The sequence below is a fragment of the Grammomys surdaster genome, unplaced genomic scaffold, assembly GCF_004785775.1.
Source record: "Grammomys surdaster isolate TR1022 unplaced genomic scaffold, NIH_TR_1.0 136, whole genome shotgun sequence".
In the NCBI taxonomy this organism is placed as follows: domain Eukaryota; kingdom Metazoa; phylum Chordata; class Mammalia; order Rodentia; family Muridae; genus Grammomys; species Grammomys surdaster.
Window position 1 is genome coordinate 14721629 of NW_021604594.1, and position 72089 is coordinate 14793717.

General features: G+C 38.8%; 3 protein-coding genes across 5 annotated transcripts in view; 2 read left to right on the forward strand and 1 right to left on the reverse strand.

Moving 5' to 3' along the window:
* Positions 1 to 17133, forward strand: part of Ccdc173 (coiled-coil domain containing 173) — a 30965-nt gene extending 13832 nt beyond the window's left edge. The window contains exons 6-9 of the mRNA XM_028763027.1: positions 1320 to 1459; positions 4594 to 4786; positions 13661 to 13825; positions 16725 to 17133. Of these exons, the coding sequence (XP_028618860.1) occupies positions 1320 to 1459; positions 4594 to 4786; positions 13661 to 13825; positions 16725 to 17069 (843 nt within the window). The 3' untranslated portion in view covers positions 17070 to 17133. The remainder of the gene's footprint in view (positions 1 to 1319; positions 1460 to 4593; positions 4787 to 13660; positions 13826 to 16724) is intronic.
* Positions 17134 to 25428: 8295 nt separating this feature from the next.
* Positions 25429 to 49076, reverse strand: Ppig (peptidylprolyl isomerase G). Of its 2 annotated transcripts, none has more exons than XM_028763012.1 (14): positions 48958 to 49076; positions 41086 to 41152; positions 40627 to 40704; positions 40465 to 40539; positions 39975 to 40082; positions 39655 to 39699; positions 38531 to 38618; positions 37248 to 37277; positions 37014 to 37153; positions 33618 to 33825; positions 31695 to 31862; positions 29531 to 29618; positions 26961 to 27097; positions 25429 to 26786 (listed from the first exon to the last, which is right to left on the reverse strand). In XM_028763012.1, exons 3-14 carry the CDS (start codon positions 40685 to 40687, stop codon positions 25673 to 25675), a joined length of 2262 nt encoding a protein of 753 aa, XP_028618845.1. In that variant the 5' UTR covers positions 40688 to 40704; positions 41086 to 41152; positions 48958 to 49076; the 3' UTR covers positions 25429 to 25672. The 2 variants fall into 2 exon arrangements, with proteins under 2 accessions (XP_028618845.1, XP_028618846.1); XM_028763013.1 differs by lacking the exon at positions 48958 to 49076 and adding an exon at positions 48552 to 48640.
* A 9481-nt stretch (positions 49077 to 58557) lies between these two features.
* The window catches only part of Fastkd1 (FAST kinase domains 1), a 25802-nt gene continuing 12270 nt past the window's right edge, over positions 58558 to 72089 (forward strand). Inside the window, exons 1-8 of one of the 2 annotated variants that reach the window (XM_028762952.1) lie at positions 58558 to 59889; positions 60289 to 60357; positions 63269 to 63394; positions 63823 to 64221; positions 65835 to 65945; positions 67004 to 67135; positions 68501 to 68987; positions 70819 to 70933. In XM_028762952.1, coding sequence (XP_028618785.1) covers positions 59411 to 59889; positions 60289 to 60357; positions 63269 to 63394; positions 63823 to 64221; positions 65835 to 65945; positions 67004 to 67135; positions 68501 to 68987; positions 70819 to 70933 — 1918 coding nt within the window. In that variant the 5' untranslated portion in view covers positions 58558 to 59410. The remainder of the gene's footprint in view (positions 59890 to 60288; positions 60358 to 63268; positions 63395 to 63822; positions 64222 to 65834; positions 65946 to 67003; positions 67136 to 68500; positions 68988 to 70818; positions 70934 to 72089) is intronic. The other variant, XM_028762951.1, reaches the window with a different exon arrangement.

Sequence of the window (72089 nt, forward strand, 5' to 3'; positions counted from 1 at the left end):
ATGTGTATGGATGTTTTGCCTGCATGTATATATGTGCACCACATGTGTGCTGTGCTTGCAGAGGTCAGAAAGAGGGTGCTGGGTCCATTGGAACTGGAGTTACAGAAGGTTGTGAACCTCCATGTGGGTGCTGGGAACTGAACCTGGATCCTCTGGAAGAGCAGTCAGTGCTTTTAACTGCTGAGTCATCTCTCCAGCCCCAACATTTTTTAAAAGTAATATTTGTGCTGCAAAGTTAAAACATCAGGCACTGAGAGCTTGGAAAAGGAGAGGTGCTTCATTGCTCAGCCCCTTTGTTTCCCAGAGTCTCCTTCTACCACAAGAGGCCTGAGGCCTGAGGACCGGAAGGGTCAGCTACCCTGCCTCCTTGATCCATCTTGCCAGTCCCTGCATGCAGTTTTTATAATTAGACTCTGAATGCTATCAGTATGACTGTTGATTGGTTTCATCCATTATCTGCCCCTTTGTCCAGGCATTGGAGACATGGCCATCTCCCTTTGTAGTACACTTCTCAGCCCCTTACTCTTGCCACACATTACACTGATGATGGCACCAGGACTGTGGAACTATTCGCCTCTGCAGATGCAAGCTCTGTACCACTGACCTTTCATTATGTGAATGTTCATTTTCGTTTTGTTTTAAGACAGGGTCTCCCTATACAACCCTGACTGACCTCAAGTTTGTGATTCTCCTGCTGTAGTCCTTCCCCGCCCCAGCCACACAGATCACAGCTATGCAGCACTATGCCCACTATTACAAATGGTTACTTTCTATCTTGATTTTCATTTGTTTAGTGACTTTATTTTGACCTTTTAAAATTTTTATTTTGCCGGGCGGTGGTGGCGCACGCCTTTAATCCCAGCACTTGGGAGGCAGAGGCAGGAGGATTTCTGAGTTCGAGGCCAGCCTGGTCTACAGAGTGAGTTCCAGGACAGCCCGGGCTACACAGAGAAACCCTGTCTCGAAAAAAAAACCAAAAAAAAAAAAAAAAATTTTTATTTTGATCACTTGTTTTTTCCATATATTCAATAAATTCTGACAGATGTATATTGATGCTAATTTTCAATATTTGACTGAATAATACACAATTACCTATGTTGTTTTTCTTAGAACTTATCTATGAAGCCCGCTCCATGCCCTGTCCTTTGGGACTGCTTGTAAATAAATCTTAACATGAACATTTATTAAAACTTCTGATTATTACTTTGGGATAAATTTTTAGAAGAGAAATAAGTGGGTGAGAAGCCATGACCACTTGACAGACTCTTGGTAGACTATTGAAAGGCATTTCAGTGACAATACATAATTATTTCCTTAAGGACAATATGCATGATAAAAACATCATCCGAGCTGTAGAACAGCAGCAGCAAGAGGAGGAAGATGAAAAGATTAGAAAGTTTATCAAAGCCAAAAAACGTCTTATACAAATGAGGAAAGACAAAGAAGCTGAAACAAACAGGTAGGATTTAAAAATACTTTCAGATGTATTGACCTTATTATGAGTCTGAATGTTTTGCCTGCATGATATAAGTGTACCACATCCGTGTGTGCCTGCTCCATTCCTTGGAACTGGGGTGTGGGTTCTTGTCAGCCATCATGAGGGTGCTGGGTCCTCTGCAAGAGCAATGAGTGTTCTTAACTGCTCAGCCATCTGTCTAACCCCATAGGTAGGACTTTAACATAATATAATTACCCAAGTGCTGTCTGAAATTGCTTTCCAGTGACTCAGAAATTACACTATGATAGTTGTCTTTGGGAATTGAAGGCTCATAGATGACATTTAGTGACTTGATAGTTTCCATTTGGGTCATGAGAGTTGAGGTGTACCATGGAACATTCCAGAACTCTTTGGTAGATGGTTGAGAATACTGGTATGCTGTAGAAGAGGAAGCACTAAGCTGGAGGAGGCTCTATGAGTCATGGTCTATACATTTCCTTTTTTCATTGCTGTAGCTGACTACTTGACAAGAAGCTTAACGAAGGCAGAGTTTATCTAGGCTCACAGTTTAAGGGTGAACACAGCCCTGTATGGTGGAAAGGCATGGCGGCCAGAGCTGCTCATGCTATGGAGGCAGAAGCATGAGACTGTTCAGATCAACATGGACCAGAACGCAGAGCGAGATGAATGCTGGTGCACAGGCTCAGTTTGTTTTTTCGTTTCCCCTCCTTATTCAGTCCAAGACCCCAGCCCGTATTCAGGATGGGCCTTTCCCTCTCAAATAACCTTCTCTGGAAATGCCACAACAGATGTTCCCAATGTGTGCCTCACCACAATCTTAGGCATTTATTTTTATTTTTTGAGGCAAGGTCTTTCTCTATAACTCTGGTTATTCTGGAACTCAGTATGTAGACCAGGTTGTCTTCAAACATACAGAGATCCACCTGCCTCTGCCTACCAAGTACTGGGATTAAAGGCCTGGACACCTAGATCTTTAGTAAGTATCCCCTTCCCATGGAAGATTTTCAAGATTATCTCAATTATAAGTTGTATCTTGTAGAGTAAAATCCAAAAATGAAAACTAAAAAAATAAAGAAAAATCACGCTGTAGTAGTCAGCTTTCCAATATTGCAGGAAACACCTCATTCTTCAGCCTAAAACGAGAGAAGTCTCATTCTGGCTCACAAATTTGGGGGCTTCAGTTCATAGTCAGTTGGTATTGTTGCTTTTGGAACTACAGCAAAGCAATACAGCAGGGTGGGAGTGCATGCTGGAGAGATCACCTCATCTGTCAGGAAAGGATGGTTCTTGAGAGGCGTGAGCAGGTGGAGCCTGATTGGAAGGACTGTGTTAGTGGACTACATCCCTGGGGCCACAGTCTTCGCCGGCCCTTTCTTTTCTTTTTTTTTAATTTTTAAAATTAGATTTATTAATTTTATGTGTGAGGGTTTTGCTTCCATGTAAGTCTGTGCACCACGTGTGTACTTGGTGCCAGCAGAGGTCAGAAGAGGGGATTGGCTCCCCTAGGACTAGAGTTAGGGATGGTCTCATGGGTGCTGGGAATCCAGCCTGGATCCTCTGGAAGAGCAACAAGTGCTCTCAACTGGTGAGCCATCTCTGTCCACACACCCCTGCTCTTTCTTTATCCAGGACACCTCTGAAAACATGAGCTGAGATAAATAATACCTCCAAGTTTCTTAAATGAGACATTTTGTTAAAGCACTGGGAAGACTTACACAAGGGTGGAAGGCTTTAACACGGTTACTGTTAAACTCTCAGTACTGAAAAGAATATATTCAAATAGTTAAGTGTTCTGCCTGTAAATGAGTTTAGAACAGTGTTTTGAAATGTTAACTGACACATCACCTTTTCTACAAAGTGTTCTGTATGGCTCCCTAGCATTTTCATGGCCTGTACCACCATCTGCCACCTATACCTATACATATATATATATATATATATATATATATATATATATATATATATATACATACCATCTCTTTTCCACTTTGGAGTCTACTTTCTTTTCACCCATGAATGGTGTCTTTGTCATGATTTCTCATACAAGACTTCACAAACTCACTTAATAAATTAGTGAACCTGTTATAACTAATTAAAATATTTGTTTAGTTTCCTTCTCTCGTTGCTTCAATAAAATGTGCTTACTGTGTATGATGATCCAGACTCATGCTTGGCCCTGGACTAGAGAGAGAATTCATACAATCCTGACCTCAGAAACTTCATGATATGAGGGACAGGGACATATAAACAGATGAAATCAACACATCTATGATTTGGTTCCAGGTGGGATGTAGTGAGAGTATGAATTATTAGCATTTTGATAACTTAGTTATTTCCAAGGTTTTATTTAAAGAAAGGATTTTTATAGTCTCAGTGTTAGAGCAAGCAGAACAGCCCAGCAAAGTATTCCAAAATATACTCTGGGCTGCACAAGCAGCCTTGATTCACACATAATGCTGTGTGTGGTGGTGTAACTAACCCCAGTCTGAGCAGGGGGTAGGAATAAGTGGATCCTGAAGGGTCACTAGCAGCCACTGGTGAGATTCAAAAAAGAAAAGAAAAGCTAGCCTGGTGGTGCATGCCTTTAATCCTAGCACTTGGGAAACAGAGATGAGAGAATCTCTGTAAATTTGAGGACATCCTGGTCTACACAGCAGTTCCAGGCTAGCCAAGGCTACATAGTGAAACCCTGTCTCAAAAAATAAAAATGCTGAGAGCTATAGAGGAAGAATTGCAACATCAACTTCTGGTCTTCACTTACACCCACCATACACTCATGAGCACATGCAAGAGTACACCACATGCAGGAAAAGTATCTTCCAGTGTGATGCAGAGTTTGACACCTTTTCTTACATAAGTATACATATGATTAGGCTGTACATATTGCTCACTTGGAAATGTTTACTATACATGGTACTTTGTAGTTATGAAATTAATTTCCTTATTTATCTCAAGAATTAATTTTTTAAGTGTATGGCAAATTAATTTCTACCTGATATAACTGTATATATAAAGGGAACCACAGATCTCTTTTTAGATGGTTTTAAATTATTTCAGATTCCCTAATGAAAGTATTATAACTCTATTACAGAGCTGTTCAGGGTGATTTGGCAAATGTGGTTGTTCTGTTACAGGCTAATGGAAGAACGGAGAGAAAGAATAGATAATTTTCTAAGTGAACTAATAAAAGAGAAACTTGATACTGAAGATTTGATTATTGCTAGAGATATTGCTGAAGCTGACACTGAACTGGAGAAAAGAGAAAAAGAAAAACATGAAAAAAATCAAGCAGACTTGAAAGCAATTGCAGATTATAGAACCTCTGTGGTAAACAATTCAGTTTCAGTGCATAGATTTGAGACTTTCCTGCCATGGCTACTTCTCCTCTCTCAAAAAACTAACAGAGATTTGAAAAATAGTATGTAAATTATCTTCTTATATTTTTGAAACAAATACTTACTTTTAAACTTTTTTGTTTATAAACTTTATGATTAAAAAAATCCTTACGGAAAAAAAAAATGATAATCATCTAACACCAGCTAGATGTGGAGGTGCACACCTTTAATCCCAGCACTAGGGAGGCAGAGGCAGGCCGACCTCTGTGTTCAAGGCCAGCCTGATGTACAGAGTGAGTTCCAGGACACCCAAGACTACAGAGAAATCCTGTGTCAAAACCAAATCAATAAATCAATTAGTCAGTCAGTCAGTCAGTCAGTCAGTCAGGCCTCCACCGAAAAGAACTAGAGCCAAAGTCTATCCACCCAGACGAACGTCTATACAATTGGAAAGGTCGTTAGAAGAGAATCTGTGGAGCTTCATGCTGGGCTCTCCACTTTGACTATTGAGTGTATTGCATGCTCTGCTCCTCCACCAACACTGGGACTCCACCAGAGTTAGACCCAGACACACACTTGGCTCTCTGTCCTGTCATACTCAGGCTCATCACCTGCATGCAGTCCGTCCTCCTTCCTGATGTTTACTTTCCCTGTCCTCTCCCCTGCATGATACACTGTATCCACATGGACACTTGTTACTGTAGCCACATACACATAGATTATTGCCTAGGTTCTGCATGAGAATGGTTTTTTCCTTTCTAAGATTGTGTGACCTCACTTAAAGTTACATGTTTTAAGTCTACCCAATTTCTTGCATATATTCAGATTACAGTTTTCTTTAAAATATATATAACATTTTCATTATCCATTCTTTTGTTGAAATATGAATAACTAGGGTTGATTTAAGTTTTTTGTTATAGTGAATAAATAAAGCAGCTATACGCATGGAGATGTAAATATTTCTATGGGATTTTCTGAATATTTGCTCTGAGATGAAATAGCTGGGTCATACAGTTATTTTTTAAACTTCTTGAGAAATCTCGAAGCAAGTTCCCACAGTGACTGCATCCCTCCCCCCCCCCACCAGCCCTGAATAAGGCTTTCTTTCTCTCCACATCCTCTCCAACATTTTTTTTAAAGATTTATTTATTTATTATATATGAATACACTGTAGCTGTCTTCAGACACACCAGAAGAGGGCGTCAGATCTCATTACAGATGGTTGTGAGCCACCATGTGGTTGCTGGGATTTGAACTCAGGACCTCTGGAAGTGCAGTCACTGCTCTTAACCACTGAGCCATCTCTCCAGCCCCCCTCTCCAACATTTATTGTCAGCTTTAAGATGGTGGCCGTTCTGACTGGGGTGAGGTGGTATCTCAAAGTCATTTTAATTTGCATTTCTCTGATAGCTAGGGATATTATACACTTTTTAAAACAGTAATGTCCACTTATATTTCTTTTTTGAAAAGTATTCAGTTCATTTGCTTTTGTTGATTGGCAATTTGGTTTCCTTGTTTAATCTGCGATTTGTAAATTCTGTATATTAGCCCTTTGTCTGAAGTGTGCTAATGAACATTTTCTCCCATTTTGAGGTCTGTCTGTTAATTCTGATGATTGTTTCCTTTGCTCTACAACACCTTTTCATTTTCAGGAAGTCCTGCCTATTGATTCTGGGGTTAGTTCTTGTGCTATTGGTATTCTATTAAAAAAATCTCTTGCCTACCCCAGTATATTGAGGAGTATTCCCTACATTTCCTTCAGTGGCTTGGGCTTTCAATTAAGGTCTTTGATTAAGGTAATTGATTTTGTACAAGATGAAATGTATGAATGTAATTTCCTTTTCCGTAGGTAGAGACATTCATTTGCTGGCACCATCTGTTGAAAAGACTGTGTTTTTCCAACTGTATGTTTTTGCCTCCTTTGTCAAAAACTAGATGGACACAGCTTTGTCATTTATTTCTAGGTCCTCTGTTCCGTTGATCTACCTGTCCAGTTTTATGCCTGCACCAGGCTCTGCCAGTATAACTCTGAGTGTAATTAGAGGCTCAATATTGTACTGTCTCCAGTGTTCTTGTTCCTTAGGATTGCTCTATCAATTCTTGGTCATTTATGGTCCATACGAAAAAAAATACTTGTTTTTTTTTTAAAGATTTATTTATTCGTTTATGCATATGAGTACACTATTTCTTCAGACACACCAAAAGAGGGCATCAGATCCCATTACAGATGATTGTGAGCCACCATGTGGTTGCTGGGAATTGAACTCAGGACCTCTGGAAGAGGAATCAGTGCTCTTAACTGCTGAGCCAACTCTCAGCCCTGTTTTTTTTTTTTTTTTTAAACCTATGAAATATGACATTGGAATTTTGATAGATATTAGATGAAATCTGTTAGTTTGTTTTTGCAGTATAGCCATTTTCACAATATTAATTCTACCAATCCAAGAGCACAGAATGTCTTTCCATTGTCTAGTATCTTTTGTGATTTCCTTTTTCAATGTCACAAAGCTTTTGTTGTAGATGTCTATCACTTCTTTAGTTAGATATATTCCTAAATACTTGTTTTTGGAGTTATTTTGAATGAGATATTTTTCCCAGTTTCTTTCTCTGAGAGCTGTATAGAATAAGTGAAAGCTATTGTTTTCTTTGTGTTGATTTTCTGCAACTTTTACTTTGTTTACTAGGTCCAAATATTTTCTAGTAGACTCAACAGGATCTTTTAAAAAATCATGTCTGCTGGGCAGTGGTGGTGCACGCCTTTGATCCCAGCACTTGGGAAGCAGAGGCAGGTGGATTTCTGAGTTCGAGGCCAGCCTGGTCTACAGAGTGAGTTCCAGGGCAGCCAGGGCTATACAGAGAAACCCTGTCTCAAAAAACCAAATAAATAACTAAGTAAATAACTAAATAATCATGTCATCTACTAATAGGGGTAGTTTGATTTCTTCTTTTCCTACTTTTATTCCTTTTGTACCTTTGTCTTGTCTAATCACTGCAGCTAAGATCCCAAGCACTCTATCAGATAAGAGGGAGAGAATGGGCTTCCTTGTCTTATTCCTAACGTTAAGAGGAAGTGCTCTTGCTTTGTCTCCGCTTAATACGTTGGCTATAGGTTTGTTTTCTATACCCTTCAGTATATTGAAGTATGTTCCTTCTATTCCTAAAGTCTCCACACTTTTATCATGAAGGCATGATGGAATTTGTTAAATGCCCTTTCAGCATCAATTGAAATTACTATGTAGTTTCTATCCTTAAATTTATTTTCATGGTATCTTACATTTATTGATTTATATATGTTAAACCAACCTTGTTTTTCTGGGGTGAAGCCAATTTGGTCATAATGTATAATTTTCTTAATGTGTTGCTGGTTTGGTTTGTAAGTATTTTACTGAGCATTTATGTATCTCTGCTTATCAAAGAAATTAATCTTTAGTTTTCTTCCTTCCTTCCTTCCTTCCTTCCTTCCTTCCTTCCTTCCTTCCTTCCCCTCCCTCCCTCCCTCCCTCCCTCCCTCCCTCCCTCCCCCCCTCCCCCCTCTCTCTCTCCCTTTCTTCCTTTTATAGTGTCTTTACTTTGTTCTGGTATCAGGATAATATTGGCTTCACAGAATGGATTTGATAGTGTTCTTTCACTTTGTATTTTATGAAATAATTAAGATGAATTGGTGTGCGGTCATCATTGAAAGGTTGATAGAATTCAGCAGTGAATCCAGCTATTGCAAACTTTTGTTTGAGGGAAGGCTTTTAATAACAGCTTTAATCTCATTGCTTGTAATCAGTCTATTTAAGGCATATCTTCAGGGTTTTAGTTTGGTATATGATATGCCTTAGAATTTCCTCTGGCTTATCCAGCTTTCCATAATATAAGTTTTTATACTAATTTCTATTGATGTTCTGTGGTTCATTGAAATCAGGTGTAATGACAGCTTTATCTCTAGTTTTATTGAAATCAGGTGTAATGACACTTTTATCTCTTTTTTTTAAATCAGGTGTAGACACTCTAGTTTTATTAATTTGATTGCTCCCTTCTGTCAGCTTGCTCGACATTTTCAAATAACCAACTCTTTGATTAACCTTGTGTATTAATTAGTCTTTAAATCTTTATTTCATTAATTTATTTGCTAATCTTTATTCTTGCTATCTCCTGTGTTTGGGACTGGACACTTGTTTTTTTTTTTTAAGATTTATTTATTTATATATGAGTACCCTGTAGCTGTCTTCAGACACATCAGAAGAGGGCATCAGATCCCATTACAGATGGTTGTGAGCCACCATGTGGTTGCTGGGAATTGAACTCAGAACCTCTGGAAGGGCAGCCGGTGCTCTTAACCTCTGAGCCATCTCTCCAGCCTCTTCTAATTAGTTTTGGTGTAAAGCTTACCCAGTCTGATAGAATGAAGGCTATGCCTGTTTGTTAACATTTTGCTTGTTTGGTAATTTGTTTTCCATCCTTTAATATTAAGTTTTGAGGTATTTTTTCTAGCTAAGTATGTTTCTTGGAGACCATATATAGTTCTGGCTTTTGATTTTTGGGTATTTTGTTTTGTTTTTTTGAGAGAGGCTTTTGTTTTGTTTTTGATTTTGATTTTTGATTCTTGATTTTTTTTTCTTTTTTTGAGTTGCCTTGGCTGTCCTAGAACTGACCCTGTAGACCAGACTGACTTCAAACTCACAGAAATCCAACTGCCTCTCCCTCCTGAGTGGATTAAAGGAATGTACCACCACCACCACCACCACCTAGTGATTCTTGTTTGTTTGTTTGTTTGTTTGTTTGTTTTTAATCCAGTTCACTAGTCTGAATATTTTTAGTGATGAATTGAGGCCATTTACACTTAAGTATTTATCATAGAAAGGGGTTTGTTATTTTGCATAAATTTGTTAAGTGATGTTCTGCTTTGCTGAATTATTGGTATTTTCCTTTCTCCCATACTAATTATGAGGGTTTGCTGAGCTGCTGTGCTGGGCATGGGTGTTTCTTCCCCATGCCTAGTTTATCTGTAATCAGGCTGTCTTTCATCTTTCTCCTGTGAAGTATTCCATTGAGAACTTTCTGCAGTGCTGTTTTGTCGTCATGAATTGCCTCAATTTGTCTTTATCTTAAAACCTTTGTCTGGCTCTTGTCATTGCAGATAAAAAGAGTCTAGAGTAAACAACGTATTTGTGCCTTTTTGTGAGTTGATGTCTCCTCATGCTGGTTTTAGGTATATTTCTTTACTCTAAATTTTTGACATCCTGACTGTAGTATGTCATGGAGAGTTTCTTCTCTGTTCATGTCTTTGTGGAGTTACATGTGCCTTCTGTTTGGATGCCTACATCTTTCTCTAAGTTTGGAAAGTTTTCTGCTATGATTTTACAAAACTGTCTATTTCGTTTTTAGCTCTGTTCCTTCTTTTACACCATGAATTCTCAAATGTGGCCTCTTGAACATATACCAGACATCTGGGAAATATTGTTTGTGCTCATTAATTCTTTTCCTGAATTTTTTTTTTTGAGACAGGGTTTCTCTGTGTAGCCCTGGCTGTCCTGGAACTCACTCTGTAGACCAGGCTGGCCTCGAACTCAGAAATCCGCCTGCCTCTGCCTCCCAAGTGTGGGGATTAAAGGCGTGCGCTGCCACAGCGCAGTACCTGAATATATTTTTGTTAGATTATATTTTGTTTTCTTTATCCTCCAACCCTGAACTTAGTTTCTCTGCAAATGTATGTACTTGTCTGTTAGTAATGGTGCCTGTTGTGGTTTTTATTTAATTGACCCTCCTTCATTTTAAGTATTTCTGTTTGATTGCTTTTTTTCAATGTTTCAATCTCCTTGCCAAATTTTTCTTCTGAATTTTGAAGTTTTGTCACTAATTTACTGTTATGTTGACTTTGGGGACTGTCTTGTCAAGGTCTTAGATAGATTTCCATAATTCTTACATCTTTTTGACTCTTTTCTAGGGTCATTAATTTTTTTGAACATAAGACTGAATTATTTCTCAGACATTTCAGCTCTCATTAAGTTTTGACTCCCTTGTAGGCAGTTTGTAGGGAGTGGTTCTGCTGCTAAGGTCCTCTTCCCCAATTGGTTCTTGATTCATCAATAAAGATGCTAGTGGTCCATGAGCTGTGAGGAATAGGTGGGACTTCCCGGTCCCTGTAGGCAAGCTAGCTGATGCAGGGGAGAGGGAAGGATTTTCACTTTGCTTTGGAGGGAGAAAAGGTGACCAGCCATGTGAGATCTTGGACAGAGCAGCCACAGGTTGTTTCCCCAGGTTGGAGATTAGACACACAACTAAAGCTGCAGGCAGTTTTGGGTTGCTGAACAAGGAGAAGGTAACTGAGCAACTAAAGTTGAAGGCTGATTTAGGGGCTGAGCTAAGAGTATTAGGAAGGGCATGCTAGCCACTAGAGACTAGAAGCGCCCAGCAATTGAGCCATAAGTCAGGTTGAAAATTAAGTTAGTGTGTGTGTGTGTGTGTGTGTGTTTCATCCGAAGATCTAAGGGAACGTGGGCGGGGCTGGAAGTGCAGTCTGCCTGGGGCTTAAAGCAAGGTAGCAAAAACTACATGCTATAGGCAGTTAGTTGGTTAGTTAGTTGGCTAGTTGGTAGGCGGTGGGGCATGCATAGTACCTGTGTCAAATTTGTGTGTGTGTTGCTTTGTCATGTTTTATACATCTGTTAAAGTGGATTTTTTTTTTTTACTTCCTTCTATTCTGAGCCTATTAGGATATTCTGCTTTTTGTGACTCATATTTCAAAGTTCAGCTAGTGGAACAGGTGAAAGCTGATGTTGAATATTGAATGAGTTGCTGAAGTGAGCCTGTCTTGGCTATGTGACCACAGGAGCAAGGATAGTGCTGCACACTCAGCACCAAGGTGACCAGTTGGCATCAAATGTTGATCAGACCATGGATTGTATGCACTCGCTGAAGGCAGGATACCAAACTTCAAACCCAGTGAAGCTTGTCTACTATATTGGCATGTGGTTATAGTTACAGGACCAAATAACCTCTGGGACCATGGCAACAGAGACATCAGGTCCTGCAGTGACTGCTGGAACCTCAGAAATCAGAGTTCTGCAACCTTAATTACTTCAAAGACCATAAAACCAAGGGTCTAATCCCTCAGGGGACTCTGGACATACTGGAGCTGAAGCTTGGCCCTGTGCTGACCTCTGAGACCATTGTTTACAAGGGACTCTTTGGTCTGCAGAAGCTAGAGGCCTAGTTGCCCAGTATTCGCTGGTTGCCAAAAACCAACATTTACCTTTATACTGAAGATAGTATAACCATCAGTTAGTTACACACAAGATTTTTTTTTTTTCGAGACAGGGTTTCTCTGTGTAGCCCTGCTGTCCTGGAACTCACTCTGTAGACCAGGCTGGCCTGGAACTCAGAAATCCGCCTGCCTCTGCCTCCCAAGTGCTGGGATTAAAGGCGTGCGCCACCACCACCCTGCTCACACAAGATACTTTTTAAAGGTATTTGTTTACATTTATTTATTTTATTAGTTCAAATGTATATTTTGCCTTCATGTATATCTGCATCATGTGTGTGCCTGATGCCCATGAAATCCAGAAGAGAGTAGTATCATCCAGAACTGGAGTTACAGATGGTTATGAGCTGTTATGTGGGTGCTGGGAACCAAACCTGGAACCTTTGGAAGAGTGGCAACTGCTCTTAACGGCTGAGTCATTTTTCCAGCACACCCTTCCTCATTTGTCTTAGTTAGGGTTTTACTGCTGTGAACAGACATCATGACTCTTATAAGGACAACATTTCATTGGGGCTGGCTGACAGGTTCAGAAGTTCAGTCCATTATCATCAAGGCAGGAACATGGCAACATCCAGGCAGACATGGGGCTAGAGGAGCTGAGAGTTCCACCTCTTGTTCCAAAGGGAGCTAGGAGAAGACTGGCTTCTAGGAAACTAGGAGGAGGATCTTAAAGCCCATGCCCACAGTAACACACCTACTCTAACACGGCCACATCTCCTCATAGCTCCACTTCCTGGGCCAAACATAAACAAATCATCACATCTCCCCTCTGCCAAGCTATTTTTTTTAAAGGTTTTTATTTATTTATTTCGTGTATGTGAGTACTCTGTCTTCAGACACACCAGAATAGGGCATCAGATTACAGATGGTTGTGAGCCACCATGTGGTTGCTGGGAATTGAACTCAGAACCTCTGGAAGAGCAGTCAGTGCTCTTAACCACTGAGCCATCTCTCCAGCCCTCTGTCAAGCTATTTATGGATGTAAAGCAACAAGTTCTTCTTCAGAACCATCTTAAGCGACAGGATTGCTTTTTATGTTACTTTAAGTGTCTTAAGAAAAGCCACATAAGTTACCTGACTACCTTTCTGTATTTCTCAGTCTTAGAGAACGGATCTCCTACTCTATTCCTTTCACGTCTGTCTGAACATTCGAATTGCATGGCTCCTAAACATTCTAGCAATTAATTGTTAACATGCCAGTAGTTCTGAACCTTTGGACCTGGCTTTTCTGTTCCTGTGTTTTCTTCTTCCTGTTCCTGCGCTTCCTGTTCTCCTTCTGCAGTCTCACTGTGGAGCCCAGGCTTCGTGCGTTGAACTCATGATCTTCCGGCCTCAGTTTCCTTTTCTCCACTGCTGAGATTACAGGCACGCATTACCCTCCACAACTGTGTGTGTTGTTGGTTTTAATCAAAGACATTAGTCTTCATTACTCTTCTTACACTTTCATTAAGTATGCCTCTGCTGTTCAAGAGAATAAAACAAACTAACCCAGCCACACGTAGTTTTTCGTCCTCACACTGCTCCTGGCTCTGTGCTTGAAACATTCTGACTCCTTTTTAATGAAAACTGGTTGCTGAAACTTATTTTTGTTTTTTTTTTCTGCCATTAAACATCTAGATGAAAAATAAAGAGGAAGAAGAAAGACAAAGGAAAATAGAGGCTAAGGAACAATTGCAGGCTGTCTTGAAGGCAGATAAGCTCTTCCAGGAGCTTGAAAAGGAGAAAAAGCTCAAAGCTACCAAAGAGAAACTGGAAACTCAAGATGCTCACATTCAGCAAATAGTAAGTATTCTCACTTTCCCGGGATTTTTAAAAATAAATACGTAACAGAGACTTCACTTTGGTTTTCTCTCTCTTAAGTGGTTTCCTTCATCGGACAGGAATAAATGATTGTTACCGTGTCACAATAAAAACATAGCAAACATGTGAAATTAGCTTTAGGATCTCTGCTCTGTGATTCTGTGCTGTGATGGCTTAAGGATTGATCTAACTGGAGCATCAGGAAAGAAGAAGCATGAGACATATATACAGAATAGCAAAGATCCCGTGGGCCGTGTGCTCTGATGAAGACACACCAGCAACCACCTGGAAACTCAGGCCCTTTATTTCATCCATCTGAAGTGAAGAGGCAGGTTTATTATATACAGCTCAAACAGGAGGGGTATTACATACAGTCAAATAAGGAGTCAGGCTTAGTTCATCTCGGTAGGGAGTCTCTGTAGGGAAGCAGTCTCAGGCTGTACACATCCAGGAGGAGGAAGCTGCCATGGACATTTTCTGCACACACTGTCAACATCCACACTTGGATTTGGGAAGGCTTTGCTACTCCATGAGGCATTGGGTCTGTGCTCATGGCAACAGGATGTATTCACTCAGGACTGCACCTGCTCCCCACGGTTCTCATTCTAGGGATTTGCTTACAATTTTTTATCTTTCTTTAGAGCCTGTTATGCTGAGTAAGTACTAAGGATGATGCATTCACACGGCATGGGCTCTGATCCATAGTATCCATAGGCTCGGATGTGAATCTTTTGTGTCATTTTCTCCCTCTTTACTTTATGGCACATCCTAATGCAGTCTACCTCTAGGTAGAGTTCCAAACATTATTTTCCCCAACCTTACAACAATACCCCAACAACCATGTTGCTTGGGATTTTGTGGGATTTGATTGTGAGACAAAGGAATATCAGAGATTTAAATGATGGATAGAGAATCTGGTGTCCAGCCATCTCTGTGCAGAATCTTTTCCAAATACATGCTCCTCTTCCATTCCTGTCAGCAACATGAATGAACACAAGTCATTCTACATCCTTTCCAAGCCTTCGTATTGGCATCTTGGAATGTTAACTGTTCCGATGGAGTGGCTTAATCTGTCTTCAGTGAACTACTTTGCATATCCTTGTTAGACGTTTATTGACTTCTTTTGCAAAGTATCTATTCAAACTGTTGACAATTATTTTGTTCTTTTTTTCAACTTATTTATTTTTATTTTATGTGCATTGATGTTTTGCTTGCATACATGTCTGTGTGAGGGTGTCTGATCCCCTGAAACTCTGTGTGTGTGTGTGTGTGTGTGTGTGTTTAGGCCCAAAGTTGATGTTGGCTATCTCAATTGTTCTCCCATTTTTGGAGGCAGGTTCTCTATCTGAACCTACTGTTTACAGATTCCAGCTAGTTTAGCTAGACAATTTGCCCCAGAGAATCTTAACTCTGCTTCCTGAGTGTGGCTATTACAGGTAGCCTCCCTACCTTGCCCTACTTTTATTTTGGGTTCTGGGGATCCAGACTCTGGTCATTACACTTGCAGGACAAGTATTTTATCCATTGAAACACCACCTCCCAGCACTTGAACAAGTTTAAACATGGAAAGAGTGTATTCCTGTGATTAGTCCTATTTGATTATGATGCATTTTTTAAAATGTGTGTGTGTGTGTGTGTGTATTTGTGCTGGATTCAGTTGCTTATATGTGTGAGGGCCTACAGACACACACACACACACTGATGCCTATGGAGGCCAGAAGAGGGAGTTGAAAACCCTGTAACTGGAGTTAAAGACAGTTGTGAACTACCACGTGGGTGCTAGGAACTGAACCTTGGTCCTCTGGAAGAGCAGCCAGTGCACTTAACTGCTGAACCACATCTTTAGCCCCTACAATGTATTTATAACTCAGTGTCTATGTACTATGTGCCAAGCACTATTTTTTTAAATTATTTTTTCTTCTTCTGATATGCAAACAAGGGCATCTCATTTTACCTTCTTACCCCTTGGTGAGATTGTTTACATTCTTCTGTCTTCTCTTCTTATTGTATACTAATTTTTTTTAAGACTCTGGATATTTTATCCCCAATTCAGCAAAGAGAACATAAGCCTTACTTTTTGAACTTAGTGATAAAAAGTTTGGTATTTCAAACTGATATACTTGTGCCTTTCCCTTAGAAATTTCAATTAGTAGGAATGATCAGATCTTATGTTAAAGTTTTATATTATTAAAATATTTTCATAGATAGTAAATATATCTATATACAGGAAAAACAACTTATATTTAGAAATTCAGTACTTCTTAAAATGTTACAAATATAAAATTGAAGTCTATCAATCAAAATTTCACAAAAAAAGCCACTAAAACATCTCTTCCAAAATAAATTAATATAACATTATACGACAAAGCCTTTCTAAAGTAATGTATTTGGGAGATTGCCCATAGTACTTATTTTCTCTGTTCTGAATACATTTTCATAGGTTAATGTCACTCATTGTTCTAGTTTTACATTCCTGGGAAACAGAATGTAACTGGTTGCATATAACTTAGGTATTCCCTGTTGCCTTAGTTTTATGTTGATGGGCAGGAACAATAATTATATATATGCCTTTTAACTTACCAAAGATCATATATGAAAATGATTGAAAGAGAATTGTATTTATAGCTGCCCAATTTTTAACCTAAATTTTATTTATGCTTTTAATTTTGTTATGTTGTTTAACTATGTATCACATAAAGCTATGAATTTAAATATTTAATCTATACTTTGAGTATATTCTTAGAAGCATAAAAGAAGTGATGAGTTATAGCATATTTGTAAAATACCAAGTTTATAAAATTTCAACTACATCTTAAAATTACATAGATATTTGGAAAACATGTTTTTGACCAATACTAAAATTTATTTTTCTTCTAAATAGGCCATAAATAAATTTAATGCCAAACAACTGAAGGAAGAAGAATTAGATTATTGGAGACTTTCTGAAGCCCTTACAGTTGAGAAGGAGAAAGAATTTGAGAAGTATGCCAGAGAAGTAATTAACTCTGAATCTGAATCAACAAAGAAATACACCTACCCTATGGTAAAAGCTGTGCAGGAAGGAGTGGGAGGTGGACGTGGACCACCCTTTGTTGGCAGAGGTGGGATAAGACCAAGCTATCAGGCAAACGATGCCACTGGGGTCCAGCTCCCTTTTTATAAAAATCAAGGATCAAAGTATAATGATTTTCAGAAGTCAAAGAGAAGGCTAGGTTTTACTTGGTAAGAAAGGTCATATTTTGATTGATAAAATTTATTGTAATGAGCTACAAATATAATGGAATTTCTGATAATAAAGCCACTACTTATCTCTCTAAAATGTGTTGCCTGGTTTGATTCTTTGCAGTATTTACACTAAGTACACATAAAAGCTCAGGTACCTGTGCATGTGTGTGTAGATTCCAGAGAACAGTCTTGTTTCTTACACTGCATCCATCTTTTTTTTTTTTTTTTTTTAAAGCTGGATGTCTCAATGGCCTGGACCTCAACAAGCAGGCTGGCCAGTGAGTCCTAGGGATCTGCCTACGTCTACCTTCTCAGCACTGGGATTATAAGTCTGTACCACCACACTGGATATTTTTCTTTAATGTGGCTCTGAGGGTCAAAGTCAGCTCCTCACTTTATTGACTGGGAAAACGGGGAGGTGCTGCTCAATAGGTTCAAAGTCATCACTACACAATCCTGTGGGTGCACTTTATCCTGCTGAAAACATTTTAGATGAAATGGACATTGTGTGACTGAGTATATGAAATTACTTAAAATAATTCTATATATGTAGTCAATGTCTACTTGATATACAAGTTCATTGAGTTTTTATGAACTACATCTCCCTTAGTTTTTTTCAATTGTGGTTTAAAAAAAAACAACAAAAAAACATGCACTATAAGAGCTAGAACATACACTTCGAAGTATGACCTAATAGTGCTAAGTATATTTTTATTTGTCTTAGGGTTTTATTGCTGTCAAGAGACACAATAACCAAGGCAACTTTTATTTAAAAAAACATTTATTTGAGTCTGGCTTACAGGTTCGGAAGTTTAGTCCATTATCATCATGGCAAGGAGCATGCAGACAGTCATGGTGCTGGAGGAGCCAGGAGTTCTACATATTGATTGGAAGGCAGCCAGGAGGAGACTATCTTCCTCAGGCAGCCAGGAGGGTCTCTTCCCCACTGGGTGGAGCTTGAGCATATAGGACTTCAAAGCCCACTTTCACAGTGATGCACTTCCTCCAACAAGGCCACACCTTGTTGGCCATAGTAGCACCTCCCATGTGCCAAGTTTATTCAAAGCGCCACAATATTGCTCTGTAATTTCTGGACTTCTGTCATACTGCAAACCCAAACTCTATATTCACTCAAATATTATCCTGTTCCCTCATTCCCTCCTTCCCTCAACTTTTGTAAACAACCACTATCTGTACCATCTAATCTGGCTAAATAACTCATATAGGTAGAATCCTACAGCTCATACTAAAAAAATGATTTTCATGTGTATGTTTTGCCTGCAAGTATGTATATGCACCATGCGCATGACTTGTGTCCACAAAGGCCAGAAAAGGGTGTTGGATTCCCTGATACTGGAGTTACCAATAGTTATAAACTACCATGTGGGTACTGGGAACAAAACCTTGATCCTTTGCAAGAGCAGCAAGTCACTGAACCATCTCTACAGTCTCAGTATGTCTTTAAATTTTTCCTTCTTAGTCTTAAGACATGTCTAAGTAGCCCAGGTGGTTCTCATGCTCTTGACTTTCTACCACCCATCTGTCTCATGGCTTACAAGTATGGGCTAGCACACCTGCTGCTTTACTTTCTAAAGCTTAGCACTATTTTGCATCCCCATTAAAGATCCACACTCTTACTAACAATAAAAACAAACCAACCCGCATTCTAAATGACTGTGAGGTTGTGTCTTTCTGATTAGTTTGTGCTGGAATTTGACTCTGGTAGTTGTTACTGCATATGTGTTTTTTTTTTGTTTGTTTTTTTTTTTTTTTTTTTTTTTTTTGAGTCAAGATCTTATGTAGCTCAGGCTGGTCTCAAACCTAATCTTGTTTCTCCAACCACTCAGATTATATTCAGGCATCACCACACTGTGGACCCTTTCTGTGTGTGCCGGAGATGAACCTTAGGTGTTCCTCAAAAGACTTTTTTTTTTTTTTTTAAAGCAGGGGCTCATACTTCTGTCTTTATTCTCCCTTCCCCTGGTGCTTGAATCACAAATACATCTCACCATGGCCAGCTTTTAAATGGTTGATGGGGATCCAATACAGGTCCTCATGCTTGCACAACAAAGCACTTTACACATTGAGCTCTCTCCAGTGCCTACTGCTTATTTTTAAAATCGAAAGTGTATTGCTTTTCCTTTTCTCCCTGGCAGATTTAGCTGCACGAGTGTGCTAGTTCATTCAACAGCTGGCAAAGGCATATTTGGGTAGTTTCTTGTCTTTTACTATTACAAATCTCTGTAATAGCTTTGTGAATGTTTCATACTTTTGACAGTGTGCTGGTGACTGATTCCTACAAAGGAGAATATCAAAGGTGTAAGTCATACATCAGAGATAAAAATTTATAGCAAAAAATTTTCAATTTATGTGTATGGTAGTTTTGTCTATATATATGTCTGTGTACCATCTGTGTGCCTGATGCCCTTGGATGCCAGCAGAGAGTTGTAACCCCTGAGATTGGAAGTTACAGATGGCTACGAGCTGCCATCCAGGTGCTGGGAACTCTGCTCAAGTCCTCTGGAATAGAAGTCAGATTTTGCTCTTTAACCGTTTAGCTGTAATTCCAAACCCTACAGCAAAACTTGGTGTCACAATCCACTGAGGAAAGAAAATTACATGTCTTTCACCAGTAAAATACAAAGAGGAAAATTTGTATATATCAGGACTTCATAACACCCAGACTGCACAGTGCAGTGACTCCCACACTCAAGACTATAGTTCTGTGTGACATAATAGCCATCTATACTTTGAAAGATGTGATTCATCCCAAATCACTGTAAAGTTTAATGTATCCCAAAACTCAGCTGGTTGTGCTGGCATACATCATTAATCCCAGCACTTGGGAGGCAGAGGGAATTTCTATGAGTCTTAAGTCTATCTGGTTTACATAGTGAGTTCCAGGACAGCCAAAGCTGCATAGGAGACATCAGACTTTGTAACCAAATAAAATAAAAATTAAGGTCTTCCTTAAAGGAACAAAGCATCTGTCATTTAAAAAGAACACTGTAACAGATTCCTAAATTGTGTGCAAAGATGTCCTGAGACCATAAGGAACTCAAAGGGACAGACAGGATCTTTCAAAACTTTAAGGAAATACACAGTATCTGTCACCTGTCAGATTAATAATAGCTTAGGGCAGTTTATATTGAGTGAAGCACTCCTTCGGTGAGATTCTATCTATGTAAGGCCACATTTACAGAATAAAACTCAAAGTGCACACATGCGCACACACACACACACACACACACACACACACACACACACACGTAATACACAAAGAGTTGGGTGTTTAATCTGATTCCAAGGCTTGAGAAATTGTCCTATAACCAATACTCGCACAAAACACGTCTCAGCAATGAATTGTAGTGAATAATGAAATAAAAGGCCAGCTGTGACAGCTTATACCTGATGCTCAGCAGGTAAAAGCGCTTGTCAACCTGAGTTTGACCCTGAGATCCACATGGTGGAGGAAGTGAACCAACCAATTCCTATTTTCTGACTTCAGGTGTACCACCGCTTCCCACTCCCATCTCGAAGAGGCGAGCCTGAGCTACAGAATAAAAACCAATTATCAAAACCTCAAAACATTCTTAGGATACTTTAGATCTATGAACTACTGTATAAGCATAGCTGCTAGGTATTTCTTTTGCTAGGTATTCTTAAGGATAATTATGATACAATTATTGAAATGCAAAGGCAAGGTAATATATACTCATTAACATAATACAAACCATAGAACACTCAGGATGTTTTTACCTATACATTAGAAAATAAACATTAACTTTCAACTGTGGGCATTTTCCCTAAACATTATCTAAATTATACTAAACCCAAAATGCTATGTCTTATAAATCTCAAAAATATAGCTTTATGCTAAGTAAGCACTTGAAAGTCAGAGGCAGGTGGATTTCTTGTGGGTTCAAGGACAGCCTGGTTGATGAAGTAGGATACTGTCTCAAAAAAAAAAATGTTAAAATGGCTTTACAACTGGTATTAAAACTCACAGGTAGGTAGGGACATAGCTGTTGGGATATTTGCCCAACACGTAGGAAACCCTGGGTTCAATTGTATGCATCATGTAAGTTGGGTATGATAGCTCATCTTTAATTTGGTAGCTACCTATTGACTCTGAAGCTAGCCTGAAACAGACAAAACCCCAAAACCATCGCAGCAAACAAACAAAAAAACCCCAAAAACCTACAAAAACAAAACAATAACCCCCCCCCCAAAAAAAAACAGAAAAATTGCATTGTTCCTAGTACTAGGAAATTTAGAGTAATTAAAAAGCAGAGAATTTTAATGCAGTAACATAAACCCCAAATTTGGTCTAAAATTTTCTGAGATTAAAAAAACAAAACAAAACCTTACCAAGCTTTAAGTATTATGCTAAAACATTTGAACAACAATTTACTTCTAAGCTTAGAAATTATCACTGCTGGTTAAATTCAATTTTTGTCTACCTTTTGTCAAAGCACACGTGCTCAATGGACCACTTGCTGGATTCAGGTCTCTCTGCATCACGTGGGTCCCACCCAGGGATTAGCTGCAGTCGGCAGGCTTGGCAGCCATCACCTTTACTCACTGCAGCATTTTAGCAGCCCTGTAATTCTTAGGCTCTCTCTACTCAGTCCTGGCTGGTTTTCAATTCAGAAATCCACTTGCTTTTGCCTCCAAAGTACTGGATTTAAAGGTGTAAGTCACCACAACCAGTAAATACTTAGGTTCATTTTTGTCAACTCCCCGTTTTTCTCAAAATACAAATGAATTTTCATTTCTATTATATAACAAAATATTTTATTGGTTACCTAATTTTTAATAAGACAAATAAAAAGTACAATCCCAAGTTGTTTATTATAGTATACTTTATTTAATACAATGTTTAACTATAAAAGTTAATACAGTTTTGAAGTTTAAATTTTGTAAAATGCAATTTGCAGAAAACAGTTCAACATTTACTAGACTAATGATAAGAGAAGCAGCATTTTTAAACTAATTTTACAATTGAGAAAACAAGTTTTCTAAATTTCATTAAAAAAATATACATCACAGTGACTTTGGAGCTAGGAAAAGAAGTGCATTAACTTAATTATGCTTTCCCCTTCCACAGAGAGCAGCCACGCCTTAAGGTTCCATAGAAATACCCAATTTATGTATCAATCTTTCAAAAATACTATAAACACACAAAGAGGGTGGGGCAGAAAATACAGAGCATGTGCTTTTAGTATCATGGGATTGTCTATAAAAGAAAACTAAAACCAGAGAGAAACACAAATCAATGAATGCCCTTATATCCTCCAGCACTAGGGGTGAGTCAGGGAGAGCAAATGAGCCAAACTGTAACACTTCCTTCTTCGGCTAGGGCGGCCTGTTTGTTTGTTAAAAAAAAAAAAAAAAAAAAAAAAAGAATGTGATTTGTTGATTATTTGTCACACAGCAAGTGAATACCTTCAAGACCAAAGAGAAGCCCACTGCAAGCAGTAATGGGAATCAGCACTGCATTTCCTTGGAATATACTTTATTTTTTAAAACAATTAGTTTAAAAAAATATTCTTACAATTAAAGTTTATCAAACTACACAGAGTTTGTCAAGTGTAAATGCATAAACCCTACCAGGAATAATTACAGTCAACAGAGAGGAAAGAACGAAAAATGCTCGCTTAGTTTCTTTATACCAATCAGTTAAGTCTAAGTTCCTTCTGGGAAATTTACAGAAATTTGCTGTAAAAGGTTCCGTGATGAAAGCTATTACCACGTGGAACAAAGTATCAATTATACTAACTGCTCTAAATAGTCACTAGAAACTAAAATAGGAGCAGCAGTTAATACTACTATCCAAAATACCAGAAACCCAGCATGTACCTATCCAGAACATGAAGGTTCTTAGTTTAACACCTACCACTGGATACAAGCAAAGCCTGTGAACAGCTGGATTACACTGGGGCAAAGAAAGAGCTAGCAGATTAATTCTTGACAAATTCTAAGGGATTCAATAAAGCAATTTAATAAAACTAGTTCTATGGTAACATAACTGTAAGTCAAAGAGTGCTTTAAAACAAGCAGTGGCTTCCTTACTGCCAAAATTCACTGTGGATATCTGATCCAAGACAAAGTCTCATCTTTACGGCACTTATCCATTCTGTATCAGCTACAATGCTAACAGTAGCTTTACTTTCTCTAACAATCTCTTTGTGGTGTCAATTTCTGTGGTAGACAACTTACCCAGAAAAATAATTCATACAATAATCATTAAAGTCTTACATATTGAAAGAACTTCCTCAGCTTTGGAATCAAGCAATAAAAACAAGTGAAAATACTTTCAAAGGGTATTAAGACAAATTACAAATTAACTGTAAAGTTAGATAGTCCTATAAAGCCAATGTGATGGTAAAATTGAAATGGGAAATAGTTTTGGGAATATGACATGCACATAACTAAAAATCTACTAGTATAACTACTAAAACAAGAACTTGAGCTTTGTGCAATAGATAACTGTGAATCTTGGGGTACAATTAATGCTGTTAAATAGTTTTTTTAGATGCACTTTTTATTCTCAAAAAAAAAATCTAAATGATCTGTTATACTGAAGAAAACAATAACAACAACAACAAAAAACCTAACAAAGCAGGAGTTGGGGGAGCCTATAAATGCTCAGCACCGAGCTGTTCTCTTGGAAGATATTACTGACATTACCAATTTTCTCCCATGTTTACTTTCCTAAAGAACTGGAAAGTCCTTGTTTATAATGTATATATTAACAGGTAAAAGCTCTAGATCAGGAAAAAAAAGTAATTTTACTTAGTGTGGATTTTAAAATGTTTGTTGAAATTCCTTTCTTAAAGATCAGGTAGTTAGGGATACATTTTAAAACACAACTGAATTTTAAGACATAATCACCTTTTTAAGACATATAAAGATCATGTATATATTAACTTTTCCATTAAGAAAAACAATTTGTAAAGAATTTATTGTGGGTATTTGCTGTAGGATGTTCCAAATAGTTTTATAATCACTGCACTCTTCATTCTGTATCAGCTACAATGCCAAATATACCTTACCATAGTAAGAAATGGGAAGTATATTAAGCATCACTTTATTCAATACAAATATCATTGAAAAGCTACTGGGTTTACCAAAAAGCTACCTTGGTAAGAGTAGACACTATACTGACAAGTATTAGAGTACAAAACTTTCTAAAGGCTACTATTAATTGGATTTTTTTAAATATTTCTCAAATGAGGCAGATTTTGTGTTTTCTGGATGTTCAATGTTTTATTTAGAAGGATATTACAGAATAAAAGGCCACACATCACAAAAATAGCAAAATACAACACACAAAATTCTGAATGGACTTTGGATATGTTTAGTGTTTAACTCTGTACGGTATCATATTTTGCAACTTTCTATTCTACTCTATATGGCAATGTTATACATGCCAAGTTAAAATAATGTTAACAGCATTAATGTTAACTGGTCTAAAGCCATCTGAACAGAAAGAAACCAGAGTCACGAACATGCTACAGCCTATCATGGTACATATATAGAAAGATGCATCTTCTTGACATTTCATATTCACAGCTATGAGAATTAGAGAAGTTAGTCCAAGTTTTAAAAAAAAAAAACCCAAATCATGCAGAATTAACACTCAATGTGATATAGGCTAATAGCCAAAATAGGGAAATCTTATTTCCAATACTAACGCTTTTTAGAATCTGTCTAGCTTAAGAAGAACCTACACAAGTAGTATTTTTTAATGAGAAATGCATTTTTTAAATTGTAGAAAAAGGTAATAACATGTTCTTAAAAAGCAACAATTTCAGCTCTTCACACCAAAAGCAACAAAGGACTGAAAATTACAGGCTGGTCTTCCGAGGTCTCATCTCTGTCAAATGCTGTATGACAGCAACTCAAGCTCAATCAGCACATGAACTGAAAACATCACTCATCTCATTTTTACAGCTCACAGAGCAACACGGACAGTAGTAAGAAACAAGCTACAGCTGGAATTGTAAAGTATAAGGTATAAAGCACAAAAACAGTAAACTAAAGTACAAATAACTGTAAAATCAAGTGAAGGTTTAAGATCACATAAGGATCCTGCTTCTGCTAATTAAGGAAACTGCTGTAAGCCCATGAATTAATTATAAATGAAAAACCAAAACCTAAAAAGCTATACAAAACTTCAAGTGGTTTCTAAAGGGATTTGTATCAAAAGAAACACAAGCTTGTATAACAATGTACTGCAACCAACAGTTAAGCTTGTTTCCCAGTGGCTGATTAAGCAAAGTAGGCTGCTATTGACTGTTGCAACACAAATATGAATACATAAGTTTAACACAGCACACAGTATTACACCAAAGTGTTGTTTTTCTTTTCATTTCAAGTTTATTAAAACTTTAGCAGTACAAATTATCCAGGTAGCAGATTATCAAAAGATCAACTCAATGAAGTCCACATTTAAAAAAAAAGGGGGGGGGGGAGGGGAGGGACACAAACATAAAACAACTCCAAAACAATGAAAACAACAAAAAAAAGGAAGGTTCAACAATAAGTCTTGAAAACTTAAAATTTGAGACAGGAAGGAAATAAGTGTACACAACTCACTCATCCACTTTTGTCTTCATCTGTTCCAGGGCTTGATTCATGATCACATTTTTTATTTTTGTCATGTACGTGGTCATTTTCTTGACCCTTTGATTTTTGGTTTTCTTTTTCCACTGGGGATCTGGTCTTCTCATCCTCTTGATTTTTTAACGTGGAGGACTTCACTTCATTGTCCTGACTGCTTTGCTTTGTTTTTGACACTGGACTTTGATCTCTATCAGCTTTTTTTTCCCTGTTATTATTCGAGCTATTATGATCACGACTTTTAGAGTACATTCTTTTCTCACCCTCAGAATTTTCTTTTCTGTGTGAACTCTTACTTTCTTGGCTTCTATATTTTTCTTTGTTTCTACTTTGACTTTCTTCTCTCTCTGAGCTCCGGGAATCCCGCCTTCTTCTCCTCCTGTCTTTACTTCTCGATCGTCCTGGTGTTCTTCGATCCCGGCTTCGTGACCTTCCTCTTCTCCTATACTCCTGTTCTCTGTATCTATGGTACTCCTTGCTTCTGCTGCGATCTCTGTCATGGCTTCTGGACCGCACTCTTCTGCTCCTGTCCCTACTTCTGCTCCGCTCCCTTGTTCTACTGTTGTAACTGTGTTTACTTTTAGTCACATCCCGTTCTCTACTCCTGGACTGTGCACGTCTATCCTTTTCTTTACTTTTGCTGTGATCATGTTCATTACTTTTTGATTCTACCTGCTTGGAGTTCTCTTTGCTTCTACTCCTTTCCTGATCTTTCCCTTTAGAATCCAACTGTTTTTCTTTTTCTTTAGTAGTCTCATGATCCCTTTCTTTACTTCTTGACCTCACCCGCTGCTTGTCTTCATGTCTACTGTGCTTTGAGTCTCGCTCCTTGCTCTTAGATCTCTCCTTGCTCTTGCTCCTACTCTTGGATTTGCCCCTTTTCTTCACTTTGTTTTTGTTATATTTATCATCTTTTTCTGAATTTCTTCTGATGTCTCTCTCTTTGCTTTCAGATTTATGGTCTTTAGCTTTCTTTTCCTTTTCTATTTTTCTATTTGGACTCTCAGACATGTGCCTATGATCTGTAATTTTTTTCTCTTTTACTCTAACTGGGCTCCTTTGATTTTCTTTTACTTCATTTAACTCACTCCTAAAAAGTAAAAGAAGAAAAGATATTTGGAAATATTATTAGGAAAAAACAGCATGTAAGTTATAATGCTACTGTGTTTTCTCCAAGGAATACAGAAATAAACTGGCTCCTAATAAAATCATTGTGCTCAACAGTAAAAAATATCACTAATTTTAAATAACAATTAAATCTTACTTATCCCCTTTGATCCATCTTTCACCGCTTGACACCCTCATTCTCTGAGCTCTCTGCATCTCTTGTCTCCAATGTGGAGGAGTCTCACTTCGTCTGAATCGATCCCTCGATCTGGATCTGGAAGGAGTTCGATAACGCTTAAGAAAATAAAAAGGGGAAAAAAGACCATATAAAAATTTAAAAGCAACACCATACCTAAGATACATACTTAATACTCTGTATATTACAAATTCCCAAGTTCTTATTTGAATGTTACATATACATCACTTTCCAAGGCAAACATCATGAGAAACAGAATAAAATCACAGAAGTCTTTTGTTAGACCAAAATTTACTCAGTTTTCAGATGGATGGCTAACCACTTTACTGAAGAAATACCAGTAAGTCAAAATTTAGAACTTTACATTCTACAAAGTTAAAGGGGAAAAAAGATGAGTGAATAATATAATCAAATAATTAAACCACAATAGAATGATTACAGAAGGAGAAATGGTGGTAAAACAATCAAAGAGCAATCTCAGTATTGGGAGTGTGATCACGTAAAATAATAAAAGCTAAAAATAAAAGAATGTCTATAAGCAGGCTGGAGAGATGGCTCAGTGGTTAAGAGCACTGACTGCACTTCTAGAGGTCCTGAGTTCAAATTCCAGCAACCACATGGTGGCTCACAACCATCTGTAATGAGATCTGATGCCTTCTTCTGGTGTGTCTGAAGACAGCTACAGTGTATTCATATATAACAAATAAATAAATCTTTAAAAAAAAAAAATGTCTATAAGCTACCTAAGCAAAGATGAAGCAAAACATGGAAGATACAAGAAAGCTCTGTATTGAAAATTCTGGGACAGAAACAGCATTATTTTAGAAATGACCATACTGATGAAATAAACAGATTTTTTTTTTGTGAGGGCTCAGTCTATGCTATTTTTTAATTTATCCTACAGTCAATACTATAGGACTAACATAATCAGACTTGCCCAATACCAAAAAGTGCTAGCTAAGATATCCGATTTAAGGACGTCTGCATGCTAAGCAAATACTCCCATCAGTGGAGCTTCATCTCCAGCCCAGATTTGCATTTTTTATTGACTGTGACTACTGTTAAATACAGCATATGCCCTTTCCACCTGTCAATCATGATCACTCAGACTATAAAACATGTAACTACTTTCATAACTACTTCTACTTGTGATGAATATTTCTTAGCTCTAATTTCTAAAAGAATCAATATTGATAAATATAACTTACATGAACAAAAGTTCTTTAGGGTCTATAATCATTTAAGGTTTAAGTTTAAATTTGTACTGACAGATTAAACAACAAAAACAAAAACCTTCTACCAAATACAAGTTTGGAAGCCATTCTAACTAGAGTCAGCATTGAGTGAAGATTTATAGATGCAGATACATGTCAGAGTAGTGGGGAGAGAAAAATGACAAAAGTTGACATAAATAAGTTGTGTAGAATGGAAAAGAAAGAGAATAAAAACAATTCTTGGCTCTAGAGAAAGAAGTACACAGGTGGTCACATGAATCACTGTGAGCAGCAGCCTAAACAGCTATGAGCTCGAAGAGTAAGTGATTATGCTGCACTCTCTTGATGGTAAGTTTGAGGTGCTCATTCATTAGTCAAACAAACTTTTAGTGTCAAGAGCAGATGGAGCTGTGAATTATCAGCCATCCATGGGAGTAAAAGAGCCTGTCCAAGGAGGAGTATGTGCAACTTAAAATGAACTAGAGTCCTGACATAGAGGTCATATACAGGATGCAAAATAGTAGTCTACGTTTAAGAGAGACTGGCTTAAGAGACAGAAAAAGATAAGATGAAACAATAAAGAGAATATTTTAAGGAGAGATACTAAGTAATGACTGACAGGATTCAATGGACTTTGTAACTTAGAATCAACCAGACTGGAAATGCTGTTTTCAGCAGACTGTAGAAAGTAGAACAACTGGGCAAGAAGCCAAGATCTATGATATAAAGTATAGCTAGCTAAGTTTCAAAAAAAAGCAAGCTTTGTAAAAAGTTATTTAAATTCTGATGGGAAAACTTAGGGGAAGAAGGAGGGAGGTAGGGAAGGAGGGAAGGAAACTACATCATTAATTTTTATTTAGTTCTTGGTAAGAATAGAGCTATGATGAGTAAAAAACTACCAAAAGTCAAAAGGCTTCAATACCCTTTATATCCTGATTTTATTTTAATGCTACTTATTTTTGAGACAGGTCTCATGCTAAGCCCAAGTTGGCCTGAAACTCATTATGTAGACTAGGCTGCCTTCAAACTCACAGCAATCCTCCTCCTTAGTCTCCTAAGGTATGAACCACCACACCCATCTCAATCCCATTTTAAACCATGTACATATATAATCTAAAAGATGTATAATTTAAAACATGCATATCCCCTGAGTTTTTAGTAACTTCAATACTAAAATGACATGTAAAAATATTTTTTAAAGCATTAAATTTCTTTCTCCTTGTAGTGCTGGAAAATCCTAAACTCAGAGACAGCACTTTGAACTCTTAAGAAAGACAAATAAAGTATTATTAACATTTCTGACAAAGAATCACCTACCCTTGGTCCTCTTCCTTTAATTTTCCTGCCAGACCTAGTAACTAAGAATCGTCGCTGGTATGAAGCAGGCTGGGAGTTAGGTGGATTACTAAAAGCAAGCAAAGGGAAAGTTTAAACATATTACTTCCATAAAGAGAAATCTTGAAACTATAGATTTACTGATCTAAATTAATACATTTAAATTCCTTTACATAATTAGAAGTTTTTAGCACAAAATGCTATTATCAGATCCCAGCTAGTATTACTGCCTATGGCTGTACCACCTTGAATGTGACTGATCTTGGAAAGAAATTATTGGTAAGGTGAAGCTGATTTGATAATGCTCAGGAAACCAAAATATAATAATAGTCCAAACAAGAGAAAGAAAAATGACAAAATGCTTTATCTACCATGAACAGTTGTGCATTAGTAAGAAAATTATGGACACATTAAACAATATATATTAGGCAGAGACAAGTTGGTATGAATTAGCCAAATACTACTCATATTATATATGAATCATGATATATCTCAAACGTGAAACTTTAAATTATACATAAAATCAGATCATTAGTAACATTAATATAAGTGATATTTGAAAAGTTTAACTTTAGTAGTCAAATCGTTTCTTTTACTCTTTGCTTTACACTCAGCAAACCAAAATCATTCCAATTTTAAAGATCTTTTATTTTCATGCTTTGCATAAGCAAAGCATGGCATATTTTTGTTGTACTATGATTATAAATTTTTCCATTTTATAACTATATTTCTCATCATGACTACAAAAGATTTTAAAATTTTAAAACTTTTCCCATACCATTTTTAAAAAGATTTATTATGTATAGTGTTTTGCCTGCATGCATGCCTGCAGGCCAGAAGAGGGCACCAGATCTCATTATAGATGGTTATGAGTCACCATGTGGTTGCTGGGAATTGAACTCAGGACCTCTGAGCCATCTCTCCAGCCCGCCATCTCAGTATTAAAATGACTCATAAAAAAAAAAAATAAAGTTGGGCTGGGCGGTGGTGGTGCACGCCTTTAATCCCAGCACTTGGGAGGCAGAGGCAGGCGGATTTCTGAGTTCGAGGCCAGCCTGGTCTACAGAGTGAGTTCCAGGACAGCCAAGGCTATACAGAGAAACCCTGTCTCAAAAAACCAAAAAATAAAATAAAGTTGGTAACATTAATAAACTTATTCATTTATTCAAAGTAACTGAACATCCCAAATTTCATTAGAGTATAAAGTCAGGTTTGGAGAGCAAGACTTTTATACAAATTTATAAAACAAGCTTCATTTTTCTTTTTTGGTGTTTCTATTTGTGAATGCACGTGTATGCAAATTCAGGTGCACTTATTTGTGAGGGCAGATCTGAGGTCAACCTTGGGTGTCATTCCTTAGGAGCCATTCAACTTGTTTTTTGAAACAGGATCTCTAACTGTCCTGGAGTTTACTGGGTAGGCTAAGCTCACTGATCAGAAAAGCCCAAGGGTTCACCCATCTTTACCTCCCCAGAACTGGGATCACAAGCATGCCACTGCACCCAGCTTTTTTTTTTTTTTTTAACGGAAATTTCAGCAATGAAACTACGGTTCTCATGCTTGGACAACTTGTAGGAGCTGAGCATCTCCTTAAGCCATAGGGTCCAGGGGAAAATACACACATTTTCGTATCACTCTGTTTTTCTTGTTTGGTTACTAGCTTCAGAGGACCTTTAATCATTAGGAATCTATTTCTAGTTCAGGTGGGATCTTGCACTCATATACATACACTCATGTGAACACATGTATACACCTATGTGTGCACACATACACAGAATTAACAAAACAACAAAATGAGTCTTTTTAAAAATTGTAGGAGCAACATACCAAAATACCATCTTGTTTTATTGGTCTAACATTATCTTGTTACTAATGCCATTTGGAATGGCACGTAATACATACTATTTACACTACAGAACTTATTTCCTCAAATTCCGCTGGTAAGTGAAGTTATTTTTTAGTAATTTATGTTATGTATTTAGCAAAAAAGGAGCTTTGCTACCATCTTTTTTTTCTTCCTAATTAAAAGGGTTTCTGATAAGATCACCAGTTTAATACTATCAAAAACAAATACAGTTCAAAAAGAAAAAAAGAAAACGAGTATGGTAATACATAACAGAGCTATAAAATACACACATTCACATACCACTCTCTTTCTCTTTCTCTCTCTCTGTTTTTCCTTTCCTTGTCATCGGCTTTAGGAGGACTTTTTCTCATTAGAAATCTATTTTCTGGTATAGGAGGGATCTCTTCTGGACGGACAGTAGACTGGGGCTGTGCATCAACATTTTCTGCTTCACTTTCACTGGATGGGCTTAACAGGTAAAATCAAAGTAAGTTACATTTGGCTTTTATGTACCTATCTAAAATTTCCAATTGTTAGTATTTCTTTTCTTTTTAAGTTATATTTAAAAAGAATGTGTGCATAAGCATCCATGCCATGGTATACATGAGAGGTCAGAGAACAATCTACAGGAATCATCTTTCCTCTTTCACTATCTCAGTCCAGTGTAAATTCAGGTCAATAGGTCTGATGGCTAGTGACTTTACATGCTGACTCATCTCATCAACCCAGCATTTCTTTAGTATCAAAATAATATAAATATATATCAACCTGTCCCTTTCAAAGATGTGATCATGTGGTAAAAATCTCCCTCCATTCCCCATAACCAACCAACCAACTCAACCAAACAAAAAAGACCATTTACTACCAAACTCAAAAAAATACTTTTCTATAAGATACATCTAAAATATGAAACTCTGTAGGTAACACATTCTGACAAATTTAAAACACAGGCTAGGGCTGGAGAGATGGCACAGTAGTGAAAAGCCCTGGCTACTTTTCCAGAGGACACAGGTTCAATAGGCAGCATCCACATGGCAGCTCACAATCATCTCTAATTCTAGTTCCAGGGGATCTGATGCCCTCTTCTGACCTCTGTGGGCAGAGAATGCAAGCACCTATGCACATACAAACAAAATTGTATACAAATATAAACTAAAGAAATTAGTTGCTTTTGAGGTAATAGTAATACTTAGTAATACTTAAGTTTAAGGTAATACTTAAGTTTTAATATAAACACATTTCAAACAAAAGTAGAAATAGTGACAGAATCATTTGCTCTCAATTCATATACTTCTACCAAAGCAAAAGAGAAAAAAGGGACCTATATGTACTGCTACAAAGCAAGGGACATAACTGTTGGTTTGCTGTAATTCAAATCTATCTCACACATCTCTAAAATAAAAAAAAAATCCAAACCTAGAATGATGTTGTGCACCTGCAATCATTGCTACTTGGATGTGGTATAACAGTTTCCTCTGAGATAAAAATGCTCTATCCTGCAGGAAGCTAATTAAGCAGGAAAGTAACCAAGTCAAAACCAAGTCAGTTTCAGGAAGTCCCTGAAACTGACAAGGCTAAGTATCTAGCTGCAAATGCAGAGTCAAACTACAAAGACTCTTAGACAAGACAAACTGCAAATGACTCTCAGACCAGACCAGCTGCCTAGAAGCAGAAACTGACCAAGGTGCCTGGAAGAGGTTTAGATCAATTCTGGCACCTGGAAAGGACATGAGCCAACCTGTTGGACTCCCTGTTAGATGTGCAGTGTGCTTCAGGTTCCTGGCTTTAGAAGTTGTCACCTATGCTGGGGTGGGCTTTTGGTGATATGACTGTCTGAGTAATTTCTGCTCTTACGAGTAACCCAATAAAACTCATTGGTTCACCAAGTTGCACTTGGGTATATCTATACTTTATTCTGTCATGGATTCCTATCTGGGGCAAGTAGACATGTTTGTTGAAAAGTTCCATCACACAACAGAGGATGAGGCAGAAAAACTATGAATTTGAGGCAGCCTGAAGAAGTGGGAATGCCTCAATGAAACCAAACTAAAAGCCCTGTAACATAAAACCAAAAGCATCACTTCACTGGGAGAACATAAAATTAACTAAGAGCAACTTCTGTTTCATGATCTCATGCCACTGTTATAAACGTTCTATTTTAATGCTCTTGCATAACTGATTTAAAAGAAAAACACCTTTATAGACAACACTAGTATTAAAGACCTTTTCTTGCTTTTCTTTCGCTTCTTCTTCTCCTTCTTATGCTTTCGGGAATTTTTCCTATGTTTCTTTTTCCTTTTTCTGGATTTTTCTTCAGAAGCGCTTTCAGAATCAGAAGACTCAGAGGAGGACTGAGAATCACTTGAGCTATCTGAGTCACTGGATGATGATGACGATGATGACTTATGCCTTTTCTTTTCTTCTTTCTTAACTTTAAAAACGAAAGATTCTACTCAGTAATTTCAGGCAAACTTAGGAGGTTAAAATTTAACTTTTTCTATAAATTTTTGTTAAGTCCAGTATTAGATATTTTGTTCATTTAGTCATCTCAACTAAAGAGAGAGCAAAAGAGTTAGGACTTGGGGTTAGAACCCATATTTCCAGATTCATGAGCCAGAATTCTATTAAGCCAAATAATTTCTGAAAATAAGCAAGCTCCAAATTCTAAACCACGTTAATTTTAAGAAACATTTGAACAGAATTTTTTTTAAAGATTTATTTATTTATTTTATATGAGTACACTGTAGCTGTCTTCAGATACACCAGAACAGGGCATCAGATCCCATTACAGATGGTTGTGAGCCACTATGTGGTTGCTGGGATTTGAACTCAGGACCTCTGGAAGAGTAGCCAATGCTCTTAACCACTGAGCCATCTCTCTAGCCCTGAACAGAAAATTTTTAAGCAAAGAGTAACATCTTAGATTCCCCAGCTTCTAGTATTATAATTTTCCATTTCTTCTCCCTTATCATAGCTGAAGGTAAAAACAAACAAATAAAGAAACACGAAAAACCTAAACAAACAAAAAACAAAATACATTACTGTGTTAACACAGGAAGGAATATTTCATTGGTACTAAGCTTCAACTTCCATGACTGAGTACACATTCCTCTAGTGATTAGAAACACAGCTTAAAGCACAATCTCATAATCAGAAGTAATTTATCAATAATAACTATGTTTAAAAGTCTCTACAAAGGACTGAAGAGTTGGCTTGGTGGTTAAAAGCACTAGCTGTTCTTCCAGAGGCCATGAGTCAACTTCCAGCAAACCACACAGTGGCTCACAAACCATCCATAACAGGATCTGATGTCTTCTGGCATGCAGGCATACATGCAGATAAAGTACTCATACATAAATATATAAATCTTTTTTTAAAAAATCTCCACAAAAAAAGTCTCAAGTTGAAATTTTAATTTGAGTTAAGGAATCAATTTTTTTCTTTTGGTCTCACTCTGTAGACCAGGCTGGCCGCAAATTTGGATATCTGCCTGCCTCTGCTTCCTGAGTACTGGGATTAAAGGTGTGTGCCACTAAACCTAACATGGCAATCAATTTCTTAAATATTATTTTGTTATTACCATCATGTGCTATGATGTGTGTGCCATGGTTAGGGGACAATTTTGTAGAGTTCCACTTTTAGGTAGGTTCAGGGACTAAACTAAGGTCATCAAACTTACATGGCAAGTGTATTTACCCACTGAGCCATCTTCTCAGCTTAGGAAATAATTTTTTTTAAAGTGTTTTGAAACTTGGGATGCTTTAAGGAACATATTAACAGAAGTAAAATTATCACACATAGGGCATATGAATTTTTCAAAAGGTAGAACCTGACCCATTTAAAGCTGTTCTAACTCAAACCAGAATGGATTTGAAAATATTTATTTGGGCCAAAAATGGGTCAACATGGATATACAGAAAGAGTAATTTCAAATAAAATAAATAAGCAAACAATAAATAACACTTAAATCCATCCAATCATTATGGTATTAATAAATTAAAACATAAATAAGCCATTCCGCCTTTCCTACATATGATTTTTATCAATAAACCAAGGGACGCTGCTTCTTATCTGAAGAGTTCCAGCAATAAGTAACAAAGGCACTACTATTGGAGTGTCCTTTGGAAACTCTTAAGGAGGCACTGAATGAACACCAATTGCAGAGCAGAGAAAAACCAGACAGCCCTGTGTGACTCCTAGTCTCAAAAGGGGGTTGGGGTGGGGGGCAGACACTGGGGGAATAAAACAAACTAAGGCAGCCCATGCCTACAGAGTCACGGTCCTCTAGATCACTAACAGATCAAATATAAAGTTCTTGGGGCATAATAAAGCTCTGTATAGAAATCATGAAATCTCCAAAAGGCTACTGTTACACCAGCCATGCTATTTCCTGTCCTGTATCTTCTTTCTTAAAACTTAGTCAACTTTTGAGTGGATGAAACCTATATTGTCTCATGAATCCAATTATTAATCTGAATCTAAGACCATTACAGCTGTTAAAACATTAAAACAGAGTGGGTACGCAGACACAAAAACTGAAAAATCTACTTATATATATTTTTAATAACCAAAGGGTGGGAGATATTAAACTTTTAAAGATGTTTTTAAAAGAAAATTAATTTGCAATGAATATAAGTCAAAGAAATACCAGATATATTATGTTTTCTAAGCAAAATGAAAATAATAATATGTCTATCAAAGTAATTTGACTTTGTCAAATACCTTATTCCATAATTAAGAAACTTTGATTCACCAACTCCTACTTTTATTCTGCACTGGGATTCTTTCTCACACACACACACACACACAAAGGCATACAGCAGTTGATTTTGTTTATTCCAGAGTGTGTGTGAACACTTGACACAGTGCACATGCTAGTTAAAAGCTCATTCTTCCTACCAAGTGTATGAAATATATCTTAAATGACCTTATACATTACTTTTGAAGAAAACCAGAAAGAGACTGAGATTTTTTTTTTTTTTTTTTTTTTTTTTGGTTTTTCGAGACAGGGTTTCTCTTTGTAGCCCTGGCTGTCCTGGAACTCACTCTGTAGACCAGGCTAGCCTCGAACTCTCGAACTCAGAAATCCGCCTGCCTCTGCCTCCCAAGTGCTGGGATTAAAGGCGTGCGCCACCACCGCCCGGCTTTGTTTTTTACAGTAATGGAATTTGTTCAATTTTCAGACACTAACTATAAAAAGTATAATTTTCTTTTCTTTTTTAAAGATTTATTTATTTATTTTATGCATATGAGTACACCACCATTGCTCTCTTCAGACACACCAGAAGAGGGCACCAGACCCCATCACGGATGGTTGTGAGCCACCATGTGGTTGCTGGGAATTGAACTCAGGACCTCTAGAAGAGCAGTCAGTGCTCTTAACCGCTGAGCCATCTCTCCAGTCCTATTTTCTTATTGTATACTGTACTTATGGTATATTGTCTATGACTTCTGAAGAACCATAAATGAGGCTGTGCTGTGACATAGACACATACACGCAGGAGCACACGCAATGTAGAAAAACTGACAGCAGAGAATACATCTAAATCCACAAAACCTCATGCTTACAATCTAGCCTTATCCAAGCAAGAGTCCCCTTAACTGTGCACTGGTTCTTACCCTTAGACTTCGGAATGAGCTCTCCACAACTGAGTATCCGAACCTCAGCAAATGGTTTGCTAGCAGCATCTGTTTTCTGGTTTTCAATCTCTCTCACAACTTCCTGACCAGAGATCACTTGCCCAAAAACAACATGATGCCTAAAATGTCAAGTAAAGATTACTATATAAAAGATTCTTACTTTAATACAACAAAGTAAAGTATGTTATAAGACAGTAAAATACATCGTCTTACCCATCTAAATGAGGAGTTGGTTTCGTTGTTCTTTCGGAAGTCATCAGATCAAAGAATAAAAACAGAAAAACAAAGTTAGCTTCTATAAAAAGAAAAGAATGCATTGAAAATAAGAAATCACGTCCTACCCTTACATAGCAGAACCTCATGAGTGCAAAGGGTTTCCCACACAAGTTTTTAAAAAGCTTGTTCCGAATATAAAAGCCATACCTTTTATCCACTTGTATTTATACTTGTAACTAGGTTTTTATTAAATATTCCTGGTTATATGATGTTGTTGCATTGACACTGCCAAATTTGCCAAATCATTCTACTGACTTATGGGTTTAACAATGGTGCTTTTCACCCTAACTTTTTAAACAGTTGAAGTGGAGGGTTTTACAGAAATTGAGAGAGGTGGGAACAGTCAGTCTGATAGCTCTGAGATGTATTTGTTGAACCTGAATAGCAACAGTCCACTTAGTTTCATATATTTTAAAAATTAACTGCCAACATTTAATTATAGGTACTTCTGCATGAAAATCCAAATTCCAGACCTGTCTGGAATATCTGAAAATATGTGGAATAAGTGACCAGTATTTAGTGCTCCTGTTTTTTTCAACATAGGTTTTAATAGCTGAGATTCCATGGTCCAACAGGCTTATTTATGTTATTCAACTTCTCTAGGCTTTTGAGCTTGTTATCTGTGATATTGAATAAAATTTTATGTTGAAGAAAAGTTGAATTAAACTGGGTCAACTCCAAAGAAGACCATAATGGTACATGTCCTGGGGAAACTAAGATGGGGTTCAAGGAGCCTGGTCAGGAGACTTTTAAAACAAACTCACCTGAATCTAAAGAAAGCACTTACTGTTTAATGCATTTTTTTTTTTTTTTGCAAGCACCCCTTGCCCCTTTTATTCTCAAGGTCAACCTTAAAACTATGTAGTTAGAAGCCTAGTATTTGGCTATGTAGAGACATACTGGTACATAAAATCTCTCACAGCTAGATGAAGTATTTGGTGTACAAGCTTGAGTTTGATCCCTAGAATTCACTTAGAAAGCTGGGTACAGTAGAGGATATAGTACCCAATGTGGTGGATGGATTCTCAAGTTTGTTCTCTGAAATGGAAATGCCTTAGGCTACCTATTACTTTTTCAGCAAGCTCTATCACCTAAGACTTTTAATAATCATTCTACAGTACCCTCAGTAATTGTTTCACCTCTCCTATAACTTTATAGTCTCTCTCTTATGAAGGCAATGGGGAAGGTTAGCAGGGATATTTGAGACTTTAAATACATACATAAAGAACTGAGAGCCATTTGTATCCTTCCCTCTGTTGGCCATTGATAAGAGAAACTCTTTGTTGTGTTTAACAGCAAAACTTTCATCTATATATAAAGAGAAGAAAATATTCAGTTATATTAGAAGTATAAGCTCCAAGACACTTATTTTCCAAGGCTGGAGAGCTGGCTCAGTGGATAAGAGGCTTGCTGTACAAACATGAAGACTCATATAGAAAACCATGTTGACCATTGCACACTTGTAACCTCAGTGCTGTGGGAGGCAGTAATAGAAAAACTGCTAGGACTTGTTGGCTGATAGCTTGGCTTGGGGGTTCAGTGACAGACCCTGTCTCAAAGGAATAAGGCTCACACATGTGCATACACATCACACTCACAAAAATTCATTTTCCATTCTTGTACACAATGGATATTTTCCTGTCTTTTTTGAGACAGGGTCTTGCCATTAAACTAAGTTGGCCTCCAAATCCCTCCTGAACCTCCCCAGTGCTGGCATTACAGAGCATTGCTACCATGCCTGGCTGCATGTGTTCTTTACTGTCAAACACAGCATAAATGACAAAGTCAGTTTATGAAGGAAAGAAGAATCTATGATGAGCCAACTTTTACTGCTGTAATTTTAGATTTATCTCTAATTTTTCCTCCCTGGTGTGAGAGACTGAACTCAGGGCCCCATGCATGCTATCAAGCACTCAATCTTTGAGTCTAAAATACTTAAAAATTTTTGCCTACCATGAACAATGCCCTGGATTTGATCCCAGCACTGTACTAAAAATAAATAGCAACACTATAAAAGTCCATAAGTATTTCCTTTCATTTTATCCCTGTCATTCATGAGCATAGAGAGATAAACATCATAGTCTAGACTCATTAACTTAACCTCCATCAGGGCATTATTTACTTCAATGATAAGAACTTTTCTTCTAATCTTTAATTAGAGTGAGAAAAAGGTATGAGAAATTTGAAACAATATTCTCTTGAATACTAAAAGTAAAATATAAAAACCACTAAGTTATTTCTATATTCATATGCTTATAGTTGTATGAAAACTCAAGTTCCAGACCTACTGTAATTTATAATGAAATGAGTAAAAAATACTAAAAAACAAATGTAAAAACTTTACCTTCAAAGAATCCTCCATAAATAGATTCTCCTCCTCTTCCATTCCCTAGTTATGAAAAATACTCTTAGAATTCAAGATAGTAAACTCAGTCAAATACTTCTAATCAAGCATGTATACAAATGATTCTGCATCAATAACACTCAAAGAAACATAACAAATTATAAAAAGGTAATTGGTTTAAATTTCTTCAATAACAAGAGGACTGACTCTTGTAAACTGTCCTCTGATCTCCACTTCCCTGTTCAACACACACTACCCAAAACCTTTATGCTTAACAAAAGATATAAATATCTTGTCTTTTATGGGACTCAAAGTCTCACCTTCACTGAAGTCACCACCCTGAACCATGAAATCCTTGACAACTCTATGAAAGAGACAGCTCTTATAATGTAATGGCTTCTGAGTTGATTTTCCTGTCCCTTTTTCACCTGGAGAAAGAAACAGTCATAGATCAATGAAAAGAAAAAACTGAAGTATTAGTAAAGCCCATATTTTTCTAGAGAACACAGATATCAATTTCAGAAAAAATCTTATTACAACTAGTATTTATTTTTAATTGATTAATTAACTTGGATTTTTTTTGAACCCAAGTCTATCTATGTAACTCAAGCTGCCATTACACTCACAATCCACATCTCAGCTTTCCAAGGGTTGGGACTACAGGCAAGTCACACTTCGCATGTGGCTCAGAATGGTCTTGAATGCATGCTCTTGCCTCAGCCTAAATTTTGACATTGTATGTCTTCACCCCAACATAAGGCTCACAGCTAGTATTTCTAGGAATTAGGACAATTGAAAATGCAAACAAACCTGTACAAAGGCAACGAAAGTTCTCACACGTTTTGGGACATACATCGGAAAATAATTCAAAGACAACTCTTCCAGCTGAAAAAGAAGGTAATTGCTTTAAATTTCTTGACTATAATTTTATGTTCTAGTATAAAAATTAATTAGAAACAATAATATTCTTACCAGGTTGATTATTAATGGCAATGTCAAAAAAACATCGAGGACGCTGGACCTTTATTCCCATGGTTCCAACACTTCAATCTGTGAGTGTAATATGGTAATTTTAGGCTAGCCAACTAAAATGGCTAAGACTTTCTATTAATGTCTAAAAGCAAAATCTACTGCACATAAACTACAAATGTTATATTTATTTTACATTTGTTTCCTTGGGGTAATTCATGATTCTTGGAGATTAGACTATACTTTGAGGAAAACAGAAAAGACTTTAAAGATTAAGGCATAGTAATTACTGGGCAGGAGTTATGCTAATTTTCTTTATTATTCCAATTTTAATAAATGTGCTAAAAAGAACAGTCATTATCATATAATAAATTTCTATTTTACCAACCAAAATCAGATTGCTACCCCATACAGAATACTGTATTAAGTCTGTAAAACTAGAGAACAAAACATGTACATTACCTTTAAGTTGGGGGAAACAATAAAAACCAAAAACCCACCAAGAATGACTGAGCCAATCGTTTTGCTCCTAGGAAAGAAAAATGAGAGCTCTGATTAAAATGCAAGATATTAAAGAAAAATACTCAAGTTTCCAAACAAAACCAAAAATAAATATGAAGAAAAGGATGAGGTTTTGTTTCTGAGGCAAAATCTCACTATGTATTTCTGGCTAACTTTGTACTCACTATGCAGCCTAGGATGGCCTACAATTTGTAGCAATCCTCCTGCCTCAGACTCCTGAATGCTGGAAGGACAGGTGTATATTAAAATACTACACCTGACATGTAAGGTGAGTATTTTAATGATATTAATATAAGGTAGATAGAATTCTGGTCAAAAGCATATTCAATTTTACATGAGGTTACTTCTGGTCATGAGCAACTAGCAGCTTATGACTATGACTATGACAGGCACAAATGTGTGAAATACTATGTAGGTAGCTTTATTTACATAGCAGGTACCTTTTACTTGACATTTTTTGTAAATCACTTATTTTAAGGATTTATAATGTCTAATTATAATATTGATAGAATAATGATACAATAAGGTGAACAGCTGATAAAACAAAACTGAGGAGTATTAAATAACAGCCAAACAGACTACAAAAATAACCATCTCATTTGCTCAGAGAGACTGAAATACACATGCTTTTATTTAAACTATCACACCTAAATTACTAAGGTGCCTTAGCAAACAGCCTGTGATATGTTACACAGGTAAGAAACACCCTGAAAGGTCTATATTCTTCACTCTGAGTCTTCCTTTTTGTATCTTGTCTTTCTTTCTCTCTGTCCTTTTTTTTTTTTGGCGGGCGGTGGGGGGGGGAGGTGCTGGCCTCACACATGGTACTTGTGTTCTACCACTGAGTTATTATACCCTTGCATAGCTTAGCTGAAATTTTGAGACAATTATAGATTTACATTGTTACAGAAAATAACTGAAAGATAGACATGGTGGTGCACCTCTTTAGTCCAAACACTGGGGAACTAAAGTCAGGGTAACAGTGATATTCTGTCTTAAAACAAAACAAAACCTACTATGCCCATACCTTTAATCCCAGCACTTGAGAAACAAAAGCATGTGGATCTAGAGGCTATCCTAGTCTATCTACATAAAGAGTTGCAGGAGGCAGAGCTACATTAATAGAGACCCTGTCTCAAAACAGAACAATCAAACAAACCCTAATGAACAATGGTGACACAAAAGATGACTTATATACTACGTCTCTAAAGCTACTAAACGGGACCAGCAAGGTGGTACAGCAGTTAAGAACAATTAGCTGCTCTTCAAGAAAACCAAAGTTTGAGTCCCAGGACCCAATGATCTCTCACAGCCACCTGTAACTCCAGTTCCAGGGTATCTAACGTCCTCTTGTGACCTTTGTAGACACTGTACACACATGAACACACATACATGCAGGCAAAACACCCCCACAAAAAGATAATCATTTTTAAAATGATTATAAGCAAAATTACTAAGATGCCATTACAAATTATTACTAGAGACTTAATAATTGCTAGTTACAAATAGAACACATTTTCTCTGCATTTATGACTCTTACCTATTACTGAATAATATCTAAAATCCGAAACCATAAGACAAACATCAATATCTCATTTTTTCCAAGAAAAACAGGATTACCAAGATTACATTACTAAGATATAGAAAATTTAATTCAAAGAAAAATTAAGTCCATAAAATTTTCAAGAAAAAAGCCATACAAACCTGTATTCCCAGCATTCCAGAGAGTCATCTTCTAAAACATATAGCAAGACTCATTTCAGGAGGGAAAAAAATTAGTCACCAGTTGTCTCAGAATATAATCAAATCTTTTGGGATTAATTATCTGTGAATATTTGTTTGCCACAAATTCATTTAGCCTGAACAAGTTAATAGCTAATATCACAAAACCCAGATTTGAATTTTTTTGAGCAATAATTACATCTGGCTCAGTGCCCCATTCTGTACAGTGATCAGCATATGCTGCTCCCATTATCATGACGGAAAACACATTCTAGTTTGACCTTGTTTCCATTACTGCTTATGAACTGTAACCACTACCATCTATTTGATGTTATAAACTCAATTTACCCATTTGACTTCCTCAGAAATGAGTGATACTGAATTGCTTTCTTCATATTAGAACTACTTTTTTTGAGACAGGGTCTTTCAATGTAGCTCAGGCTAAACTTCGACTTTCCATCCTCCTGCTTCCAGCTCCTTAAGTACTATGATTACGAGAGTACATCATGTTTGGCACAAAATACTTTTAAAATAAGAAATAAAGCTAATAAGCTCACACACACACACACACACACACACACACACACACAAAACCCTAACAACTAAATCTTAACAACTATAACTTTTATTATTTTTATTTCATTCTACTTTCTATGAATGATTAGAATCTTGTTTTAAATGTTTACTAATGACTTTGCATGTTAACAATAAACAGTAATATTTATAAACATAAAATGCTAAATTTATTCAAATATTTCAGAAACATCAGTGAGAGATCAGAAATTCATTTTGCAGTTTCATATGTAAAATGATTTCCATATTCACCCTAATGGATCTTTAAGATGCCGGGGGAAAGGGTAAGTATACAGGCAGCTAATTATTAAATGGAGTATTTGTAATTAGATAGTAGTGTAGTGACTTTATCATACTAAAGAGTAGAGTCAGCAATACACCGAGTCTCAACACTTAAAGGAATAGAAAGTGGATTCCTTAAAATGATTAGGATGACAACCAACACTTTCCTTCTATGCTCCTTCTAATTCCTCTGGCTATGTGTCCCGTAAGAGTCAGTTCAGCCATAGTACTTTAGAAACTTGTCTCTCCAGGCTGAATTTATATTCTCCAGGTGAATTTATTCACCTCCCTGGGTGAAAATTATAAACTCATCTATAATTTCCACCAGCCAAAATCTTTCTGGCTTTTCTGTTTTTGTTTTCTTAAACAAAAAACCAAAAAACCAAGGTCTTCTACAGTTGTCAAAGATGGCCCTAAACACAACCTATGTTCCAGGCAGGCCATGAACTTAACATCCTCCTGTCTCAGTTTTTCAATATTTGGAATTATAGGCCTGTGTCACAAGTCCCTTCTAAAACTTTGTTTTCTAAACTAAGCACAGTGCCACCCCCAGGGACTTCATCATCAAATAGAAAGAATGCTAGTTAATGCAAATATGTCTGGAAGCAGTCAGTGTTCCGTTGTTGGCTTTTATTTTTTGTTTTCATTTTTTTTAAAGATAGTTTTATGTAACCTGGGTTCCCATCTAACTTACTATGTAGCTTGAGAATGACATTAAACTCCCAATCCTCTTGTGTCCACCTCCTAACTGCTGGGGTGACTAGTGTGTACAAAAACACCCAGATAGAACTTGTGTTTCCTATTATAACCTGGGCTGTTTCTCCCTTCTATGTATGCTTTTCACATGAGATACTGTTATTATTGACTCTCCTGAAAGATGACATGTTCTTATCAGATAGGCTTATTTTTAAAAATTCAGTATTTGTTGTTGCTGTTTTGAAACAGGGTTTTTTATGTAGTCCTGGCTATCCTGGAAACTGGGCTGGCCTAGAACAAAGAGATCCACAAGTCTCTGCTGGATTAAAGGAGTATAATAGCACATCCAGCATCTGATCTGATAGGTTTATTGACAAGTAACAGCTTTTGTATAGGACTCAAGTAAGTTAAACTAACTAAAGCTATACTGGATCTCTAAATCACCTTTTTTATATGTATTTTGCTTTTTTGAATTATGGTACTTCATAAACAAAAAATATATTCCTTTTTAAAAAAAGATTTATTTTATGTATATGAGTGCTCTATCTGTATGTACACTTACACGCCCGAAGAGGGCATCAAATCTCACTACAGATGGTTGTGAGACAACATGTGGTTGCTAGGAATTGTACTCAGGACCTCTGGAAGAGGAGTCAGTGTCTTAACCTCCAAGCCATCTCTCCAGCCCCTACTATCTCTTTTCTTTTCAGTTATTTCACTTTCAAAAGCGATATAATTGAGGAAGTGCAAATATTCCTTATTACCAATAAAGGAATTCCAACATGTTCTATAAGCCCTTAATTGCATAAAACATTACATTTAAAATGGTATACTCAAACTGCTATCTCCATTGTTTGACAATCTAAAAAGAGAAATGTTAAATATGGTATGATACATAAAAATAAAACATCATTCCTGGAAAAAATTCTGGATATCAACATATCCATGTTTCATGTTTTTAAAGTCAAATTTAAAATTTGTTTACTAAATGTTTCACTAAAAACTTGAACAAATTTTTAACTGTAGTATCTTTAGAAGGTTGTCTTATTCATCTACAGTATATATGGATTAAGGTATTTGTGAAAATATGTACACGGACTGGTGAGTTGACTCAGCCATAAGGGTCACTTGTCCCTCTTGCTGAGGTTCAATTCCCAGAACCCACACAGCGGTGCACAATCATCCATAACTCTAGTCCCAGGGAATCTGACGTACTTACTCTTCTGACCTCCCAGGACACCAGGCACACATGTGCTACACATATATACATGTAGATAAACACTCAATTCACACAAAAAATTCTAAAAAAGAAATATATGTGCATATAAACATAAAACCAATATCCTAACTGTTGATTAGTGCTACACTGGTAAGCAGTTTTCAGAAAGATTAACATCTAATAATACAAGTATCATTATTTTGTATTTTCCACATTACCCTGAAATTTTTTTACATTTATTTTTTAGTGGGGGCATGGCATATGTAATGCACATGTGTGTAGGTGAGAGGACAACTTAGAAGAATTGATTTTCTCCTTCTCCTATGTGGCTTCCAGGGAGAGAATTCAGATTCTCAGACTTAGTGGTAAGTGCTTTTACCTGCTGAGTCACTTTGCAACCTTCTGTATTACTTCTACTATTACTCCCAAGGAAGAGGAAGTTTGGAATACAATGAAAAGGGAAACTTTGTCACATTTGGATTTAAAAAAAAAAAATTAATTAAAAAAAGTTGAGAATTCCATACATGAGTATTATTATATTTAAACTGCTTCTAACACTCCCTCTCCTGCATCCCCCCAAAAGTCCTCTTAAATTCATGACCTCTGCTTTACACACACACACACACACACACACACACACACACACACAACCTACTGGGCCCATTTAATGTACATATGTGCATGTGTTTTAGGACTACCTGGGACTGGATAACCTATCAGGGTCTCATCTCTAAAGAGAACTTAAAATTCTTCCCATTCTCAGCAGTCATCAACTGACAATAACTCTTCATCTAGGGTTAGGGTCTTCTGAAATTTTCCCAATCCATACTGGCATGTCAATTGATGTTTGTCATTTTAAGCAAGTCTTGAGAGATTTGTTTTGTATTCATCTTCCCTGTCAGGTCTAGAAGACACTTTTTTGAAGTTTAGATATTAATTGTCCCACAAAGGCGTATGTTAAGGTTTGGTTGCCAGTCTTTGGCACTACTGGTAGACAGTGGATCTTTCAGGAGATGGGGACTAATGGAATCAAGTTGACTCACTGAAGGTGAGTCCTTGAAGGTAGTATTGGGACAGCCCCCCTCCCTCCATCCTCTGCTTCCTGGACTCCACAAGAAGACATTTTGCTCTATTGTATGCTCCCTACCATGTAATGCCTTGTCACAGGATCCAAAGGAACAGGCCAACCACGGACTAAGACCTCTCAAACTGGCCAAAAATGTATCCCTCCTTAAAAATTACCTGCTAGGGAAGCATTTTAACATTCAAACTCGCTTCATCAGCTTACCCTAAAGTATGCACATAGATCAGGTAAGAAAGGAAAACTAATTAGAAACATTTGCATACATTTACAAATGTATGCACTCCTGATGAATTAAGTAAAAACAAGCCAACATTTTGAGTTGTCAGGAAAAGACACCTAAGCTCTTCCAAATAGAACCTCTTTCTTTAATGCTTTTGATATATACAAACTACTGGTGGTATACACAAACTGAGCTGGTGAAACACAACACTTAACAGGTATTCTGAGAATTTAGAAATTAGTTTGTGGTCCAGTGATCTAGCCTTGCCTCACAGTTGTGAGGTCTTGAATCCACACACAAACACAAGTGGAGAACAAGGGCTAGGAATACAGCTCAGTGGTAGAGTACTTGCCCTGACAACGCCAACGACTAGAACAAAGCAGAAAAAGTTCCCTATCAGTAAAACATAAAGGGCCAATTATAGCAGTCTTCTCTGAATATTTGCAGTACTGCCTGCAAATCTCAAGGTCCAAATTTTGGCCTATAGAAATAAAAATACAATTTTTGTGAAAAATACACACACACCCCAACCTACTTAGGGAGCAAGCAGGACAATCCAATCAATTGAATGAAGCTTAAAGAAACTGTTAATCAATTAGCTTCTTTTAAACAGAGAATGTAAACTCTTACATGACTAATTACACTCCATTTTTATTAAAATTAAAGAGTGAGGGTCCCTAAGAAGGTGTTTTTGTCTCTTCACGTTGTTGTTCAGGCTGGCCTTGATTGGTGACCCTTTCTCCTCAGCCTGGGAGTTATAGATATTGTGACACTAGATCAGGAGTTTCACTTTAAGGTATGTTAAAATAAATAAATAAATAAATAAATAAATAAATAAATAAGCAGCCATTCTAAGTATCTGTGCAGTTCCTGGACTTGATGGCAATCTTTAAAAACTTATAAGAAAACGTTTACTCGAACTGCCCAGTATCAGTTACAAAATAGCAATTACTACTCATCATATTCTTTATACAACGGGAGTGACACGAACACAAATATGTACTTTGTCCTTTCTGGATTTAGCTTCTGAAAGTTAATACGGAACCTCCAAATTTTCAAAACATTCTATTATTTCTTAAACGTACCGGTGATCAAAAACAAACATACAAAAAAAGAGTCTTGTGGCGCAAGGAATGTACTCATGCTAAGAAATCAAACTGAGTGCACAAGGTGGTGCTTTCATAAGGTTTCCCAAAACAATTAGACATCGTTGCCGGCTAAGGCTGACTTTGTTCGACATCAGAGTAAATACGGAACAAATCAGTACTGTTCTCCTAAAGGTGAACGGGATTCAGAAACCATCTTCTCCTAAACAGAATCCTCCTCCTCAAAGGCCCGGCCGCTTCCAGTTGCTCAGGAACATGGGAAAACTTCTAGAGACCTAAGGTTAACATTTCGCGCTTGAGTTTTAGAAGTACCCTTATCATCAAGGGCCTGTGTCACTTAGGCATGCACGACAGCCGCTGTCCTACCAGAGGAAAAGGTCGGAGGAGAGCTCCGTGTCGATTTTATTCCCGGTGATTCTGGCTCTGCGCCCGTCCGTCCCTAACCCTAATCTGACAGGCCCTCGCGCTGCGCCTCCCCCTTCCCCAACCAAACGTCCCACCTACCACGCAGCAGCGCTCCGTCTCACGGTTTGGAAGCATCCAAAACGAACCTAGCTCCCGGGAGCCGAGGCCGCCGTCGCTGCCGCCATATTACAGCTTGTGCGGCAAAATGCGTCAGGGAGGAGGTGTGCGCCGAGCGGGGAGGGCGGGGGCTGGAGAGAAAGAGCGGCTTCCTGCGCCCTGGGGCTCGGCTGCAAGCCGCCCGACCACCACGGTGCCACAGGCCGCGCCGCCGGTCCCCGGGGCCAACTCTCCGAGCCCGAGCAGCCTAGAGACCTCGACGGAAAGACGGTTACCTCGGCCCAGCCGCTCGCCGCGGCTCCGCCCCTCGCTCTGGGCCCTTCCCGCTCTTGTACCCAAGGTCCGTAGAAAATGACGCCACGCCGACAGACGCCTTCGCGTCCCTCACCTGCACCGCCACGGGCTTCTCTTCTCCAGGCCCGGTCCTGTAAAGCGCTTCAAATCTACCGCCGTCAGGAAAGGCGCTAAAGCCTACTAACCGCCTCCCTCCCCCACAGCCCAGTCCAGGCGTGGAGGGAAACGTGTCGCGCCGGAAGTACGTCAGGATGGGTGACGGCGTCTCCCGGCGTTCCCTGGCTGACGTCAGCATCTTCTTGAGCTTGTAGCTTTCTGCCTTCTAAATACATCGCTTATTTTTCTGAGAGTTGATTGGATCGGTGTGTATCTGTCAGAATGTCACAGCGCTCTCGAAATGAAGCGCATCACTGTATAAACGTTGACATGCTCTGTCAAGGTATTTAGAGAGATGTTCTGCCTCCAAGGAACTTCCAATATTCACCTTCAGCAAACGCTCAAAAACTAGTAACAAAGATGAACTACTTTCGCGGCGTGGTAGCGCATGCCTTTAATCCAGTACTCGGGGATTTATATTTTATTGAGTCAGAGTCTTACTATATACCCCTGACTGGCTTGGAGCTCTTTACGTAGATCAGGCCGATTTCAAACTCTTAAGAGATTACCCTGCCTCTGCCTCTTATCCCAAATGCTGGGATTAAAGTTGTGCATCACCATGCCTGGTCCTATTTTTATATGGTTGTGTTTGTGCCTGTGTATATATGCACTATATGTGTATAACTGTTTGCAGAGGTCAAAATAGGATGTCAGATCCCCCAAAGCCCGAAAACTGGAATTAAAAGCAGAGACACCCAATAGGGTCTTCCTTCAGAAGCCACTAGTACTCTTAATGGCTGACCCATTTTGCCAGCCCTTGGCCATGTGATTTAATTTTCGAGGATGAAATTTGAGACAAAGTGGCATGCTGCTTTAGGCTTTAAGACATTGCCTCTTATTTTCTTCATCTGCCATCTATTACCCAGTGAAATATATTCTAATCATCCACAACAAGGAACTGGCAGACATTAGAATAACGTGAGGGATGGAATTCAGATCCCAGAATAACTAACTACATGGAATAGAGATGCCTCTTATCAGGCTCATTCGCCTAAGATCTTATTTTGTGAAAGATCTTTTAAAGTCATAATACCAGAAACAAACAAACAAAAAAAGGAATTCCGGTGTAAAAATTAAATCTAGGATGCCACACAGTAGCGGCACACACCTTTGATCCCAGCACTTGGGAGAGAGAGGCAGTCGGATCTCTAAGATTGAGGTTACAGAGAGCTATATAGAATTTAGAAGACTGAAGTAAGGGAGAATGTTGTATAGTTATTTCATCTGGACAGAAACATTTCCTCTGGGAGGGAAACCAGGATGAGACTCCCAAAACTCAGAAGCAAGTTTCAAAAACTCAGGGTCTTAGAGAGATAGCAAATCCGAGAGCTCTTGCCTTACAACGGTGAGATCCAGAGTTCGGATTCCTGCACCCACATAACAAGAGAGGCTTCTTGTGCAAGCCTGTAATCCCAGCTCTGAGAAGTGTGTAGGGATAGGAAGGTCCTGGGTCTCACTGGCTTCCAGCCTAGCTGAGAAAATCCCAGATTCAGGGAGAAAACTTGACTCAAAATGATTAGATAGAGAGCAATAGACAAGGGCACTCAGTGTCCTCTTCTGGCTGCAGTGCACGTGCATTTGAATACACATGTTCAAACTCACATGCATGGACATAGATGTACACAAATAAAGGAACAGATATATCTTTTAAAATTACAAAAATTACCAGGTATATAGTTGTGTACACCTTTAATATCAGCAGAGACAGGCAGATCTCCATGAAACTGAGGCCAGTCTGGTCCACTCAGTTGAGTTCCAGGACAGCCAGGGCTCCACAGAGAACCCCACAGGGAGTGGGGGGGGGGGAGCATGAATTGATAAGAAAGTTATGGAACTCTCAGGACCCCTCTCTGATGTTAGCTGAGCTAAACAGTTGCTGGAGAGAAGAGACTGTTTGCTGGGCTGCCTGGAAGCAGCTTTTGTACTTTGTCACCTAGGCTGAGGGAGTTGTTTGATGATGTAGCTTCTTTGCAGCCACTCATTATCCTTTAAGTAAACCCTCACCTGTGTTTATAGAAGAAACTCCAGTACATTTATGGATTCACTAAGATAAACTTGAGTGAAATTGTTCCTTTGGTCTGTCATCAGTGTCCTCACTAAACATGAATTGACTTTTGTTCATGTCTTCCCAGGAAAGGATCGCAACATTCTAGGAGCCCAAACAGGGTTTGAAAGAACCAAAGATGCATTTGAGAGGAGCAGCTGCCTGGTCCCTGCTCTGGATGATTAGACAAGCTACAAGGCTGAGACATCTGAGGGTGGTGCATCTATGCAGGGACTTCCATAATAGCTCTTATGTGGTATAGGGTGACATGCCTCCCTGATAAACAGTGTTTACCATAGACTATGTGACTTGTGCTGGTTGGGGTTGTTGTTGGTATTACTATTAATTTGACACAAATCTAGAGTTGTCAGATTTCCTGTAGGTTAGAGATTTCTTATAATTTTCGTTTTTGTTTGACACTCTCGGAAAGGTGGTCCTGGGTTATATGAGAACCATAGAATACACAGAATATCTCCATGGCCTCTGCTTCAGCTCCTGCCCCCAGGTTCCTGCCCTGCCTCACCCTCCTGACAGAGTATGGTTTGAGAGTTGTAAGATGAAATAGATCCCTTCCCTCTGCGTTGCTTTTGATTATGGAGTTTATCACATCAATAGAAACCCTGACTAGCACAGGGATGCCTCCAAACAGCTGATAGATTTAAAACTACATTGCAGTCTTGGATATTAACATATACAGAGCCTGATAATAAAGCTATAGAGGCATGGGATAGCTTCTGCTGTGGGTGATATGACAGGCAGCTGAGGGTGAGGTGGTTGCCCAGAAAGAAGTTGCACATTTAAAGGAGAAATGACCACAGGAAAAGACCTGATTTGGCAAGAAAAGGGAAAAATGAGATGGAGATGCAGCTTGCAGAACAGGGGAAAAGACATTATAACCATATCTCTTCTCAAGAGCCCTCTCTAGGACCCAACTTGGAATCCATGGAAGAATCAGGCAGAAAGGAGGTAGATGAGATAATAAATACTTGAAGTCTGACCTTCAATAGAGACGGAGGGGAAATACACGCTTCAACATGTAGTCTGAAGCCTTAATAATAGCTGAGTAGAGGAAACTATGAGTATCAGAGCACACTGCCTTTGAACTTCCTAAATTGAGAAAGACTTTCAAAGAAGAAGGGAAAGAGCCTTTTACAATCTGGCTGAGCTGAGCAGTGAGACATCAGCATGGGTCGGATCTGTCTGAGTCCTGGGAAAGAGGAGAGACTGAGAAACATAACTACTCATCCCTCCTTGAGGCAGAAGCTGTATATCCTGAAGCCACATGAGGGAAATCAGTTCTTGATAGGCTGGCTCATATGAATCAATGGAGACAGTTGTCCTTGGCAGTGGTTACCATGAATACCAGGGACTGAGAGGCAATAGAGGAAGGACAGGCATTGCTAAGGAAATTGAGCTTGAGAGAGAGAGAGAGAGAGTATGTGTGTGTTTGCTATGCAGTTCACCAGGCCAGATTGGTCTACATTCACAGATGGGTATTCTACAGTCTACATTCATGGCTGAAAAATAATTCAACAAGAACCTTGGAAATAATGAGATTTTTTTTTGCCAAGCCCATAGTGGGACATGATCTGTTGGGATAGAAGAACCTGTGTCATATCTGAATGGTTTAGACCATCGATTATTTTGGGCTCCTGAAGTGCTAAAGAATCCAGGAGAGAATGAGGAAAGAGAGGGGGTGGAAAACAGTTAATGGAGCCTGTCTGAGTCACTCAAAAGGAAATGTGGCAAGATTTGGTTTTAGCTGTAGTTCCTAGGGAAAAGCGTGACAAGAAGCCAAATTCAGTGATTAAAGTAATGGAGGGTTCAAAAAAATAAAAAATAAAAAAAAGAAAGAAATGTTTAGCCGGGCGGTGGTGGCGCACGCCTTTAATCCCAGCACTTGGGAGGCAGAGGCAGGTGGATTTCTGAGTTCGAGGCCAGCCTGGTCTACAGAGTGAGTTCCAGGACAGCCAGAACTACACAGAGAAACCCTGACTCGAAAAACCAAAAAAAAAAAAAAAAAAGTAATGGAGGGTTCAAAATGCAAACACAGTCTACCAAAAGGATGTAAGACAGAATGGGAGATAGGGGTAAGGTGATTAGAGTCAAGCTTTAAGAGGTGACTAAGAATCTCCCACCCACCAGAATATACTGTTTGCATTGATCTCCTGCATACAGGGAGTGGATATTGTTTGCCTGGATGAGAGCCTTTACAGCAACCAAATATAACCGATGGAGAGACAGCAGACACCTAGAGAGTCAACGTGGAGCCTATCAGAAGTGGCGGTATAGGGTTGGAGAGATAGCTCAGTGGTTAAGAGCACATGCTGCTTTTCTAGAGAATCTGGGTTTTATTTCTAACACCCACATGGCAGTTCACAACCAGCTCTAACTCCAGTCCCAGGAGATCTACCACACTCTTCTGGCTCCTGCAAGTACTAGGCATGCACATGGTGCACAGATATACATTCAGGCAAAACATCCATACTCATTGTAGGAGTCTGAATAAAAATGGGCCCCATAGGTTTATATATTTGCACACTTAAGTCCCTAGTTGAGGTGTAGCTGTGTTGGAGGATGTGTGTCACTGCAAATGGGCCTTGAGGTTTCAGAAGCACAAACCAGGCCCTGCCTCTGTCTGTCTGTCTGTCTGTCTGTCTGTCTGTCTCTGTCTTCCTCTCTCTGTCCCTTCTCCCCCTTCTCTCCTCTCCTCTACCTCGTTCCCTCCCTCCCTACCTCCCCACCCCAACTCCTTGGGGATTAGAATGTAAAGCTTTCAGCTACTGTTCCAGCACCATGCTTTCCTGCCAGCTGTCATACTCTCTACCATGATGATAATGGACTAACCCTCTGAATCTGTAAGTGAACTACCAATCAAATGCTTTCTTTTATAAGAATTGTCTTAGTTAAGGTGTCTCTTCAGATCAGTAGACAGTAACTAAGAGCATGGCCCCAGGTGCACACACTCCTGATGATGTCAGAAGAGTGCATCAGATCACCTGGAGCCAGAGTTATGTGTAGTTACGAGCTGGCCGACTTGGGTCCTGGGAACTGAACTTGGGTCCTCTGCAAGAGTGATGCATGCTTTTAACTGCTGAGCCATCTCTCCAGCCCCATAAGCACTTGCACTTATTCCTATAGATTGTTCTCATTTACTTTGGTTAAGGGGGCTTCTTTTTTGCAGTGGGTGGTGATTATTGAGAAGACTCATAAGTGGTCAAGTGCTGAGTATAAGTGACTGTCGCTGAGGCATAGTAACTGAATCCTCAGTCATTAATGGAAGAAAATAACTACCCTACCCAAAGCTCAGGAAATATTTCAGAAGACAGGTGGAAAGGATGTAGGTAAGGGTTGAAGGGTGATGGCTATTTCCTCTGGACTGAAATATCATCTTGAGCAGGGTAGAGTGTTCACAAAATTACAAGAAAGGCACAAGAGCTCCCAAGAATGTTGCAAAACTTACAAAGCCTCTCCCTGGAGTAGTTACATAAACAACAGATAGCTGTTGGCGGGGATTGGGGGTGGGACTCTTTGGTGGAGCTGCCTACAGGTTGTGAAGAACTCCTGTGATGTGTCGTCCACATTGGGGTAAACAGTTTGGTGATGAAGCTGCCTTTGAGTAATTCCTGCTCCTGTAAGAGCACAAACAGACCCCATTGGTTCACCAGGGTAGACGTGGATGGAGCAGGATGACCTGCTGTTGGTAGCCTGTCTGCTGTTGGTGACCTTTCTGGATAGAACACCTGTTTCTTCACATCTGGCCAGGAAATGTGATACAATAGACATTTCTATGGGTGAGAATTTAGCCCAGCAATAGAACATGCGATTAGTGTATGAGAATGGCTAAGTTCCAATATAGTTTTACAATGTTCTTATTGATTCCTTGGGAATTTTACCTCATGTGCTCCAATCCCACTCATTTCCCAGTCGTTCCATGTTCACCCTCACCCCTGTGACGTAACCTCCAAAAAATTTTTAAAAATTAAAAGAAGAAAATGTTTTTTAAAAGTCCAATTTGTGTTATTTATACACTCACTGGAGGATGATCAAACTCTCAGTAGCCTGCTCCTTAAATAGAACTGAGTTGTTCCCGTCTGACTCTCCCTGACAGAAGCCAACACACACACACACACACACACACACACACACACACACACGCACGCACGCACTGTTTTATAATATCCTTTCCTTTCTTCCCTGAAACAAACAAACAAAAAAATGGAATCATATCATATGTATTATTCTGAAACTTTCTTTTATTTTCATAAAGACACATTCATGGGTGGTGGTGGCTCATGCCTTTAATCCTAACATTCAAGAGGCAGAGGAGGCAGGCAGATCTCTGTTTCAGGCCAGACAGCTACTACACAGAGAAATCCTGTCTCGAAAAGAAATATACTATTTCATGGTTTAGATGAAGTATAATTTATTCAGCCATTTTCCTTCTGGAAATTTGTGCGTTTTCAAGTTTTGATTATTAATTCATGACACACACACACACACACACACACACACACACACACACACACCACTTTCTTTTGGAGCTTCTACATACCAAAGGCCATTCCCCTACAAATATCTCCCTACTATATATTTTTGATTCATATTTGTTTCCTGACCTCCAGAGTTTATGTAATGGTAGTATGTTAATCTGCTCTAAACTCCTCGGAGGGTGCATGTGCATCTCACCACCTGCCAAAATGTTCTGGATTCATAAATAAAAGAAACACACATGCAGACTTATATTTTAAATACCTTAAACAGCTCAATGGTTGGGCACTTCCAAACCTTCCCTTGGCTAACACACATTCCCCTCTGATATTCCTGAGTTAATACTTATTAAATCTATATTTTATCTTTGCTGCCCTGGACCTTGCTGTGCAGACCTCCTGGGGGCATTTTCCCCCTGCACCTACTTGTCAGCTGTCTCTCCCTCCTGCATCTTTCCAGTGGTCCATCTCCTACACCCTCATCATAACAGAATCCCCTCTTTCTCCTCCCTAAGTCCCTTCCCGGGAATACTAAAAGTCCCATCTCTGTTTCCCTGCTCAGAGCTATCTACAGGGAGAGGCTTTGGGGTGTGGAGTTATCCACTGGAGCTATTTACCTAACAATACCTTTAATACACAGAGTCAGTGTATTAAATATAGATACATGTCAGGGGCAGCCCTGCTGATATACTGAAGGCCTAAAATCAGCCATAGGCCTAAAAAACAGCAATAGGCCTGACATACATGCCTGCTAACAAAAAGACTTGGGTTTCTGTGGAAAAACACTGAAACAGATGACTATAAGCTATTGTAAACAAGCAGTTTTGGTGGGAAATTGCCAGTCTGGATAGTCACAGACCTTGTAGATAGGTAACCTTTGTGGATAGAACCAACTTAGATAAGGACAAGTAAATCATAGCCAGAGTCATAGTGGCCTGTCGCCTGAACCTTCACCCAGCTGACACTCTGTTCTGGAAGATATCTATACTCCCCCTGAACACCTACGCTCCTGCATCATCCCCTTCCCCACGTCCTGCCTTTTTGTGTGTATAACCCCTGTGTGAAAAAGTGAAAAGTATGGTTTGATCAGCCTATAGTCAAGGCATGATTCTTTGTGTTTGCGTGTCCCCCATCTTCTTTTTCAGGTGATCTCCTCAGACCCCTGTCTGATGCCCTGCTGGACAGGACACATACATAATTTAAAGAAACTTTCTCATCTGGACTGGTAGTGATCCCTCCAAAAGCCAAATAACATCTAACAAAATCCCCAACACTAGACATAAGAAGACCTATTTTGAGATGTAAACCAGTGTGGTAATTAGAATAAGAATAGCCCTCATAGGCAAGTATATTTGAAAACCTGCTTCCCTGTTCGTAGAACTATGTAGAAGGATTAGGAGGTGTGGCCTTGTTGGAAGAGGAATGTCACTGGGGTTGGGCTTAGAGGTTTTAAAAGCCCATGCAATTCCCACTTCTCTCTCTCTCTCTCTCTCTCTCTCTCTCTCTCTCTCTCTCTCTCTCTCTTTCTGTTTGTATATCATGATGTAAGCTTCAGGTACTGCTCCAGCAACATGCCTGTCTGTCTGCTGCCATGCTCCTCCCAATGATGGTCATGGTCTCTAACCCTCTGGAACTGTAAGATCCCAATAAACTCTTCCTTTTTTTGTTTTTTGTTTTTTCGAGACAGGGTTTCTCTTTATAGCCTGGGCTGTCTTGGAACTCACTCTGTAGACCAGGCTGGCCTCGAACCCAAATGTTAGGATTAAAGGCATGTGCCACCACTGTCCGGCCCAATAAACTCTTCTATAAGTTGCTTTGGTCATGGTGTCTCTTCACAAAGGTAGGAAAACAACTAAGATAGTAAGGGCTGTCCAAGAGATCCAAAACATTACAGGCTGTTCCAAACATTATTGCTATTTTACTTGGTTGCCCCCTGAGGTGGAAGGTAAGTCCCTATTACTAAGGATATCATGCACTTCTGACAAAGGCCTCAAAGTCCCCTGAGCTGGAACTGACCTGAAAACCTGCTCTGTGAGGACTAGTTTTCATGGTACCAGAAGGCCCCAAGCCAGCTTCCTAAGGCAAAGAAAGGAAACAACCAAGTCCTACACGACTATGATACCTATGAGTCACAACGACAACCAGCATGGCATGCCAACAGCTCTCTGGTTGCACTTAAGCCTTGCCTGGTGCCTGTACAGGCCAGAGGAGGGCATCAGACCCCCTGGAACCATATTGACAAGTGGTTGTAAGGGGCCATGTAAATGTTGGGAATTGAGTTCTGATTCTTTGGAAGAACAGCAGTGCTCTTAAATGCTGAGACACCTCTAAAGTCCTTGCAACAGACTTTTTGTTGTTGTTGTTTAAACATAGATTTACACGTTTTATGGTATGTAATTGTGTTTTATTCTTTCAAAAATATGTACACCTATTGGACAAAGAATGCTTTTTGTGAAATCATCAATATTACATGCGCTTAATCACCAGGTACCTATAATAAAATAATTATTAATTCTAAGTATTTAAAGAGGTAAAACATACACCTTGCACATAAAGAAATCTTTGATAAAAACCCTGGGTTCGGTCCTCAGCTCTGAAAAAAAAAACATTAAAAAATTTAAAATTATGTTTGTACATCTGTATATGCGTGTGCGTGTGGTCAGAGAACAATAGGAAGGAGTTGGTTACCTTCTTCCTCTTTGTGGGGTCCTGGGATAGAACTCACATTCTCAGGCTTGGCGGCAAGCGCCTTTGCCACCTCTTAGGCCTTCTAGAATCATCAAAAAGAACATTTTGTAGGTCAGTGCTTCAGGAACTGTGAAACATCTTCATAGTAGTGATGCACTTAAAGGATCTGAGTCTCTTCCAATCACTAAGAACGCTACAGCCTACGAGAAAAAACTACCAAGCCCAGAATTCCTTGCGCGCCTATGACCCGCCAAGCCTCTTGCGGTGCCTTCTGGGACCTGTAGTGCGAACTTCCGTGGTGCACGCCGCCCTAGGACCGCTTTTCTTCCGCTCTGGGACACGCTCTATTTACGGGGAGAAGTTTCTCCAGGAAAGGCTAAATACCCTTGGACGCGACTGGTGAGCGAGAGACGCCAGCTTCCCTTCCAAGACGGCCTTGGATGATACCTGCCTTCTGAGCCGTCCAGAGCAGCCTTGTAGGGCCGTAGCGGGCGTGGGAAGGACTCGCCGGTTGGTCAGTGGCTCTGCCTTCCGTACCCCGCAGGGTTCCGCCGGGAAGGCGTGGTTTTGTTTAGCAGCAGCGGTCTCCTTCCCTGTTTGGGTTCTCTGCTGCGCAGAGCGCCGTTGCCATCTGGGCAGGTGGAGGCCAGTTCTCCCGCGGACCAGGTGCTCGGGATACCTGTCGGCTGTGAACTGTGGGGCTGTGCGACACTCGAAGCCAGCTCACCACACTTCCAATTGTGTCACACTCCCAAGGCGTCTCCTTTAGTTAAATGGTTTCCCCAAGGTCACCTTTTTGCCATCGTTGTAGATTGGACACAGCATGAGACACTATCTCCACAAACAAACAAGCAAATAACCAAACAAACCAGTTTTGATTTTGTTTTCTAATGCTGCTTTGTGGTCAGAATTGAAAAGAAACATTTTAAAATTAGGTGCAGGAAGAGACACCCCCCCCTACTCCCCGCTGTTTCATTTGGATGAAATCTAGCTGGTTCAGACCAAGAACAAAGTCTGTAGTCCAAACAAAAAGAAAAATCCTCGTTACTTGAAATTTGAATTTGATCAATTTGATAACAATGAGATAAGAGTAATCAAGGTTAACCAGTTGTTTTACAGACTCTATTGGAATGGATTTAGAACCGCCAGGATGGAAATAAAACACATGAATGAAAGCCAGTTTTTGTACTGTCACATTATACCTGACTTATAGCGCAAATTGTTCTTTTTTTAAAAAAAAAAAAAAGAAAAAAGAAAAATTGTGCTACGAAAGGAAAAGAAACCTCTATTTTGGAGACCCGTCCGTTATAAATATGTTCCGTCTACGAGGCATATCTCTACTCTCTTGGAGAGCGTTTTCATTCCGCCCCTTCAGTTGTGAGTCATTAATTACTCAGATGAAGAACTGTACAGATGAAGAACAAGTGTTTGATCTTATTGAGAAAAATATGGCAACGCTCTCAGAACAGCAAGTGGGCTGTGCATTTAATGTACTTCGGCAGTTTCAGAAGCAGAAGACCATCTTGGAAAAAAATATTGAACATGTTCGAAACCATCCTCAGTTTCTTACTCTTTGCAATGTTACGACAAATCACATCTCAGCAATGAATGATGACACCCTGGTGGGTGTGTTATACAGTGTAAAGCAGTAAGTGGCTTCTCAATTTTATGGAAAGAATTATAGCTTATATTTTAATTTTCTAAGAATCCTTTAAAAACGGAAAAGCCATTTTTCCAGGAGATAGCTTTTCTGATAATGTTATATTTTAAGGATTTTTTTTTTTTGTGAAAGACATTCTTTGATACTAGTTAGTGATATGGTTTTGAAAATTAGGAATGTAGAAATGGCTAGCTTTTGGTACATGAAGCCGGTTGATTTCGGAATGTTGGAGATATGTTGGTTGGCTAAAGGCAATGAGAATATAATAGCTAAGTAGTTAGTCTTCAGATTAATGCTTGGTAGCAAGCCAAAGTTCTCTCTTTGTTGATCTATTTGCAGACTCTTGGCTTTGATGACTAAGAGGTTCTTTCCCTTGTTTTTATTGAGGTTTGCAGTTGAATCCCATCATCCACTAATGGAAGCACTGGTCACAGAAGCATGGAGAAGACTGGAAAGGCGAGTGTGCGGGGCTTGTCATAGAAGATCAGGAGATTATCAAAATGGAATATAGGAAAAGAATGAAATTTTACAAGAAAAAAATGTACTGGGCCCGGGGATGTAGCTTCGCTTGTTAGAATGTGTGCTTGCATGCATGAGGTCCAGGATTCCATCCCTGGCACTACATTAAACCAGCTGTGATAATACACTCGCAGGGAATTCTGGGCTTGGTAGTTTCTTTCTCATAGACTGGCGCGTTCCTAGTGATTGAAGGAGACTCAGGTCTCTACTATGAAGATGTTTCCTAGTTCCTGAAGCACTGATCTATTTGTAACACACAGTACAAAATGTTCTTTTTGATGATTCTAGAAGGCCTAAGAGGTGCCAAAGGTGCTTGTTTGTTTTGTTTACCCTGAGGCAGGCCTACCTGGAACTCCTTCTGTAGACCAGGCTGGCTTCAAAACCAGAGATCTGCCTGCATCTGCCGCTAGTGTTGGGTTCAAACACCACGCCTGGCCTGTTTGAGGAGGGTTTTTAATTGTGTAAAGAGTAGTGTTTACTTCATAAAGAAAGGCAAGGCTTTCAGGTGTCTCCCTCTCAATCAGCAGGCTTCAGTATACTTTTCCACATGCATATTAATAAAATGTAACCGTGGTGGTGTCACAGGCATTCATGAACTAGTTGCTCTGATCCTTGAAGAGTTCTGCTTCAGAAACAGAAGATAAAACAAACAAACAAACAAACAAACTTAAATGTCGGGTTGAAAAGGTGGCCTGGCAGGTGATTCCTAGCACCCGTATGGTAGGTCACAGATTGTTGTCTGTTACTTCAGTTCCTGAGAGGCTTACTCTGGGCTTCCACGGCCGCAGCTACCACAGTCAGTACACAGACATACTGCAGAAAAAACACCCAAACACATGGAATAAATAAGTATCATCAACAACAGAATATCCCTAGATTTCAGGGCTATGGAAGAAACAAAAAGAAAGGCAGCAGTTTGGTGGAATGGGAGAGCATGCGACAATGTTAAACATGCCTGGTTTTCTGCCACTCTGTTTCTGTGAGTGGGTAGTGACCACAGATTATAGTCTGCTTCAAAGCTTCCTAAAGAAATCTACACCAATATCTGATGTTCCTGCTAAATGGTACCCTTCTTTCTTAGCTTGTTTTATATTGCTGTCAATAAGTTTTGACTTCACTCAGAAGGGGAAAGAAAAGGAAGTAAGTGTCAGGTCCAGTGCTGTTAGAGCATTTCCACTGTATTGGTAATAAATATGGGGATTCTTTGCACTTTGGGTTATTATGTGTTGTGCTGCTAATGAACTTCCTTATGCTTAAAAGTAGATTTTTTTTGTTTTTTTTTAATTTATTTGTATATGTGTGCTGGGTGGGGGATTATGTGCACATGTGTGCAGGTGCCTGCAGACACCAGAGGAGGGTGTTGGATTCCCCTGGAGCTGGAGTTAACAGCTAGTTGTGAGGCACCTGATGTGAATGCTAGAAAGTTATTCTTCCAGGATTCCCCTGAAGAGAAGTATATACCAGTGAGCCGTCTCTGTAGCCCTAACACTGGTGCTTTTAATAAACAAAACAAATAATAGCAACACATTAAAACCTAGTCACTGAGAATGTAGCTTAATGTTAGCATGCTTGCCAGAGTGTGTATAAGCCCCGGGGTTTGCTCTCCAGAACTCCCAAAACAGAAAAGAAAGGGAAAGGAAAACATTGAAATGTATAACATCTCACTTTTGTCTTGCCATTCACTGGAAGGGATTGGATCCTTTTCCCATGCTTAAATTCTAAAAATTTTCATAGAACTTTTATTTGCTAATATGCAAATGAGTCAGCATTCTATGTCTCCTAAAAAAGATTATAAGTAAAACTAAAATAGTTTTGAGTGATTCTCTTTTAAATCTTTCTAAAAGTATCATCATTTGGTACTTTTATAATAATAAATAGCCGGGCGTTGGTGGCGCACGCCTTTAATCCCAGCACTTGGGAGGCAGAGGCAGGTGGATTTCTGAGTTCGAGGCCAGCCTGGTCTACAGAGTGAGTTCCAGGACAACCAGGGCTACACAGAGAAACCCTGTCTTGAAAAACCAGAAAAAAAAAGTAATAATAATAATAATAAATAATCAACTCCTCTTGGAAAATTTGATTTTTTAAAAATACAATGTTTATATTCTTCGAGAATTTCATACAATGTGTTTTTTATATAGTTTATTTATTTTTTTCAAATTGTAATTTATACTCATTCACACAGGGGTTATAAACACAAAAAGGCAGGACGTGGGGAAGGGGATGACATTGGAGCGTGGGTGTTCAGGGGGAATACAGATATCTTTCAGAACCAGTTATTGGCTGGGTGAGGTTTCAGGGGACAGGTCGCTATGGCTCTCCCTTTGATTCACTTGTCCTTATCTAAGTTGGTAATATCTGCCAAGGCTACCTATTTACAAGGCCTATGACTACTCAGGCTGGTAAATTGTCACAAAACTGCCTGTTTACAGTAGCTTATAGCCATCTGTTTCAGTGTTTATCCACAGAGACCCAAGACTTGGTGTTAGCATACATGTATGACAGGCCTATGGCTGATTTTAGGCCTTCAGTGTGTAAGCAGGGCTGCCCCTGACATCTCCTCCCTTCTGTAAGTATAGATGGGCTGTGGCGACATACAATGTGTTTTAAGCGTATTCAAAATATACCCATTGAAACATACCTCTCACTGTTTTTTTTTTTGTTTTGTTTTGTTATGTTGAGGCTCAAACCCAAACCCAAGGTCTTGCTTACACATGCTGGACACACGCTGTTCATCTTGTATGAACAGCATTAAGATAAATGGCATTAGCATTTTTTTTGCTTTTTATTTCACAACTGCATCATGTGTTCTTACTGATACTGATGATCTCACTTGCATTTCTTTTAATAGGTTTGATACTAATGTGCTGTCAATATTTTCCACTTGCCTGGCCGATCAGAATTTGTATCTTAGTCCATTAATGGGAGAAATAGCTGATATTGTAAATAGGAGACTGGAAACCATACAGGACTTAAGGTACCTCTATCTGGGAGCGTTGTGTGGGTGTGTGGGTGCAGACTTTGGGTGCAGATAGAGATCTGTCAGTCATTATAACTTCATCTCTTGTGATCCCCTCATCTTCATCTATAAAACAGTGATGGCAAAAGCTACGTGGTATTGTTGAGCTCTCTGAAGCATCTAAGATTTTTAACTCACCAAGTTTGCCTGCCATGTCCCCAGCCATCTGTCACATCTTCGCATGTAGCAGCAGAAAACATGATATTCCCGGGTCAGAGCCAGATGACTGTTTCTAATGGTGCTAGAAAAAAAAATGAATAAATGAATGAGACAATTTATGGCATAAAACAATATGCTTGCCAGTTTCTTGCTACATCTAGTCATTTAATTTAGAACTGCTCATTTTTGTTTGTGATATCAAAATGTGTATCTTTTTTCTCCTTCAGGGCCTTGTCTGTCTTGATGGTCAGCATTTCTTCTTTAATATCGCCGTGTTTTCAGGAGCGACTGGTGACCAGAGCAGAACTTCTTTTTGACACTGTAGATTCTTCCAAAGTCAACATTTCAAGAAGGATACTACTGTTTCTTCGAAATGTCAAATACAGTTATTACCCACTGTTAGAGAAGTGTAATCAAGTGTTCATAACAAGTATGAGCCATCTTGACTTGGAGTCTGTCAGTAGAGTCCTTAGTCTGTATCAGTCGCTGCAGTTCCACAGCTTTGAATTTGTTGAAGCGGCTCAAAGGAGGCTGGCTGAGATGGCCCTCCCTTCTGACCACCTGGAAAGCTTCATTAGATTGTTTGTGGCGCTGGGGCCGGTGGCCAGACCTGAGATCAAGAAACAGTAAGCTCACTTTAAAATGCTTTACTTCTCATGCTGGATTCTTCAGATCACCCGGTTCTGCTATGGAAGGGGAAATAACCTGTGACTCTTATGACTTTCATTTGCATTTCCAACTTTTAGACTACTGGTGTGTTCTAAACTGTGGGCCAAGATAAAAGATGGGGGCTCCACCTCAGTATTTTGATTAGCCCTTCTGGGGTTTGCACAGAAGTGTAAGACTCGTAACCCAGCAGAAGAGACTGGGCTGCTTAGACCATACGTAGTAGTCTAAACAGTGCATCTTGTTACCTCGTTACTTGATCATGTGCGCCATCAAAGTCCCCAAGTTTCTTTTGATCATGGTGTTTTATCACCAAAATAGAAACCCTAACTAAGGCAATGTTAATGTAACATGTTACAAATATTTATTCTAATTCTAGAACAAATAGTTCTGTTATTAGAAATGATTTTACAAATATATATATATTTATATATATCACCTAGGTATATTGAAACAAAACTATTAGCAGTAATTAAAAAGAAAAATAAGGAAGCATATCTTCTTTGGATAAAGTGGTGCCTGGCTGTGATCCCAGTCTCTGGGAGGAGGCCACCCTGGGTTACAGAGGGAGATCCAGGCCAGCCAAGGGCTGCAAAACAGGATCCCATTTCTCTCTCTCTCTCTCTCTCTCTCTCTCTCTCTCTCTCTCTCACACACACACACACACACACACACACACCGGCAAACAAAACAAAAGCACTTAGGTGCATAGTAACAGGTGCCCTACAACACCAGGCTTGAGAATTTCTGTTTTCATAGGACATTGGTATAGATACAAATATTTGGAATATTTAGTTGAATTTTTTTGTTGTTCCATGAGTTGAACCTAAGGTCTTCCACATACTAGACCAGCACTCTTACCTATTTACTTTTTATTTGGAGACAGTTTCACTAAGTTGACCAGGCAAGTCTTGAACACTTGCGGTTCTGTTTCAGCCTCCCAAATATCTGGAGTATAGATCTATGCATGACATTTGGTTGGATATGATATACCTAGGAATATTTATGGTACTTTGGTCAGATCTTATTCCATTTAAAACATTGAAATAATTGGTAGAAGATGAGTAGATGTTAAATTAAAACGCAAATATCATTAGATTCTCCCTTCCTAGGCTACGAGGCCAGAGTTATGCAGTGCATAAGATTCCCCTACACAGCATAAGTGTATGGAATGTTTAGAATTATAGGAGTCTTTAAAAGTATTTTTAGTTATGTATACGCGTGTGTCTTTGGGTATCACCATGTGTGAATGCAGAAGCCCTCTGTCCTGTATTGTAACTCCCTGGAGCTGGGGTTACCGGTGATTGTGAACCACCTGAAATCGATGCTGGGAACCAAACGTGAGTCTTCTGCAAGAGTAGCTCACACTCTTACCTGCTGAGCCGTTTCCCCAGCCCAGGAATGGTAGCAATCTGTAGAAAAGTGTCATGAGCTCTTTCCCTTAAGCAGGGCTTCCAAGACTTCCACAGAAGAGGGATTTGTAGTTTTCTATTTGGTACCCTAAAGCTATTCATTAACGCAAACTGAAAGCTAGCTTTCTAACATTAAAAAAAATATTTATTTTTGCTTCTAGGCTTAAGTCAACTCTGCTGCTGCTGTTGGAGGAGCTGAGCAGCCAGCAAGTGCTGACCGTGTTGGGAGCAATGGAGAATATGGAAAGCAGAAGTTCACACTTGATTAAAAGGTAGTCTTTCCTGAAGTTCATAGTGCTAAGTGTAGTTGTCACTCATAAGTATCTTTTGTTTCCTGACAGAAATACTTGTGTTTGATTGTTTTGAAGTAATAAGGAGTGACCGCTTAAGGCATTGCTTATGTTCCCGTTTGGGATTTCAGAACAGAGACAGAGTTGTTGACAGCGGTTTTTATTTCCTTTACTGACTGGAGCAGAGTGTCCCAGTGCATAGAGCAAGGGCTCTGTGTCTCCCGCTCCCGAAGCTTCCATGTGGACTTGTCTCACTGTTGCCTGTAATGTCGTACAGTCGCTTATTGGTAATGTGAGATTTAAGAAGGAAAAAAAAAACATTCAAATTGCATATGCTTAATTTTTCTTTATCGTATGTCTCTTTGGTGACAGCTCCTCTGTGTCATTTCTCATCACTTTCCCCTCTTCCTCCTCCTCCTCCTCCCCTTCCTCCTCCTCTTCTTCCTCCCCTTCCTCCTCTCTCAATCAAGGTTAGCATGTCCACATGAGGGCCAGAAGATTATGGGAGAAAATGAGATTAGTGTTGCTAAATGTTAGCAACTTATGATAAAACTGTTCTTGGCAGCGGGGGATGGAATTTGATGCCTGCTCTGTGAGACTTTCTCTCCCCCCTCCCCCCTTTTAAAGCTATGCTCTCCTTTAAAAACTACTATGTACAAAAATTGTGTGTTTGGCTTGCACATATGTATTTATGTTATATGCATGCCTGGTGCTGGAGGAGACCAGAAACTGGAGTTACAGATCATTGTGAGGCACCATGTGGGTGCTGGGAGCTAAACCCCGGGCCTTATTGAACAGCCAGTGCTCTTAGCTGCTAAGTGATCTTTCTACTCCTACAGTTGTGCTTTTCAAATTTACATTTCATGATTGTTCTTTATTTTAGTTATTTATGTTTCTCTCAATGTCTTGAGAGAGTTCTGGACAAACAGAAAATGAGATAATTTTACTGATCCGCAACATAGAGTGTGTAGCATGAAGTCTGTCTAGCAATTGTTTAATAAATAAGTGAATGGCTTGTTTATAATATGTGTTCTTTTTAGGATTGTTTCTGTTCTGTATAAACATTTGGGGAACTATAAATCGATAGAGCTATTGAAGATAATACAAGCATTGACTTTTCTACAATGTCAAAGTAAGGAGCTTTTTATGAAACTCAGAGAATTACTTCTCAGGTAAGATTTAAGTCTTTAAAAAATAAAGCATTAAGTTAGTATTTCATTTCAAAATCTCTCCATGTATCTGGAGTTTTCTGGATAAAACTGAATGGCTTATTACTGAATTCCTAAGGTCTGGGTTATACATAACATGCTGTACTAGCATATATGAACCCTGAGTGTGATCCCCACTGAACAACTAAACAAACATATAATGGTAATGTTAATAAAAAAAACATTTTTTCATACAGTTTTCCACTTACATTAATAACTGAAAATTACCTTACTTTCTCTGGATATGTAACACTGTATTCTAATTTGGAAGTTACACAGTTATCCACCGATTTGATTGGGCTAAAATAAAGTGTTACTAAATTTAATCTCTAAGCTTACTAATAATGAATGGCAATGCCTTTGCCGATGCACTGTGACTAGCATGGAATATTATGATTATTTTATATGCCAGGCAATCAGTGGTGTGTGTGTTTCCAAAAACAACACATAATAAAATAATAGCAACTCAGTTTTTAATTTATTATGATTGAATCATGTCTTCTACCCTTCTAAACATACAGGTTCCTTAAAGTGGCCAGTTCTTAATTTGTTGTTTAACAGCTACTGTTTTTGAAGTGGGAGCACACGCCTTTAATCCTAGCATTCAGGAGGTAGAGGCAGGTGGATCTCTTAAATTCGAGGCCAGCCTGGTCTACAAAGCAAATTCTGAAACAGCCAGGACTACACAAAGAAACCCTGTCTCAAAAAACAAACCCTGTCTCAAAAAAAAAACAAACAAAACAAAAACAAAAAAAAAAACAAAAAAGAACCACTGTTCTCATGGTAAGATAGTTACTGTGCAGATTTAGAGAAGGAAGATTAGAGAATGAGGTCGGGTGTGTGTATGTGTCCTTCTGTCTGTCAGTGACTTAAGGCTGTATGTCCTGTGCACATAAATAAGAAGGGAATTGAACTGGCATTGAGGATCCCCCATGCCAGGAACTACTCAAGGTCACAGCAGCTCCTGATGGTTACACAGACACGGAGCTCGGACACTCCCCAGCATCAGCACTGGGCACTGTTCTGATGCTGACCCCTTCTTCCCAGTGATGGTGGGTTTGTTTGTTTGGTTGTTTTTGGTTTTTTTTGCATAAAAAAGTTTGGAGCATGGTTATATCACCTTAGCCTTTCCTTAGTGACCCCTTGAGACCTGTCCCCAGTGAATAAATCTTAAATGAAGTGGCTTTCTAAACTTACCTCACCAGTTAAGAACAGTTGTGTAACTCTATTTTAATTCGTTTATTTTGGGTGGTTTTTGTTGTTGCTGGTATATTGATTATGTTCTCTTTTTGTTTGTTTGTTTTTCCTCCCTTTTCCCTTACATGGTAGTCGTTTGGAAGTTAGTGTCACACCCAGTGAGATTTCTGTCCTGGTCTCTGCGCTTTCCATGCTGCCGTATCCTCACCTCAACGAAACAGCGATCTCCCGCATAGAAGCAGTTTTACCGAAGTGTGACTTCAGGGAACTGAGTGATTTGGTAGTCTGTCTCATGCGCTGGATTCAGAATGATCACGTATGCTTGGCTAGTACTACTGGAAAGCAACTGGACCTCCTTCAAAAGCTGGATTACTGGGGCCATCACCGGCTACAAGAGAGCACCAGCTTGGATCTTCTGTGGGAGGGGCTTAAGTCTTTGAAGGGAGAATGGCTTCACGAATCCTTAGTTGAAGATTCGGTCGCTGCCCTGCAGCGTTTCGCGGATGAAATCGATTACAGCAATGTTGCCAAGATCGCATCTTTTCTTTCCAAAACTAACTACCTCAGCACTCTGCTGCTCGATAGGATAGCTTCAGTGGTTGTCCAGCAGATTGAAAAGGTGAAACTTAAATGTTAGCCATTACTTATAATTATAGGTCCTTAATTACTTTCTGAACTTAGATCACAGTGTGACGTTTAAAAACCCACCTCTGGCTTCTAGCTCATCAGTTTATTCTCTTTCTCTTTAAAATCGCTTCAGGTCAAGGTGTGATGTCATACTTATAACCTCAGCATTTAGGAGGCTAAAGCAGGAGGATTGCCAGGAGTTTAAGGTCAAAGTGAACAGAGACCTTGTCTCAAACAAAACAAACCAGAGTGTATGCTTTGCTCCTCTGGCCACAGATGTGGAGAGTTGTGGGATTGGTTCTTTAGTCCTTCAGCCCTTACGATCAGAAGTCGGGGTAGGGGGGTGTTTTGTTTTCGAGACAAGATCTTATTATGTAGGTCTGGCTGACCTGGAACCCACTGCATAGTCCAAGCTCACCTAGAACTCACAGAGGTCTTTCTGCCTCTGCCTCCTAGTGCTGGGATTAGAGGTGTATGCCACTATGTCAGAGGTCAGATTTATTTATTTATTTATTTATTTATTTATTTATTTATTATTTTTGTTTAAGACAGTGTTTCTTTGTGTAACAGCCCTGGATGTCCTCCACTCCATAGACCAGGCTGGCCTTGAACTCAAAATGATCCTACCTGCCTCTGTCACCCAAGTCTTAGGATTAAAAATGTATGCCACTACTTCCTGTCTTTAAAGTTTGTAGCCCAGGCTGGCCTCAAACTCGTGGTCTTCCTGCCTCCACTTCCTTCAACAAATCCTACCAGTATGTGCTATCACAACTTGTGAAACTTGTTTAATTAGAAAGCAATATTTTAAATATTAGGTATATTTGCATGGTAGACAGTTGACTTTTCATTTTTTCTATAATCCTGGGTATCACTGTTACAGGCCTGACAAGATGAATTAGTGAGTAAATGAACTTCTTTCTCTCTAATGAAGCAAGTCTGACAGACCTGAGTGGGTTCTTCAGAATTCGTATAAACTTGAAAGGAAAGAACCAACTGCACAAAGCTATTCTCTGACTTACACATTCAGATGTGACACATACACACACATGCACATGCACATCACACACACACACACACACACACACACACACACGAAATAAGAGATGAGTGTGAAGCCTGAGAAATGTGTAAGGTATCCACTGAAATCAGCGTTCCTGAGTTGTCAGTATATATCTGTTTCTGAAATTACACTGGAAACGCTTCTTTATGGGTCATGTGAGAAGATGCTTACTTACAAAATGACTATGGTATATATATTAGGATAAGGTCTTTATTTAGAAGCTAGTATTTTTCACAACTGAACAAGATGTCTTACTTGTTTAGCTTTGTGCCCGGCACGTGCTTAGATGAGTGAGTGAATAAGCAGCTGAGACAAAGAAGCGGGCGTGGCCCAGTGGAGGAGTGCTTGTATAGATATGTATGCCTTAGGTCTAACCCCAGTGCCTGGTGTCAGAGCTCACACCCACGATCCTAGCAACTGACCTTGAGTTTGAGGGCAGCTTGGGCTGTAGAGTGAGAGCCTGCCTGACTCCAGGCACTGGTGGCATGGAAATAACAGGGGCTGCTTCCTGTTCATTTTCAGTGAGTGATGGAGCCTAGAACAGCCCATCACACCTAGCAGAATTAAGTCGTAGATTGGCTGGCTTTTTCTTTTTATATTAACATTTTTATGGTTACTAATAGTCACAACTTTAAATCATTTTGGGACGCAAGAGTTAGTAAGTGGTACATCTGTACCTTCATTTTAGACGTGTTAGACTTTATTTGAAACGATAAGTTAAAATTAATTTTGCTGAAGCCTAAATTTTGTTTCATTTATACAGATCCATCCTTTTTCAGTCCTTGCTATTATTCTCCCATTCAGTGTTTTGAACTATGATCCGCCTCAAAAGGATGAATTTTTTGGAGCATGTGTCCAATGCTGTAATTCTTACTCAGGTAGGTAAAGTATTTGACAATATAATGAATGAGTGGGCGAGTAGATTCTTATTGTAAATATGAACCAAGAGCTGTTACAATGGCCTTCAATATTGGGTATTCAAAATAGCTGGAAATTCTGAACTACTGGGTGTGATGGTGTGTTTTTGAAATTCCAGCACGTCGAGGCAGAAAGATTGATTGCTTGATACCAGCTTGGGTTATGGGGGAGTTCAAGTCTACCTGGGTGGACGTCTGTCTATCATCCATCTGTCTCTCTATCCAACCACTTTCCTACCTATTGTGTCTTGAAAGAACTTGTCTCAAAAGAAGAAAAGTATCCATTTCTCTGAGACTTTTAAAAATTCGAACATGTCAGATTTATGTAAGAATTGAACAGTGAACATGAACATATTCACAGGATGGCCTTGATAATGTTAATATTTTATCACACTTTGCTTATCTCTCTTGCTTACCCACCACCGCCATCCCATTTCAAAGGATACTGTACTGTGGCACTGAAGCATACACCTGGCTAGGATGATGAAACTCCCTGTGTCAGCACACCATGTTAGCACACTAAGACACCCCAATAGTCCCTGAATACCTAATAGAGTCCAGTGTTTAAAGTCTCCTGAGTTGTGGCCCAAGTAACCACTATAATACTTACTTGTTGCCTTTGGTGGTTATGTGTTTCATCTCTTGTAATCTAGAATATCACACACCTGGGGAATAGATTGTGTTTTTTTTTCCCTTTCTGTTATTAAGGTTTTCAAAAGTCTGTTAAAATAGAAGGGACAAACATCTGTGCAGTATCTCCCCAGTCTAGCTTGATTCCTGTCATTCGTTGCATACGATGAGCCTTTGAGTTATCCATTCTGTATGCTTTGGGGAAAGGGGACATCCTCCCTTGTAACCATTATAACGAGGATAATGAACAGTACTATAACCAGGATAATGAACAGTGCCATCTACTGCTTAGACCTTTACCAAATTTTCTCATCTCTTACCAATTTTTCATTTCTCAATCTGTAGCTCAGGCTAGACTCATATATGGGCTTGTGCAGTGTGTGTGTGTGTGTGTACTGTGTGTACATTTTCTTTTTCTTTTTTTTTAAATATTTCTAAATTTATTTTATGTATATGAATACACTGTAGCTCTCTTTAGACACACCAG

Excerpts from the sequence above, each read along its gene's own strand:
- Ppig (XM_028763012.1), bottom strand. The coding sequence starts at position 40,687 with ATGGGAATAAAGGTCCAGCGTCCTCGATGTTTTTTTGACATTGCCATT. Across the intron at positions 33,826-37,013 it reads GCTCATTCCGAAGTCTAAGG|TTAAGAAAGAAGAAAAGAAA; the intron begins GTAAGAACCAGT and ends TCGTTTTTAAAG. Across the intron at positions 26,787-26,960 it reads AGATGGATCAAAGGGGATAA|GAGTGAGTTAAATGAAGTAA; the intron begins GTAAGATTTAAT and ends TTTACTTTTTAG.